The 60,948-nt window shown below is 42.3% G+C and overlaps 4 protein-coding genes across 11 annotated transcripts; 2 read left to right on the top strand and 2 right to left on the bottom strand.

Annotated features, from left to right (window-relative positions):
• Positions 1-3,532: 3,532 nt before the first annotated feature.
• KCTD12 (potassium channel tetramerization domain containing 12) lies at positions 3,533-8,128 on the bottom strand. Its single transcript, XM_014870974.2, has one exon. The coding sequence runs from the start codon at positions 7,990-7,992 to the stop codon at positions 6,994-6,996; it is 999 nt and encodes a 332-aa protein (XP_014726460.1). The 5' UTR covers positions 7,993-8,128; the 3' UTR covers positions 3,533-6,993.
• A 2,186-nt stretch (positions 8,129-10,314) lies between these two features.
• ACOD1 (aconitate decarboxylase 1) lies at positions 10,315-41,528 on the top strand. 5 transcript variants are annotated; one of them, XM_088159775.1, is made up of 6 exons: positions 10,315-10,416; positions 28,284-28,447; positions 35,149-35,310; positions 36,363-36,452; positions 38,446-38,651; positions 39,208-41,528. In XM_088159775.1, the coding sequence occupies exons 3-6, from the start codon at positions 35,233-35,235 to the stop codon at positions 40,160-40,162; spliced, it is 1,329 nt and encodes a 442-aa protein (XP_088015901.1). In that variant the 5' UTR covers positions 10,315-10,416; positions 28,284-28,447; positions 35,149-35,232; the 3' UTR covers positions 40,163-41,528. The 5 variants fall into 5 exon arrangements, with proteins under 5 accessions (XP_088015901.1, XP_088015900.1, XP_088015899.1 ...); XM_088159774.1 differs by lacking the exon at positions 10,315-10,416 and adding an exon at positions 15,668-15,807; XM_088159773.1 differs by lacking the exon at positions 10,315-10,416 and adding an exon at positions 24,508-26,816.
• A 168-nt stretch (positions 41,529-41,696) lies between these two features.
• LOC106849994 (glutamine amidotransferase-like class 1 domain-containing protein 3, mitochondrial) lies at positions 41,697-47,207 on the bottom strand. The gene is made up of 4 exons (XM_014870978.2): positions 46,931-47,207; positions 44,924-45,095; positions 42,890-43,094; positions 41,697-41,985 (listed from the first exon to the last, which is right to left on the bottom strand). The coding sequence occupies exons 1-4, from the start codon at positions 47,036-47,038 to the stop codon at positions 41,793-41,795; spliced, it is 678 nt and encodes a 225-aa protein (XP_014726464.2). The 5' UTR covers positions 47,039-47,207; the 3' UTR covers positions 41,697-41,792.
• Positions 47,208-52,950: 5,743 nt separating this feature from the next.
• Positions 52,951-60,542, top strand: CLN5 (CLN5 lysosomal BMP synthase). Of its 4 annotated transcripts, none has more exons than XM_014870995.2 (4): positions 52,951-53,260; positions 56,098-56,263; positions 57,422-57,647; positions 59,402-60,542. In XM_014870995.2, exons 1-4 carry the CDS (start codon positions 53,148-53,150, stop codon positions 59,911-59,913), a joined length of 1,017 nt encoding a protein of 338 aa, XP_014726481.2. In that variant the 5' UTR covers positions 52,951-53,147; the 3' UTR covers positions 59,914-60,542. The 4 variants fall into 4 exon arrangements, with proteins under 4 accessions (XP_014726481.2, XP_088015906.1, XP_088015904.1 ...); XM_088159780.1 differs by having other exon boundaries at positions 53,121-53,535; XM_088159778.1 differs by lacking the exon at positions 52,951-53,260 and adding an exon at positions 53,580-53,971.
• Positions 60,543-60,948: the final 406 nt, after the last annotated feature.

The following is a 60,948-nucleotide window of genomic DNA, read 5'->3' on the forward strand; positions in this document are numbered from 1 at the left end:
AGACAATTTTTTTCGTGTTCAGGCTTGGTTGTTTATTAAATCTTATCTAAAGTATAGAGAGTTCCGTAACACTTCTAGCCACTAGCTAAAAGCGAGTAAAATGGAGGCCTCAATCTAGTTAGTCATAAGGTATTTTAAAGTTAAACAGACTAATAAAGAATTAACACATTAAAAATAATATATATTATTTATACTTTTGACTTAATAAACGATCTTTTGTGACCCGCAGTGTAGTATTAACTATCCAACCAGAAACTATTACCCAAAATCATGAAGAAGGAAGAAGATAGAAAAAGACAACACTTAAAATCTTCCATCTTGTCCTATACTTATTATTATATTCTAAACCCTTCAAATTCAAAACCCTTCACTATGTGAAATCAAGCACTTTTATTTTAACTACACACTTGTGACTTTCACTCCATCACTTAAATTTGGAAGCCTTCTCCAAGGCCTCAAGTTAAAAACAGTGTTCTCCTGGGGGGTCAGTGACAGAAAGCACAGAAAGCTTAAAAATCCCAGGTTTCTGGGTTCCAACACCCAGCCAGCTTGGCTCTGACTGCACAAGGGACCACAGAAAGAAGGGATTGCTATGGAAAAACAAGGAATCACCACAAGACCTCCTGGTGCCTGCAGCTTGAAGAAATATTCCTGCCTTGAGTTGTCAGCCATAGGAAGATGTGAAAGTGAGTTTTACAAGGTGGGAAAAAATACGAGTATTTGTACAAGACTAAAAATTTGGGGGGAAAATGCATCATAAAAGCTCATTTTTGGTACAGACTCTGCCCTTTTAAAGGGAAAAACTTTTCACTTCAGGCTTCTAATAATCACAGGCTTTGCTGTAATATGAGGACAGAGATTGACACTAAGCTATTTGGAAAATATGAGTCAAAACCAAACTACATCCAAATCTATGGAACTCTACATAGTTGTGAATATATGCTTTTCTAAAGGACCACTTATTAAGGGTGGGTGTGATCTTGAAGTTCAGCCAAGACCAGAAAAACAGACAAAATTGAGATGGCAACATTGTAAGTTATTTCAGTTATCTCTGAAATAAAAAAGATAGGTTGTTCTCATCATGCCAGCACGGCATTCCCTCCTTGGGAATGTGCAAGATGACTGGAACACTTTTCCTTTATTTAATCTTTTTTTTTTAAATAACAGTCTGCTCCTTAACAAATTAACCAAGGCTCTGTTCTTACCTCAAAACTACAAATTAAAAACATAAATCTCACGGTCATTATCAATGGATCTGTTTTTGTCATCACAATCTAGATATTCTGGTCTCAACTTCTTTGGCTGAACTTCAATGAATCTACACTTACTTAAATTCTAGGTTGAGAAAATTACTAAGCTGCAAAAGGGAAGTCAGGGGCTACATGGAGCTAAGCATTCTAATCCTAGTGATTCCATGATTCTATGATTCTATAGAATGTGATCTTCCCTATCTTTTGCATTATGTTGAAATCAAAAGGATGACAAAATGTTAACTTGAAGCAAGGTGTACTGCTAACATTGTCACTTCCCAGCTGCTAAACACTGAGCTTTTTTGAAAGAGAAAAACAAAAGAATTTATTTCATCCAGATGATCCAAAATAAAACCTAGAATAAGCAAATGTCATTAAGGACTTTAGCTTTCCAGGGCAGGTTGTGTTTGCAAGATGGGTGAGTATATGACTTGGATTATACAGAAAAATATCTTTGATTTCTTGTGATACCAAGAATTTTTCCCAAACTGCTTGAAGCTGCTCCCACTTCATGCAAGAATATTTCCTAGCCTTTATTTCCTCACAAGGAAATAGACCTGCTTTAAATCTCTAACTCACAGTTGCCAACAACTTTGACAGAAGAATCAAATGCTCCATAGTGTGTGCTAAAAAACTTGTAGAACAAGAAACGTGTAACAGAGTTTAATTTTATTCCAGTTTGAGCACAGTGGAGAGTAGAATGGGGAAGAAATGTGATAATTTGACCAGCTATGGTTTTGACTGTCACAGCAGTTGTGCTGTGTATTTCCAACAGACTATTTGCAATGGTGGCATTACTACCTCAGCAGTCATACATATGAGTTTTGTTTAGCAGCAGGGGAAAAACACATGCAGCTCATTTTAATGAAAAACAAAATTAGCATTCGGCTTCATAAAACTAAGTACTTTCTAAATAAATAACACATTAGCTCTAATATTTCATTGAAAACGATACTGAAGATTTCCTACAATAAAAAAAAAGGACAAAAAACAACCCTGCCCTGAGACAAATCAAGTCTTCAGAATGTCTTCCTGCACACTTTGATTCATCCTTGGAAATGCTGCAGAAATTAAAAGTATTTTTAAGACATTCTAGTGTACCTATTAATTTGACTGACTGGCCAGAGCTGCAAAAGTAAGAGTTGCTGCCTGCCTTCTCACTCTATAGGTACTTAGTACACTCAGACTATATAGACAGTGCCAGGTATAAATCACAGTATTCTGTTAGCCTTGTTTCCTGCTAAAATAAGGCTCATGGCCCTTGCATTGTCCATTTGGGTGGACATCTGTACCCCTTAACTTCTGAGTTGACGGATAATTGAAACACAATTAAAAGAACTGGAAAACCTCACAGCTGTTCTTACAAATTCTATGAATACTGATGGCTGGGTAAAGGAAAGGAAGAAGAAAATATGTAGTTCATGGAGGGACAAAGCCAAAATTCAGCCATAACCTTCAGCCTAGCAGAAGGTGGCTCTGCCAAGGGATGTGCCTTATTTTTCAAGTAGAAATTGAATAAAACTGGCAGGGATGAGCAGAAGGGGTAGTAAAAAGAAAATGAGACCTAAGCCTTCAGAAAGGCAGACTCAACATTTTGTTGCTCACAGAATGACCTCTTTTCTGATATTATTGCATGATAACAAAGCACTCAAATACTATCAAGTTGTCAAATTAAACAGCTGATTACATTTCCTTCAGCTGGTTCCTTTGTAGTATAACCATACCCAAGAAAGAACTATTAAATGGACAGACACGTCACACGTGGATTATACTAACAAGTCACTACTAATTTTGCTATGAAGCTGACCACAGGTTTAGAAGAGTTTGCTAGATATCACAGGGTAGGTAATAAAAATTTCTAGATGCAATTCTCTCAGATCATGTATTACCTTAGGTATTAATGTTTCTTTCATTAAATGAGCACTGTATCCCATGTTATTATTCTCTGTCTTCATAAAAGCCATCAACATTTACTTCAACAATTACTCTGTGCTATTCAAATTAAACTGTACAATCACTATTCCTTCCTGAGGACTGACTGACTAGTACTACAAAAATTCTGTATGATGCTTAAAAGGAAATTATGCAGTCTGAGTATTATACATTTCTGTTTATCTTGCCACAGGTGTTACTGGAGGCCTCTGCCTACATAATTTTCTTTGTGTTTCTGCTTTACACATCAGTTTGGAGTCTTTGCTGAAGTTACAAATATAACTGTGGAGAGCAAAGCTAACAACATCTGCACAGAGAATTAAAAGGACAGCATAAACCACACAACCGAGTTAATATTTAAAGAACAAAAATTTAATTTGGTATGCAACTTTTCCTAGGAGGATCTTTATTTTCAATGCTATACATGTGAAAATAAGAATGAATAAGTGGCTCATTATCTACATGTATAAAAATATAAACATCCTATCAAACATACGCAAAATCACCCTTCATGATATGCATCACTGAAAAGACCTATGCCTTAATTTCTAATTAAAAGAAAGACTGCCCTTGTGGGTTTTTTAATAGCACTTGTAAATGCTACTGCATTCATCCATAAGTACATGAACTGTGAACAGCAACAGATACAAAATGTATACAGGACTCCAGTATTGTGCCTTTATATTTTTGTGTTTTCATGTCAACAAGTCAGCAGACTCATTGTGTTTATCCATTCTTTGAGCTCTCAATAGAAAAGACCAGCAAAACTCATTGACTTTGCCTTGAGCCTTCTTCCTTTTTAAAAGTTTACTGACATTACTAAGTAATGGCTCAGAAAAATATCATCTTCTGTGCAAAGCATCAAATGACTATTATATTTATGGCACCATCATTTTAAGCCTGCTGATGATACTGATAATGAGTTATCAGTAAATTAAAGGCCTACTTCTTAACATTAATAATGCTTAAAAGTTTTTAGCACGAAGACTAAAAAAAAAATCCTGTTTATATTACATCCATTTTTGCATAAAAAATGAAAATTACTGGCTCATCTGCCAGGAAAAGGACAGGCAACCATTAATCAAAAGACAGGCAATCTTTGTTTTAGAGATGCATTCAGCCACCTGGAAGATTCACATTCAAGCAAATATGTCATCAATTTCAGTTCTACAAGTGATGATACTCATATTCAGTTTTTCCATAGAAACAGGTATAAGAAACCAGTAAAACATTACCATGTTATGTACATAACATAATGTGAAAATGCTCAACTAGATACATTATGAAATCCTGTAGCACTAAAATGATTAAAAAACTAAATGATTCGTGTAAAATGTTTATATACTGTATATATATGTACACTAAATCACAAGGTCAATTTAAAACTGCCCCTATTCATAGCTCTGATGATGGATCTAGTAAGCTACCAGATTCTTAAAAAAAGAAAGCTATCTAGAGCAAATTTGAACATTTTACTGAAAACGGATTTTATACAAAATCTTAAAAAACGTACTTCAGAGTTACTGAACAGAAACTAGAAAAAGACTGTCATTACTCTTTAGAAGGGCACTGTAAAGACCTAGTATCTGTGATCAATGTCTTTTCACTTGTGGTAAAAGCTAAGCACAAAGAAGTCATCTCAGAGTAAGGCATAGGACAAACAGACTTCATTCCATCCTCGGGTGTATTGGCCTCTCACTGTATCTTATTGCTCATCTAATTTGGCAGGTTTACATTTCTAGCCTTCTAAAAACACTGTAACACACCTATCTACAAATAGCCGGTATCCAGTGCTTTCATATGCACATCTTCAGTTTAATCACGTTGATAAACAATCTTGCTAATAATACAAAAAAGAAGCCATGATGATGCAAATTATTTTCAGTTTTATGTAGCTGTGCATGCATTTAATGAAAGACCAAGTGAACAGAGACTGAGCACTGAAATTCGATAGAAATGTAGCTATAGCTGTTTCCAAAGGAGTTAGGGTTTTTTTAAAAACCCTACTGTGAAATTCTTTGGTTAGAATACAGGTGCTAGCAGTATTTCTAAATTTGGAGTTAGAATTAGAACTAGCTGAAACTAGAATCATTGTTCAAGAGTTTTAAAAACATAACTTCAAGCCTTTAATATGTACTGCTAAATTCTCCAACACTTCAGATATGCTTCGGATATTTTTCTGTGACGGTCTGAACAGACTATACACATTCTTAAACCAAGTTTAGGTTTCCAAAGGGAAGTGCTTTTATACTCTAGCCTTTGAGAATTTATTGGAAAGAGCTGCTCAATCTCCCCTACTGTAAAACCTGCAGCTCAGATCATCTGTTCCAAAGCAGACTCTGACTGCCTCCTCTGGAAAAGACTGTTATTTGGCAGGAACAAAACACAGCTCAGAAGAGGTAATTTCCCCTGAAGAAAGTTAGCATCATTCTTGGTTTTCTAAGAACAAGGCTCAATCTTTTCTAAGAAGCACTAAGTTCGTCTAGGAAGAGGTACATAACTCTTAGCAGTGTCAGTGCCCAAATAATACTGCCATGAAAACTAAGGAAATGGTTCCTTAAAAAGTGATTTTTGTCATCTGTTGGCTTCAGAGTTTTACAGCACTAACATGACAAAAAGTAACAAGGGTGCTCTTGGTTACATTTATAATGTACACTAATCCAATGTACATGATTTCAGCTTCCCAGGACCCAGGCCCTACCTTTACTCAGGCAAGCCTAGCTTCACCTCACTCCCATCATTTTGAGGGTGTTTAAGAAAATATGCATTGAGATTTCTGTCCATATTCTAGACAGTAACTTCAAGAGAATTATAAGGACTTCAGACCACCCATGGAAGTTACAATTCACAAGCATTTTAATTTTTCAAAGTGTTGTTTTACCTCTCAAGGGAATAAACACATGTCTCTGAGGACACTTCATAGTTCAAACGGTTGGTTATCAGCAAATCTGTCATTTCACATCAGCCTTACATGCTCGCTGTGCAGACCCTGGTCCTGTTTAACAGCTTGGAAAGAGGAGTTCAGAGACACTGGGAGCAAAGAGGGGAGATGGGAGTAACCAGTTGTGAAGGACCACATGCATGCCTCCTGCAAAATTACTCATCTCAACAGAAAGTATGAGCCAGTGCAAACCCCCCGCAGTCAGGCTTCCCTTCTATGTGACAGTCCTTCACACCTGCCTGTGCACTTTGATGGGTGGGGAAGGGAGGAGTTAAAAATGGACCATTTGGGGTCTGCCCACCAAGGCAAACTCCCTCATAAGGGTATTGGGATGGGGAAAGACAGCCATTTGAGCAACAGAAGTTGCTCAAAGCAACTTTAAAGTTTCTCAGCCCCTAACTGGGTGAATTTTAAAACACCCCACCCTGACAGAGCTATACCTCAGCTCTGTGCAGGGAGAGGGACAAAGATGCACATGCATGCTTTTGTGGGATCGGCATTTGTCTACTCCCAACATTTCTCTCCTTCCTTGCTACCAACACAGCTACTGGGAGATGTAGGAGGGAGGGCGAAGGTGGGAGCCAGGATATGGTGGCTGATCAGGGACGTGGTGGCCAGGCAGGGACAAGAGAGCCGCGGCACAGCACAGTGACCTCCTGCCCCCGGGCCGTCAGGAGGTGCAGCAGGAGGGGTGGGGGCTGCGCCGGGGCTGGCCCGCCTTGTGCGTGGAGGCAGACAACGGGGTGAGAAAAGCACAGGGAGACACAGCCCCGCTTCGCATCCTCCTTCCTTCGGGATGCGATGGGACCGTAGGTGCGAGGGTGTGCAGGGCTGGCTGTCTCGTCCCCACGCCGCGGGCTGGGCGGGTGCTCAGTCCCGGCAGAAAACATACTCGGTGTAGCTGGTCCAGATCTTGTCATCGGCAGGACCGCCCTGCTCGGGGGCGAAGGCGCAGGTGCCGGTGGAGGAGCAGGCGGCCATGCGGAAGCCGGCCTCGGAGAGTCGGTCGAAGGCTTGCTCGAGGAAGTTGAATTTGAGGTAGTAGCGGGCAGTGTAGCGCTCAGGTGGGCGGTCGGGGTCGCGGCTCTCGTTCAGGGTCTCCCCGAAGACCTCTTTGGCCAGGGCCGTCTTGCCGCAGACAGTGATGCGGGCCACCCGCCGGAATTTGGCATCAGCCTGCGCCTCCCGCCCGATGGTGTAGGAGCCCCGGTAGCCGATGGTGATGTAGCCCGAGCGCCGCCCGCCCGCCCCGTCCAGCGACTGCGAGGGCGTGAGCAGCGGCCCGCCCGAGGGGCTGCGGCTGGCGGTGGGCGACGGGGCGGACGCCACGGCCCCGCCGCCTCCCTCCAGCGGCTCGGCCTCCAGGTATCCCAGGAGCGGCGGCGGCGGCTCCTCGGCGCAGATGGAGCCGTCGCGGTGCAGGGCGACGGGGCGGGCGGCGGCCGCCCGAGGCTGCGCCAGGCGCCGAGCCAGGTCGGGCAGCTGGAAGTACTCAGCCTCCCGCTGGAGGCGGCTGCGCTCGGGGAAGTGCTCGGGCAGCACTAGCTGCAGGTCCCGCAAGTAGTCCAGGATGTAGCGGAAGAGGAAGCCGTCGCGGTCGAGGAAGAAGCGGCCCTTGCTGTCCCGGGGCAGTTCGCTGGGCTGCTGCTGCGAGAACATGCGCCAGAGCAGCGAGTCACGCACCGAGACCACGGTGCAGCGCCGCGTCACGTACACCTGCCCGCCCACGTTCAGCTCCACGATCTCCGGGAAGGACGACCAGCCGCCCGTCGCCGCTGCGGCCGCACCGCTGCCCGGCGCCCCGCTCCCCGCGGCGGGCGACACGCCGCCCCCGTTGGGCAGCCCGCGGGCGCTGTCCGCCAGGGCCATACCGGAGCGAGCCCGCCGGAGCCCACACCCTTCCTCCTCCTCTTCCTCCGGCCGCCTGGGCTACGGCGGGGCCGCCGCCCTCGGGGGAGCGCGCAGCCCTCCGCTGCTCTCCGCCGGAGCCTCCCGCCCCGTCTGGCTCCGGAGCCGCGCTGCCGCTGCGCTCCCCGCGGCCGCTCGTCTGCCCGCTGCCGGACGAGCTCCTCCGTCGGGCTGCGATCAGAGAGCCCCGGCGCCGGCGGCAGGGCCGTGTTTATGTAGCGCGGCCGCACCTCGCGGGAGGCGTGGGAGGCTGGCGGGAGGCAGAGCCGAGCGCACGGGGAGGAGAAGGGGACGGCCCTGCACTGACGCAGGGTCCCCTGTCGTCGTCCGTCCCCCGTTTTCCCCCACCCGGGTCCTCCTTCCCCGTTTGCGGTGGGGACCCTGTCACCGCCCGGTGCGCACACGCCGAGCTCCCTTCGCCGTGGGATAAAAAATCTTGTGGGTCCCGCCTCCCCTAGCCGCTTGAGCGAGGTTTCAGCTCGGCTCCCTCCTCGGCTTCTCCGAGATGTTGCCGTTCGTAGGCAAGAAAAGCCCTCTGTTTGCCCCGAGGTGCTGGAGCGGGCAAGTGGCGGGATGCTGTTGCTCTGCCGAAGGCGCTGTGCTGTACCCCTGCTAATCTTCCTAAGGCTTATCCCAGCCCTCTCCAAATGAGAGCCCCGGCGAGATAACCGTGTCCCCTCTCTCCTGTCTCCTTCGCAGGAGAAAATGCGAGCCTGTGATGCTGCCGGCTGCCCGGCCTGTCTCGGGCTTGCAAGACACCCCCATCACTACGCAGGTTTTTTAACGCGCTGCAGGACTCCCTAAAACCCCCCGCCGATCCTCATTCCCGCAGGGAGACGTGGCGGATCGCGCCGTCGGGAGGCACCGGGAGCGCCGTCCAAGGGATGCCCCGCCGGCCGGGGGAAGACCCTGGTGGCGAGGGACGTCTCGGCGCGGATGGGGTCCCCTCCAGCTGCCTGACAAGCGGCACTTCACCGTGAGAGCCGGGCTCCTCGTGTCTGCGTGCATATTTGTGTATTTAGGTGCCCTTACAGCTCAGATTTAATTAGGATTAATTAGGTACATCGGGATCTGCGTGAAACATAAGCACCTATTTAACATGCGTTGGTAGAAAGCATTTAAGTTGTTTCAGGCTTTTGCTTGAATTTAATCTACGCTTCTGTGTCTCTTTGCCAGCAACAGTAAGAGCTGCTGCCTTGATGCATTCAGTTGCTCTCCCGTGGGAGTTCAAGTGTGCTTTCTTCCTTGAGAGAACAGCTCGGAGGACAGGGAAGATCTGAGGCGTAGGAAGACAATGGTCAGTGCTCACCTTTCCTAGAGGTGAACGAAGCCCTCTCTGGACTATCCTACTGCGAGTGCCCCACTGCAGTCGTCTGTGAAAGTAGAAATCAAAAGATGCAGGGTGTAGAAGTCCTTCAAAAATTGAGAAGTGGGAGAGGAAGGAAAGGCAAGTTAGTTCTCAAGAAGCAAGGTAAGTTTGCCCAAGAGAAGAAGAGGAAGAAGAGGGGGAGTTGAGAAACAGAAGTTTTGCAAAGGGAATGGATGGTGAAAAAGAGTAATGTGTCTAGGGAGAACTGACAGGGAGATAAATATGGTCTAAGGAAGGAGATGGGGTGGTCTGGGGAGAGTAGACAGAATTTACAGGAATTTCATCTGAACAAGACTTAGAATATGGTAACAAAGATGTGGACCACTACTTTTTCCATGTTAGAAAGCCAGTTACCAGGACTTTGACCACCAAGTATTTTCGTTTGTGGGAGTGAAATGGCAAAGTAGGTTAATCTGATGCTTTGCTGACATCATATTACAAGAGCTTGTTTAACCTTTCTTTGGGTTTTGTTTTGGTTAGTTGGCTGGTAGGTTGGGTTTTTTTGAGAGAAATAGAAGAGAGGTTAAAACCTCTGAAAGATGAGGGGAAAATGAAATAATCTTGAATTAAGTTGTTTTGCTACCCATTTAAATAGCTGAGTTTGTTGCTAGAAGAAAAAAAAAAAAAAAGAGGGAAAATAACTTGACATGTACTGCCACACAGAGAATCTTTGTTTTCTTTCTGTATACTATTTTGGGGTCAATTCACCACAGTAAAAGCACATGAAATTTTCACGTGGTAGTTTGCTGGTGACAGCTTCATGGAGTTGCTTTTACCTCTTGGTCTCTTAATGTGGCATCTCCCCCCACATCACCCTGCTCCCGACCATACTTAGCAAGAAGCCACCTCAAGAGCCTCCCACAGATTCGTATTTTAAACTCCACTTCCCTAGTGTGGGCTCTCTATTGAGAGCACTGTGATTAAACTGTGCACCCAGAGGATGAGATCATGTAATGCTTGAGCAGGCGCTTATTCATTGCAGAATTTGCAGTGGAAGATTTTGTACCTACCAGCAGGTGAGTCTTAACAAATGCTCCCGTATAAGAAAATGGGATCTTTAATTAATTCATCTGTTAATTAAAATTATTTCATTTTTCTGGCATAAGGTGAGTATTAATGCAGGTTACGAGAAAAAAAAACTAAAACACTAACATGATCATTAGACTTGAACTTTCTGTTTGTCTTGAGCTTTGTTAGATTTGAGACCAGACTTCATAAGACCTGAGCTTAATGGATTCTTCCAGTGCACATTTTCAGAAGCTTCAGAGATGAGTAAGTTATGCTGCTCCTTCAGATACTGGCTGCCCAGAGCTTTACCTTCACCTGCCTACTGTCTTGTGGGTGCCAAGGACCCACCGTGCTCCTGTGCAGCACCCTGTGATGTCCAAAGCCATGCATATTAAAGGAGTGGGGGGGAAGCACAGGTGACAAGATTTTTGGCCCACTGTCCCAGGTCTCTTTTTAAGGGCAAAAACAGTCCATCCCCCTGCAGTGTTTTCTGTGTTTATGTGAAGCTGACTCCAGACTTCCCTTCAAAAAGGGAGCAAGGAGCCTTCTCATAGGAAGACCCTGTTCATACAGCCTGTGCAACAGTCCTGGGCAAAGACCCAGCTTGCAGTGTTTGTCTCTGGGATAGATGTCATTTTCTGGGCTTAAAAACATGCCCAGCACTGAAATAACTGTTTTGAAGCTACGTTCCTTCAGAGAAATTATATTCTGTGGGCATCTCACTGCTGCTTTAAGCCTTGCCTGGCTGCAAGGCTTTGGTTATTGTAACTTCTTTCGTCAACAGATTTTTCCTCCTTTCACAATATGTTCATCTAATTTCTTCTCCATTTCCTATCTCTTTTCATTTGGCAACGTTTGTCTCAGTGAGGAGGATTGGACTTCGTCTGTGGGTATTACAATGGGTAAATATATCAACAGTTTTTTACTTATGTGTCAGTCACTGGGTTGCGTAACACAGGCATAGTGGTTTATTCTTATTTTGTGTGGGAGACAGTGAAATATTGGTACATGTAACATTAAAGGCTGCCACAGAATGCCTCCTTGTAAGACATACAGCCCCCATAAAGGGCGGTAAATATTCAATATGGTCTAATGAACAGGCAAGGCTTTATGACAATAAATGTGTAGTTGAATATCTCTGACTCTGCAGTACTGGGACATTTCTAGGCAATAGCTCTTTCAGTTAAGATAGTCACATGTTTGCTGTTCGCTGCTGACCAGAACTAGCTAGAGGGACACTGTCTTAACCTGTCAGGATACAACAGTTTTCCTTCTTTTAATATTTTGAGAAGTTTACATTGGTTTGGGGGGATTGATTTAGTTGATTTGGGGAGGTTCTGTGGCTTTTTGGTGTTGTTTCAGGGGGGTTTTGCAGGGGAGGCTTTTGTTGTTTCCATGTTTACAAAAATGCTTCCATCACAATGGGCCCCTGTTTTGCATTTTGAGTGGTACACCCACGGATGATCCAGGTTTATTCGGGGAGGATAGTTTTCTTTACAAATGGAGGAAGGGTAGCACCTAGTGGGAGTAAATCCACATTGCAGCTAAGAAATTCAAAGGGCTTCAAAGTATTGCCAGCATGACCAAAAGCACAGCAAGATAAAAATATACTTTTTTGGTAGATTATGTATTCATTATTATGTAAACTATTATGTGTTCAGCTTCTTCGTGAGAAACTTAGTAGAGCAAGAACATATTTTATCCCTGTTCTGAACTAAAGTGTTGGTTTATTATTTCTTCTAGAAGGCTTCTATTATACCACTGTGTGAAGTGGTATAATATTGCTTAGAAAATACCTAATTGCGTATGACTGCGTTGTTTGAATTTTAATATTGAATTCAATGAAATATTTAGCCTTCTGCATAAAATCATCAAAAGGACTTAGTGATCTAAACTGAACTGGAGGTTCAAATATGCTCATTTAAGCTTCACAGTGTTGTTTAGACAATGCAAGAAAAAGAGTCTAGTAGTCCCACAGCAGAGCATATTGCCTAAGAGTCAGAAATCCTTTGCTTTTTTGGGACTTATATGCTCTCTAAAATATGTGCAGTTCAATAGGTTTGACTTTGACAGTCAATGGATGGCGATTAGGTTGAAACCTGTCCCATTTGTGAATAATATTTCAGAGTGAACTTATCAACCTCGGCATTATGCTCAAGTGATACTAAGTAATATTTCAAAAAACTTGAATTATGCATTATTCCACCCAATGACAGAAGAAGAATTCAACTCCGTCTAAAGTGAGTGCTCTCTCTCTGCAAACTCAGTTTCACAGGCTGTATATAGTTGAACACAAATGCATACATTCATAGATTTCAATATTTTATGTGAATTGTAATGAATGTTACCTGTGAAGTTACATCTGATAATATCTGTTCACAGATACTGTTTTGTCTCGGTGTTTGCATATGCAGCTGAATGCATTTAGCTGGAATTGCATGTTCTAGGAAATGCAGCTGCTGTGAAAATCTGCGCATTCAAGCATGAAAGATATTGGAGAATAAGAATAATACAGGCTGTAAAGGACCTCAGAAAGTCATCAAGGGCTCATGCACTTTCCTCCTGCCAGGATGCTACAGACGTTGCTTTGGATAATTTTGTGGGGCAATGCTCTGCAGAGTCTGGGGAAGAGGGAGGGAGAGAAGGAGGACAGACATTAGCCGTGTATTCTGTGTCCTTGGCTGATACAGAGCTACAGAGTGTGACTGAGAAACATAATCAAGTGAGCAATTAGTGAAAGTCAGAGCTGTGTTCATTTCCTTCAAGCACCTTTGCAAAAATTGGAAGCTAAAAAGTACTCTCTCAATGTCATGGGGATGTGCAGGTAGTTTCTGCCTCAGTGAAGAAGAGCACTGAAGGGGACACTATCCACAAGCATCTTGAGCATCACTGAACTTGGAGAACACAAGACAAGAGGCTACGCACCTTATGTCAAATGGGGAAATACTCCCAGCTGCTTCTTTTCAGGTGATATCTAGGAACATGTGATACTTGATCTCTTGTTTAGGTTAATTATCAGGAAGTTACATCCATGTCGGATACCAAAGGAGCAGAGGACAGCTGTGTAATTTTATAATATGCAGTGGTGTGTGGTATTTTACATGCACAACATGTGAGGCTTTTCTCCTATGCTGAATTCCTCACAACCCCTATGGAGCAGCTTTAAATCAGAGTTCTTTTTGTGAGCCTGGACTCTCTGAAGGTAATCCTCTGTATCTCTGTGAAACGTTTCAGTCTTCAAATCTTCTCTCAGCAATTCTCCTATCTGTCAATAAATAGCATTCTGACCTGGCTTCTACCACAACAGAAAGACAACCAGGCCTCTGCAAGACACATGAGTGGAAAGTACATCTATCTTCTACATTGCCATCAGTGTGAGTCAAGAGCCTTAAGCTGTTTCTCTGAACTTAACAGTGTGAGGATTCAGCAAAAGAGCTCTCCTAACAGGGAAAATACAACTCATTATCTAGCTAATTGGGATTAAAAAAGCAACCTCTACTCCCTCTTCTTACCAGCCTACCTTCCTGTAGGGTTGACAGGCTTCAGAATAGGTTTTAAAGGGGTAAAAGCACATTTTTGGTGCTTTTGGATACAACTGAAAGATAAGAGCATTGATCTGCAGAGGAACAAGTTAAGGGCTGTCCCGAAGTCTGTTCTCCTGAGAAGCTAATCATAAGGGTGGTATCATTCCTGAGAAGGAATTCTATCCAAGAGAAAATGCCTTTTAATGTGTTTTTTTTCAATTTACAAGTCTAACTTACACTCTTTTCTTACAAAAAATGTGCTTTAAAAAAGGAATTTAAAATGTATTGACATAATTATTCTTTTCAACAGAATGATCCCTCAAAGGTAGAATAGTTAATAATAATGACATTAGTGGTTGTGTGCTTCAAATTTCTGTATTCACTTTTGCTGTGATTGGAGGTATACTGTTCACTAATTGAGCATGTTTCAAAATCATAACTGGTCAGTGAACAGTAATTAATGCATTTGCTTTTGCTTTCTTCTGCTATGTACCAATGCAAGCTGTGCATAACCAATGTTAACTCTTTAAGTTAGATAAAATAAGCAAATGAAATGCACTCATTCATTTCAACACTCAGAAATTTAATGTGCTGCTTTGTTCCCTTTGCATCTTTTTCTGTTGAAAACAATTTAAAATTCCTGTTATGTTTAATAGAAGAAATACTGAAACCCTTAGCAGGGGTGCTTACAGCATCTGCAAAGGTATCAAGGGGGTGAAAACTCACAGCAGGCACTCTACTATAGATAAGCTAGTAAATTATTTTTTACTACCTTAGGTACCTTGCTTGACTACCTGAGAAAAACACCTTTGCACTAGTTTAGTTTTTTCCTCTGCTGAGACCCAAATTTGTATCCCTGATGGCAGAACTGACCTTATTGGTGTCAAACCCTGCTGGTTTCACACCCCATATAAATTACTGAATGGTGTTAAACTGCCAAGGAATGAATGGCACCACAAGGCTTGTGCAGTGTTTCACAGTCCCCTGCTAGAGTAGAGGTGGCTCCAGCTTTCCACTGTGCTTCATATTCAAGTGTCTCTCCACCAGATTTCATCATCTCTTGACAAAAGCTTAAAAGAAATTAATGAAATCTCATTAGAGAATTGCTGTTCACTTCCACAGAAGTGAAGATTAAAAACTATTTCTGTACACATAAAGAGAGAGAGAGAAAGAGAACCTTCAATATTAGCATACTCAAACTTGTTTCTCCTTCTATGGCTTCAGAGCGTCCTACATGGTGAGTGCAGCTCCACAAGCTCTTAGCTGCTCCAGACATCCTGGAAAACGGCCATTCTTTCAAGACCTTGCCAAAGAACATGTCACCAGTGGCTATAACTAGAGCTCATGCCAGTGAGGACATCTGTGAGTGAAGGCTGTAATTACACTGCCTGCAGGAGCTAAGAGTATGTATCTCAGCTGTTCAACCCATGCCAGAAAGGGATGCTGGACCTCCTATTCACTGATAGCCTTCCTGACCTGCTATGTAAAATAATGTGTCATGGAGAACACATTTCAGTTACTTGGCAGGGGAAATTATTCACTCCTAAACTGCCAAAAATCTCTGCCTAAAGGGTGAGATAGCAGACAGCCTTCTGTTAGGGCCAAAATTGATTTTGCCAGAACATTTCTTTCAACTTTTATCCTTATAGTGCTTCCAGAACTTCTCCTACCTGTTATCCACACAAAAACCGACCTGATTTTTTCTTTGGACTGAAGCAAGCTTGAAGAAACCTGGAATCAACTTAATCAGGCATAGCTGATGTTTCCCAGCTTGCTGATGTACCATGCTAATGAGATGTTATTGCCCAAAGTAATGAAAAGCATCTGCTTCTTACCTGTAAAGAAAGACTGAGAGTTGCTGCTGTTTCCTTGAAGGTGAGTTTGACAAGCTTGTCTTCCTTCTTAGAAAGGTTCACTGCATGTATTTTGCTCTTGGCCTCTTGGAGAGGCCCAATAGAATTCAATTCATGTGTCTAGAAAATTCTGGATTGTGCTTTCCTTCTTACAAGTGTTTACATAGAGGGATTACTATTCTGCTTTGTAAGGATTTCCTGTAAAATATCATCTATCTATGATCCATGTTTGTAAATGCAAATATACGTTATCACTAAAAATAAATAGATCAACAGAATAAATATTTGAGAGATGTAAGAGGTATATAGAATGAAGAGTGTGTTTAGATTTCAGGAAGTTTTAATGAAGCAAACATCTGGATTTACAGAAAATCACAGCCACTTAATTCCAGCAGCCTACAGAGTCTTCAAGCCCTTGAGAATATAGGAATTAGGTTTTTAAGAGGCTCTCTTCTCTTTGTGTATTACAAGCTGTTGAAAAATCAAGATTATTTATTAATTGCTTATGAACTAAGCAAAGGAATTATCTTTCCTGTGTCAGCAACGTGACAACAGCAGAAGTATATGCCCCAAAGTTTTTCTAGCCTGGAAAGCATTATGTCCATTCAAAGGAAATTGTTTATTTGTTTTCACCTCTTAATTTTTCATGAGTGTTGTGTATGTACAGTTCTTGCCAAAATGCCTTTCTGAGAAAATGGAAAGCTGTCTTCATTATTGTTTGTATTTTTTAACTGAATACTAAGAGTCTAGATTGTATCATAACTGAGTCCTTAAATAAAATCCTTTCAAATAAAACAAGCAGAAAAAATCTATTCATCTCAAGGAGATTAAATCACATATGAATAGGTTGAGATTATAGGATGGATCTTAGTGAAGGGAAGCTTGTCTGAGAAGCAGGAGATAAGCATAAAGCCTGCAGTCATAATGACAGTAAAAGGCTTCTGAAATAAGAAAAGATCTCTTTTTAAGTCAAGATACTTTTTGTGACTGACAGTCTGAAAGAAGGAAAAAATTAAAACTGCCAAGTAAGGATTGTTAAGAGGTAAGAGGAGAAAGGAAGAAATTAAATATATAGCTAAGGAAAAGCAAAAGAAATATGGAATTATTATTTCTGTATTTTATGAGCCCTCAGGCACATCTTTTCAATGTTTTAGTGGAGTAAAATAACCATGTATCTAATACTGTGTATAATACTGACAATAAATGTGGTTATTCAAACCTGTTTGATAGTGGAGTGACTTTAAAACGATGTCTCTTCTTAACCTCTCAGCTTATGTCCCCAGGTCAAGGTTGGTGTGGCTCCCTTTGATTTCTAGTAGACAAAGATGATGTTTGGATCACTACCAGCTGAAAACAGGAAGGCACATACGCACATACTCATAGGGGAGATTCGGATTACTTTTTCCAAGAAACCTCTACTTTCTTCCTTTTGCTGCATTGTTGCTTTTTTCCATCATCCCCAGTGAATATATTCGACACACTTGTTTGGGTTGTTTGGGGGTTTTTTGTTTTTTGGGTTTTTTTTTTTTTTTGTTGGTTTGGTTTGGTTTGTTTTTTTGCTTTGTAGTGGAAAGAAAATGTTGACATCTTTGCAGGTACAAGAGGGCACATTCTCAACAGTGCCAAGTTAGCTACATGTCATGCATCCAGAACAGGGCTCAGAATAAGATGGACTGGAGGAGCAGATGAATGGAATGGAGAGGGTCTTCTGGTAGCTATATGGAGGAAAAATATTTTTAACTGTATTTAGTATGAATAATCATACTACCCACAGGAGCTCTTCAGGAGTGAGCTGAGTACATTCCAGCAGTACGTATTTGATATAAAGGTTGGGAAACATCAAGGTAGTCTCATCTATACATACTATAGTGACTGATATCTGTAAAACTGATTGTAACATATACCAAATTAGTTTCTCCCTGATTCATGTAATTTATTCTTCTAAACTTTTTTCCCCATACATTGAGCAGAAATGATTTTGCTTATACTGTACTTCCTCTATGAAGAATAAAATTTTGTTTACTAATCTCAGCTAGGTATTATCAGGAAGCTTATTGGGTATTTAAACCTTACAGACCATATTAAATTAAGCTGACACCTGGCTTGTTCCACTCACCACACCCTGCATCTTGAATGTTCTTGTAGAATTTAAGCAATTCCTCTTCTATATAGCATTCAGCTTAATTAGAGCACAAAATATGAGGTTGTACAAGAAAATTTATGACATTCTAAAGATTCTTGGTTAAAGACACAAAGCTTATGAGTGGTCTTACCCACACAACTTACATTAATTGGAGCTGTTTGCCTAAATCTTGGACCAGGTGATCATCAGACTGAAATATCCTGTTCTATTTTCCTTAGCTGTGACTATTTCAAACCTTGTTATGCAAATCACAAATCCATCCACACTTCTTTTGGCAAATTGCTGCCCAGGAAAGCATAACTAATTTAATGCATTAATCCCTACCCCTGAAGCACAAACATCTATCACCTGAGCTAGTAAGACTGTAGTTAGGCTTGTGGTCTTTCAAGTTGCTGTATCAGAGTGAGAAACAACATACTGTTAGATGCACATGAAGCCTGAATATGTTTAGCCTGCTAACACTGTGTGAATAAGAAAATATGTACAAATTTACCCCATATATTTTTTCTTAGCTTCTACTTTCCATCTTTATTAAGGTTGAAATTCATAGTAGCTATATATATATAACCTCTAGTTATATTCAATGATTTCTTGATTTCTTTATTGTTGGTGGTAGTAGTAGTATTTAGTGTTTTGTGCATTCTAACTAGCCTGGAAATATTAGGTTCGATATTTATGTTACGATTCATAGTAGTTTTCCTTAGAATACTAAGACTGAGTAAGTTTACAATGCTTTGACTCGCATACCTCCTAGTCTGATGCATCCAAATGAGGACCCAGTTAAATATGCTTCAGGTGGGAAATGCCAGGCACCTGGCTGTCCAGAAGGTAATGCTGTATTAGTCCTTTTCTCACATTTGAGAATCATGTCTGGCTGGGGGAGTATTCCTTTGCTCCACCCTTGTTCAAGCTGCCGGTGCTAGAAACTAACCCTCCTGAATTTGCACTGCAGGAGGAGAGAAATACATTGGAATACATTTGTTTCATTTGGCTCTTTTTTGATATCCCAAAGAGTTTCCAGGCATAAATAAAGATTATTAAAGGCAGCAGTAAAGCAGAGTTCAGGTTGAGGGATTTGAATGTTTCATGAGCAAGGACTAACAGGGAAGAAGAATGGGCTTACAGAGTGGTGCTCATACACCACAGCAGACAGCTTGACTTGATAAGCAAGGATAATCCTGATTCAGAGCATAGCAAGACAAAGCATGAGCAGGTGTTAATGTCACACTGTGTTCTAAGAACTGTTTTTAGTATGAAAAGCAGTTTTCTTTAGAATCTGTCACAAAAAAGTGGTGTTCCAAAAGCCAGAAAACGTCTCTTTCCCAGTGAAATCAACATGCAAATGTAAATATAGAAGTTGAAATGTTGGCCTCTCTCAACTTGGTGGCTGCAGTTCCCTGCAGCTTTTGCCAGGGCGCGTGACTGGCTGCACAGCATGCGTGTCTTTCCATATGCACTTCTGTATTTCATCTGAATGCTTTCTGGGGGGAGATCTGAAATTTAATTTCTGAAATAGTACAGTTACTTTAAAATTTACATTACGTTGTAAGAAATAATCATCACCCTTTGTCAGTTTCTGGCAACTTTTGCAACTCAGTAGTTAAATCACAGATTCTAATCTAATTCTTTATTAAAGTATCATCAAAAGTTTCAGCATTGCAGGCCTAGCTGTTAAAAATCTCAGTATATTTTCATTAGCACTGACTTCATCCTTAGATATTCTTTAATCCTTAGATATCCTTCACTACTTTGGTCCATTGTGACTGAATTTATTTGCAGGAACCACAGCTCTTGCCAGCCACAAACATCAGTGTCCCATTTCCACAAAACGTTATAGCAATTGTGGTAGCTACTATCTATTACCAATAATGTACTGTTTTAGCACTACAAATGCTGTGATGGTTTATAAAGTGACTTTAAATAGTGTTGCTTTAGGTGCAGTTCTGATAATGTTTGTCAAAGACAAGGTGTGTAAGACTCAGGCTAATAATTTCAGCTGTATAGGACAGGTGATGCAGAAGAGGGGTAAATACACACACTAACACTTTTAGTTCATGCATTTCAGTAGGATTTTAATGTATTTTTCTTGCATATTATTCTTATCACTATCACTCTTGTCTGTTGCCCATCACATCTTTCTTTAAGGACAGCATTGTACATATAAAGCCTTAGTCTGATGAGAGGCTAATTGCAGTTTCAGTAAATTCCTAACCAAACTCTCTACACTGAACTAGCCAAAGACAACAGCATCAAAGCATGTGACTAAATTGCAAAACAGGGTGGCAAGGCAGCTTGCTTTCTTTTTAGAACTGTGACAGGACAGTAATGGTAGCTTATGTCATTGCCTGATGCTTTGCAAAGATCAAATTTGTATTTAATTATATGGTAAACCATTTTCAACTATAAATTTTTTATATTTTTAAACATTTACTTTTACAGTAAATGTATTTTTACAGTACATACCAACCTTTAGCATCCCAGCTTTAAGAACTGGACTCAGTGATCTTGTGGGTCCCTTCCAGCTCAGAATATTCTGGAATTCTAAAAGACAGCTGTTGTATCTCAGGAATCTGGAGTTTTTGAGCTTTCTGTGCTTCCAGGCACAGACCCCCTTGAAAACACTGCACTGGACCTGAAACCTTGGAGAAGGCTTGTAAATATGAATAATGAGTTAGAAATCACAAATGTATAGTGGGCTAGATGTGTGTATTGTCACTGGGTGATGGGTTTTAAATTTGAGGTCTTTATAGTATAGTGGTGGTTATGGGACAAGATGGAGAATTTTGGGTGGTGTCTTTGTTCATCTTCTTCTTCCTTCTTCTTCATGGAACTTAGGTAGTAACCTTTGGTTAGTCAGTCAAAAATGTCACTCTAAGGAATCTATTATTGGGTCAAAAGGATAAATAATATAGATGTAAAACTTTTATTGGTTTGTTTCGCTTCAAAAGGCCTTGAAGCAGGCTCAGCTGTAGCCATATTTCCCACTTCTAGCAAGGAGCTAGAGGTGCTGTCATACTTTCTGTAATTCTTTGATAAGATATAATAAGCATCCAAGTCCAAACCGTCTCAATTGCCTTTCTAATAATCCTGGCTCTGGGGGAAAACAGGCGAGACTGATGACAAACCACTAATAAGAGGTGCAAAGCCCAGCATCCACCCCCACAGAAAGCTTTGATGCCCTTGGTGAGCATGGGAGCCATGTCCCCAGGAGCAGCAGGTGGCAGTGCTGTCTCTACTCTCTCTTTTAAGGCACTGCAGCAGCACAGCTGGAAGAAGCCATTTCATGAAGAGTGTTTAATAGTTCAGGCTCCTGCAAACAAGGTCACTTCTGCTTATGGGCAGTGTCAATTTGCCTCATCAGGGTGGTTTGAGCTTACCCTCCAGACTGTAGCCTTCTTTCTCCACGTGAAATTCCTCCAAGTCACGCATACAGCCTCTGCTCCAGTTTATGTAGCAAGGAGTAAAGGTATACAGCAAGGAGTACAAGTGACTTTTCTATCCTTTTAATTTTAACTCAAGATTTATTTGCCTAAAAAAACATTGAACTGTATATCTTTACTGAATTTGTTGGCAGCATCCTCTGGCAGGCACAATGGCCACTCATCCCTAGAGGTTCTCAGCAATAGATTCAGTAGTGTCAGTGACAGGGGCAAACGCTACTCCTACTCCTCCTTTTTTTTTTAATTCTCCTTTTTCCCACCATATTTTTAACAACCAAGACAAAAGCAAAATAAATGAAAACAAGATATGTCTTCTGTGGTCTCTGTTATCCCAAGAGGACTCATAAAGTATGAATTAGGTCACAGGAAGGAAGATAAAAAGCATAACTCTAAACTGAGAAAATAAATGAAGTAAAGAATTTTTCTTTGAAAGGATAAGATATGAATCACTGAGGTCAACAGTTTCAAGACATGTTAAACTAGATGTCTGCCTAATCACCAAAGCATTTCTGTCAGCTTCTTTATTACATAAATATTGATCTGGTTTTGTTTTTAATCTAAATTCCTCAAATGGGACATCTGAGTTATTTGATGCAGTGTCAGCAAAATAAAGAAAACACTTGGCGTCTCTGAAAAGACATAACAGTCAAAGTGGAAACATTTGAAAGTTCCTCTCTGAGATAATCTCTAAAATTTGTTCCTGTTAGTACGAGTGTCTTATGAAATGTTTTTTCCAGAAAGGGCTTGGATAAGAAGTGGTATTTTGGTGAATCAACTGAGAAAGGCAAGGGCAAACAGAAGTGGGACAAGGAAATAAGAAGAATATGCTGACCCAATGTTCACAGACAGGACTGAGAAAAGTGAGATAATTTGTCCATAGTCCTGCTTTGGACTGAAATGGGCTGCATCTGGCAATGGGGTAAACTGACAATTTAGCACAGACCAGCATTCCATGAGTGAAACTAAATTAAATGAACACACATATACAGAGGTCTGGAGGAATTACTGACCCATCTTCAGAATTTTGTTAGCATTTTCAGAGAATCACAGGATAGTTACTAAGATGATTATTGAGTCCAACTGTTAACCATATTTTGTACTTTCCTATTCTATGTGTCAGTTATTACTGCCCTTCCCACTGAATTATTCTTTTAGAACTCACAGCCATGTATCACACTGCTGAATCACGATCACAACAAAACTTCCAAACAAAAAATACATGAAGCCCAGCTGGGAATAATAAGGGAGAGTCCCATCTGAAGTAGAGGAACTGTTCATTTTACAATGTTTCTGCAAGCTTCAGAAGTGGAAAGAAGATGCTAATGTTAAAGGGCAAAATGAGGAACAAGTTACAAAATAAAGTATGGTGCATGTCACAAGAGTTTGTCGGTGCAGCCTTCTGACTAGTTAGTTCACAGAGGCAGTGAGGTCTTTTGAAGCTTCCTCTCCCTCTTTAATCAGTCCCTTTAGAACAAGCAGATCCCAGCTTCAAAGGCTGCAGGGCTTGTCAAAGAAGAAAGCTGCCTGCTCCTCAAACTGTGGATGGCAGCTTAATGTCCCGCAGTGGTGGTTCCCATGTGAGGCTGCCCAGCTTGGCAGGGTGGGTGTGATTACACAGCAACTCCTGTGCTCAGATGTCTTTGAAGGGTTTTTGTGTTCTCCCTACATTAGTATCGATCCTCTCCATTTGACAGGACTTCCAGAGACTTGAAAAGATATTTGGTAAAGCATACTTCTTAGCTTGATCTCTCCCCCAGAAAGTCTAGATGAATCTACAGACTTACTGCATTCGAGCCAGTTTTGTCTAGTTCTTTAAATAATAAGGTTTTCTTAATTGAAGGGATTGTTATATTTTCTTAATAAATATCTCTACTTTTTCTTTTTTTGTCCTACGTACAAGACTTTTCCCAGAACTTACTTGCAGTAAAGTGAGTTGAGAATTTTGCAGAAGAAGGCTACAGTGTTTATTTTGCCCACAAAACACTTTGTTAGAGAACATCATTAATAATGATATTTACTGACTCTGGGGCGACAGAAGGTTAAGTGTATTTTCCAAATCTGTGTGTGTTGATCCTGCAGCCTGTCATTTCTGCAAAAGTTTTCCAAAGGGAAAAAACAAGTCCCTAATACAGCATCTCTCTTCCTCACTTGATTTCCAATTTCCCATTTCTGCACTACTTTACTTTACTGTTTGCTATACTTTTCTTCTGATATATTAATGAAATTGTATATCTCAGTGTATACATTTTCCTGTTGGTGACCCTGCTTCCCCTATTTACAACTGGATTTCTATCATGCTTCAGTATTTAGAGACCAGCTATGCCAGCCTAGGAAGTTTTCCAGAATGCAAAGCAGTTCATGAGAAGTGTGTCTGGTAATGTGTCCATGAACAGCATATTCGCAGATACTTCCCTGGTCTCCAACAAAATATATGTCAAATAGCAATATTAGAATCTGGCACTGTTCTTGTTAAAGCCATTTTTCCAAGCACTATTGAGTTCTGTTAGAGTTAACTCAGACAGGATGTGTGAACTTGGCAAATCATGAAGTCAGAATAAAAGGAGGGATAGAATGAGTTTCAATAGATCATTCTCAAAATCCACATCTGCACCAAGGCAGAATAAGAAACCTTGAAATAATCCTGGGAGATTAAGGTAATACGTTGGTAATTATTCCAGTGAAGGAAATTCCACAATGTTCTTATGTACGATATTTTGATACCCTTCCTGTTATAAAGGGGTTTTATCACATCAGTCAAGAATCTGATAAATATTTAACAGGTTCCTTTTTTTCTCCTTTCTCACAGATAGAGAAAAGTTGCTCAACACTATCTACTTCTAAAATATACAGATTGTATTTCTGTATCATGTACAGAAATACACTTCCACATTAAAGTTACCCCAATCTCAAGGTCAGATGCTGCAAAATGAACCACCCTACATTTTTCCTCATTCAGCCAGCCCTCATGTGATTGTGATGAACCAGTTCAGAGGATAAAGTGGAGAAGCATTCAAATAAATAATAAAAATTGTTTCCTCGTGATTTAATTTACTGGATTAAGCCCTAAGGAAGGCATCAGACAAGTGCCAGTGGTCGGACTGGCTTAGCTGTGATAGTTAATAATAATAAATAAATAATAATAAATAAAGCTGTAATAGATTCCCTTTTCTAGGCTAAATAAACCTCCTCACACCTCTTTCACAGACCATGCTTTCTAAGGCTGTTATTGTTCTTAGACTTCTCTGAATCCTTTCCATTTTTTCTGTCTTTTTCATACATGGTATATTTAATGTATTTCTGTATCTGAAGAATATTATAATGTATGATTCAGTTATGAGGGAGCAGGCCATCAGAAGTGTAAAAGAGACCAGCTCTTTCTCATATACTCTTCTGCACAATTTTTCCTGCCTAATTTGTGTTGCTGTTACCATGACTTTGCCTGCCTGTGTAATAATTGTTCTTACAAGATGAATGGATAAACACAAATGTGTCACGCCGTTCTGAGCTTTTTCAGTTTAAGAAATTCTGATTGCTTAAATTCAGTGCAGTCATTCCAATGTGCACCTTTCCCTATGTAGTCACTGCTCATGTGGCCATCTTATCATTTTCAATTTTAACTTAAGACATCATCTAAATTCCAGAAGAACCCCAAGCAAGAGTTTCTCTAGATGGGATGCATAATTTTTCTCAAGTTTCCTTCCATTTTGCTCTGTGTGTACACTGACCTACATTGAGGGTAGGCACATGACAGATTCTCAGTCTTTCATGTAATCAGAACTCTTTTGGGGTTAATGGTTTCATGCAAGTATAATTTTGTGGCACTCTAAAGGAATAAGATGATAAGATTTGCTGTATTCTTTTAGATATTTATACATTTAAATTTTTATAAATAATTTATATTTCCCACTATAGATTAACTCCTGATTCACATTGATATATTTCTCTCAACACATGATCTAGAATCTTGAAACACTTTTTTTCTTTTAGAGCCATCACCACCTGAAGCCATGTAGTCAACTGAGAATTTAAGTTTTTACTAATTTAAGTTTCTCATTATTATCATTGGAAAAATGGGAAGCCTGAGAATACAGCAACAGCAAAGTTAAAATAGTAGAAGTCCCAAATACATGCAGCCTTACAAATCTCTTCAATTGTTAACAACTGTGAGGTTGGAGTTTGTGCTAGAATGTGCTGTGGATTAAACCTACACTGTAAAGAAGGGTGCACCAATGATGGTTCCATCACTGACCTGTATCCCACCACAGGCTCTGGTAACCTGTGTGTTGCTCCATCATTTGTAATCAGATCCGGTCTGAGATGAGCCAGATTGTTCAGAAACATTCAGAAATGCCTGATCTGGAGATAAGGATTGCCAGGCTTTCCTGTCCGTCCTGTGAAGGCTCTCGTGTGGTTCCCAGAGTACAGGAATGGCAGAAGCCTGTGGGCAGACTCTGGATACACTGCCCTGAAGGCTCAGAGATGATGTGGGACCTTTGGACAAGTTCTCTCCACTCCAGGCTTCTTTGTGGTGACATGGAGGAAGGAATCCCACTCACCTTCATGTGTTGCCCACCCTCTTGTGAGAACTTGGTGAGCTTTTGGAGCCCATCTTTCTGTAGCCTAACAGGAATTTCTCAGGATACTGCCCACACTTTGACAAGAAGGAAGGAAAGAAGGAAGGAGCAATAAACATCATAGCATGCTGAAGGTGGCCAGAGACCTACCAGTATTGTTCACCTGGACTGAATGAACAAGCTCACGACACATCTTACTCTGTCAGAACACAGGAGCGTTTCTGGGGCCTGGGAAGAGAAGACCTATGAGCAGTCAGGGGATCTTAGTGGATGGGAATATTTAAGGGCTTGGGGTATCTTTCTTCCCCTTCCTTTCCTTTCTTCCCCTTCTTTCCCTGCCCCACAAAAATGTGCTTTTCCAGTGCCCTTGTGAGACATGGCACATTTTATTCCCACACAGTCCTATATCTTCTCTTTTCTCTCCTTCACTGTTGCCATCCGTCTTCACGCATTGATTTTGACTGGAGAGGCTTCCCGAATCTGCACAGTGTAGACAAGCATGGGGAAATCTGCCTGGCCCTTACTAGCACAGGAAGAAAAGGGGCAGTGCAGGGCTGGGCTGGGCTGGGCAGGTGGGGGAGAGTCCAGTTGCCAAGGGTAGAAGGGTGAGACAGCAGGAAGCTGTGGGGAAAATCTGCTTCTCTGCATCAGCCATTCCCTTCCTCCTTAGGAGCCCTGCCTTTGGCAGCAGCAGCTCAGCACAGAAGCACAAAGCAGCAATGGGTGGGTCGGGCTGAAAACCACTCAGATTTATTTTTTTTTTCACAGGCAACGTGGGCACCAAGTATAACAAACCAGTTTCTGCCAATGGCAGCTTCCTGCTTTTCCTTTGTGGTGAAACAGCATTGCATTGGCCCTACCCTGTGGATCACTGGTGCCACAGTGACTTACATCCCACTGCAATTATGCTGACAGCCTAGGATGGGCAATAACATTTCATTGCTCTTTCATTTAATCCTAGGGGGGGAAATGAATGTACCTCCTGTCTTTTTGGACTCCCCCAGCGCCCTCTCCTTGAGTTTAATAAAATACCATAACCCATCAAGGAAAGAAAAAAGGAAAATAAATGCCCAAAGAAAACATAGACTTTAAAACAGAGTTCAAAAACTGTCCAATTTGATAAATAAGGGAAATAGCCAAATTGCAGAAATAGAGAAGTATTCTGACTGTGGAAAGGAGAAATAAGAATGGTTTATTTCCGTATTATATAAACCCCAAAGTCATAGTGATGGCATTGTGCCATCAAATAAGTTACCAAAGTTGGGAGGATAAGCTGTGTGAGCTGGTGGTACCACTACCACCATCTATTCTCTCTGAATATGACCTTATTAAATAAATAAATGCAAGGCTCAAACATGGCATTATTTTCCTTACAGCTAACCCTAGTGCTCCTGAAATAATTCAAGGCCACACAAAGAGGGACATCTTCCAACTATTGCAGGGAGGGAAAAGTTGAATAAAGTACTGTCCACTACATCTGACAATAGGTTTCACTTTTAGGTGAATAATTTTAAATCCTTCCAATACTGAAGCGTCAACATAGCTGATCACTCCTATCATTTTGTGAAAGTAGTTATTTGTCTTGATTTTTAATTCTTCCTGCATCTGGTTGATTCTACTATGCTGAAGATGAGTAATCATAGGAAAAAATAGTGTCATTATAAATTCTAAAACCCAAAATTCTTCAAATGCTACTTATGTAAAAAGGGCTAATTTAAATCAAATCATTAGCTTCTGCTTAGATGCTCAATTACAAGTATAATAATATAAATGTTTTATGTATTCACAGCTCTTGTGTTCAAATTTAACCTTTCATTCCATTTTTGCTGTTATTTCTCACTTTTATAAATGTTGGTGTAATTAAGCCCATTTCCTCTTTAGAGGTGAATACACAATCAAAGCTAGAAATTCCTCAGTATATTTTACAGTCTGAAATATGTGATACTCAATCTCTGAGCTAATAACTACCATGACATGTTTTATAATTGCACCATAAATCAGAGACTGCTGCATTTAAAGTGTAATTTCAGGCTGTTTTGCAATATTTCTTGGCACTTTTAGAAGTATATCAGGGTGGAAAATGCATGATCTAGCTGGTACAACTAAAAGCTTTTTTTGCAGTTGTTGGAGTGCCCCAAAAGGGCAGGGACATACTTGTCACTGATGGGATACCCAGGCTGCCTTGGGGATCTCAGTGCATGATGTCTGAACAAGTTTCTGTCCAGCAGCTAGGAGGGATGGTGGAAATTAACTCATGGCAGGAGCTTGAAGAATGGGCATTCCATTAGCAACAAGTACTCTGTAGCTTTTGTAACATGACTTATTGTTCAAATCCTTCCAGGAGGGGCCATGTTTCAGAGGGACAAAGCTGAGAGCAAGAGAGAGAAAGCATCTGCTCTGAAAGTTGGAGGAACAATTCTGTTAACTCACACACCATCTTCCAGTACCTGTCTCAAGCCTTCTGCAGCTGCTGCCGGGTAAAATGATGGGCTCCTGCAAAATTAGGTGATTTTTTTTTGTCCCAAAGCCTGTTTCTGTTTGAAGAATGCTGCTTTATTTTTCATTCTGGTTTTGCTGTATATTCTATAGGTGTTATTTTAGCCCTTTCAGTGCATAGAAAAGTTTGTAATGAGTCTTGAATAATTTCTTAGGGATTCCAAATCCCTGAGAACTAGTATAGATGCAGAGAGGCTCTTTTATGCCTCAATTAATGGTTAAGCTTGTTGTGTACTAGATCTTGATACCATATCTCCCCACTGGACTGCCACCATAGCCTTGCTGGGACCCATTATGTCCTGACATCTGGCCCTGCTCTGAAGTGATCAGGGGCATCAGTTTGCTTGGTACCTTTCTGTGTATGTTGCACAGCCCAGCACAGTGGGTAATGCCTCGTTTGCACCACCAGAGTTCTGCTGGTAATTTAATTAAAATTGCCACATCCCTCACATGTGCTCTCACTAGTTTGGTTTCTGCTCATCAAACTCTGAATTTATGCTAGTCAAGTTTTATCATCTCCCCAAATAGCACAAGTCATATACAATACCTGGCTGCATTTTGGACATAATACAGATATCATGGGCTGCTCTTTGATTAAGAGAGCAATGTGTGCTACAGGCTGCCAAAAACAAAACCAAGAAGTTGTTATGCAAACTGCAGGAACATAAACTCTATGTAATCTCCCACACCCACTTCTATTATTCATACTGGAGATCATCGGGAGAGACATTAATGGTTAATGGCTCAAACATCTGGCCATTTGCAGAGGCAGCAAGGTGCTTTGCTGGGGCAGGGATTGCAGCCACTGAGGGGAGGAGATGAGTTTTGGGGTATGGTGGCAAAACCTCAGATCCAAATTAGATGGGGGAGAACACCCACCACCAGAGATTCTGGGGTTTGAGCCAGATAAGATAGAAGGTCGATAAGAGGCATGCCTTGTGGAGGGGTTGTGGTGTTTTGTATCATGCCAATTGTTCTCCCTCACACTTCTGACTTAGGTGTAAAACCCCCCCACCTTGGGGAAGGTCACATTCACATGTAAGCCTGAAGGTATGTGTTCCTCCTGATAGGGCAAAACTGGCTCACTACATGAGATGCAGCTGTCCTATCTTAGAAGGTGTCATAAACTATCAAAGAGCCCCCACAGCACCCTCAGACTCATTCCCTAGTTCTTCCAGAAAAGGACTGCATGTGATCCACAGTGTTGCAGCAGAGCCTGAGTATGCTGTAGAAGACAGGGTAAAACTGAGTGCTGGCACCAGTAAAACAGGTAAAAGTTGTAGCATCTCAGAGAGCTAAAATGCACGTTGGATCATCAGGAATTTCATGGAGCTGCAGTGTTTTCTTATATTGTTGTAGACCAGGCCTCTTCACGCTACTCCATAAATGATGCTGTCTTGAATGTGATCCTAAGGGAATATTCCAGTCATGGCTGGTGCCTCTGTCTTACAGATCATTTAAAGCAACCACTACCTACATTACAAGTTAAAATGAACCTTGAGGTCTTGTCTGTAGGAATAGTACTGCTAATTTAAGAAGGCAAGAAGGGCAGTGTAATGTAGTGCACTGACCAACACACTGACTCGTAGCAACCTTTACCAGAATATGGCCAGGAACTTCCAAGTTTTGCTGTGAGAATTTTGAAAAAAAACAAACAAGGGTGATAACTTCTCAGAGATTTCACTACCATTGCCACTAGTTGTGCAAGAAAGTGAATACGAGAACTGCGGTAGGCTAGAAATTTCCAGAATGATACATTTCATGGTGCAATCATTGCCTGTTGCATTTGCTATGTGTTTTTGCTGTCTGGCTCAGTTCCCATTGTTGGGGTAAATATGGGAAGGTAGGCTTGAGGAAAAAGAGGTACAGAGACTGTAATGACTGTAATTGCACCCACGTGCATTATTACAGCATCCCAAGAGTTATGGCTGTAGGGCTGCTAGCAGATTTTAGATTAAGCCATCTACTCCAGACAATTCACTAAGATTCTCACCTTTTCACTGTAATTAAAACACCTCAGTAGAGGGAAAAGGAGCAAGTTCTGCACTTGAAGTTGTTTTCAGACTGTCAGCAACAGTAGAGTCTCTGAAAACACAACACACTGACACCTGTCTCCTGTTTTCTCATCTAAGCACAGGCCATGAACAAAGTTACTTCTTAAAACCTGGCTTGGAGAAAAGGAAGCCTGGACTCCCTGTTTTGCCATAATTTTTAATATTTCCTTAGAACAAAAGGACTATAAGGCTAGGGCCAAAATTGCTTTCAGTTGCAAACATACAGCTTGCAGGTGTGGGCAGAGTTCAGTCTAAAATAACTGGAGGCAAAAGAAGGGAAAAAAAGCAGCTTAAAAATGTGATGTCAGCAGGAGAAAATTGACTCTGTGGGGCACTGCTTTTCTAAAGCCTTGTTCTATAATCAACACAGCTCATTACTGTAGCTGCGTGCAATGCTGCAAATGGCATTTGGATGAACACGTTTTGTCTTTCCACCACACTTGCTAGTTAACAAATTTTCTGCCCAAATTGCTGAGCCATGCATATTGTGTCAAAGAAGAGGAAAGCAGCAGATTCCCTTTGTCAGGGTGGACAGGCTGCACCAAACTCTCAGTCACTGATTTTCAACCTTCTTCTGTTTAGACCCCTAGGAATTCTGCTGTGGAGGTACAGGACTTTGTATAGATGCCTCTTCCCTCTGCAGTGATAATCATATTGCTTTCTTTTCCCTCACAGTCTACAGTGCACACCTGAGCCTCAGGTCTGCAGACCACAGTTTGGAAATTAGTTTCCCAAGCAAATGTACAGTTTCACTTTGTTCTTTTTTAACAAAAAGTCACTTTCTCGTAATATCTCAGCTCAGCCCATAAATACTACTAATGTTCTTATTGCAATGCATGGGACAGTCCATCCTGCAATCAAGATCACAAAAGGAAGTGACCATGTATCTGAGATCAGCCAGCAGCATGTGACTGCACATCACTTTGCAAGGCACATCACAAGTTCTGGGTCCCATCCAAATTCACTTTGGAGTCTCACATTGGATTAAGGCAGTGGGACCTCTATCTCACTTGAGGAGGAGAAAGAAATGAGAAACAGAATGAGGTTATAAATGATATCCCAAAGGTGATGGAAAAAGAGGATGGACTTTAGGGTTTGAATATCTGTTATTTAATATGTAATTTTTGTGGTTGCCATGGGGAGCTGCAGAGTCTCTGTCCTCAGACATATTCAGAACCTTAATGGACACAGCCTGCACTGGGTGGCCTTGTTGGAGGCTGGACCATATGGTCTCTGGGGGTCCATTCCAAATGCAGCCATTCTGTGATCCTACGGTTCTAAATCTAAATATTTTCTTCCAATTTTCAGAAGAGAAGAATGAGCTGAAAGAACAAAACCGAAAGTTAACAAAATCTTTTCCTTTCTCAGCCCAAAAGCATTAACTTCTATTAACCTCTCTAACCACTACCAACCTTGTCAAGCTGAGCAATTCCATTATGTTGACTGGATTTTATCAGCACCAAAGGTAGTTCTTCAGGCTACCTCTGAGGTTTTCCTCAGTGTGGAAATACAGGGGTCAAGGAAGAAGCACAGATGCACATTCTGGTTCTCTATCCCTATGGGGTCATGATTTGGCAAGACACACCCAGGACCTAGGACATGTGCTGGGATATTTTCTGTAGACGCAAGTTATACCTGCATGGGTGAGGAAATTGTGGCATACTCATAGAGGAATGTGTGGGAATAGGTTTAGTAGCCATGCTGCACAGCTGCTCATTTTTAAAAGAAAGACAGGAAAAGGGTTTAAATGGAACCTTCATGTGATGAAGGTTAGCCTGTACAAAACTATATATGTGTTTGTAGGGCTGGGTTTTCAGGAATCCCAAGCCTTAGGCTCTTTGGTTATATCCATGAACTGACTGATCACTGCTTCTATCATTTAAGCCCCTTTTGTCACCCAGTGCAATCTTTGGCATCAAGTTATGCACCAGCAGATGATATCCAAAAGAAGAACTGGCTAAAAGCAGGGCAGAGTAGGTAAATGTCTTGCTTAGAGCTTGCTGGGGAACAGCTGATTCTCTCTTCTTTCATGTTACCTGTCTGTGCCCACCCAAAATTTCATCGAATACTGCTAGGCCTACTCCTCACTCTGCTTGTGCTGCAAGATTTAATTTTGCATTTCTGAGGGAATGAAACTCATTATGCCTGACTGCTGACAATCACAGAGCTAGCTCTGGAGACAGGCTGGACCAGCTCAGAAATGGGTGTGCTCAGCATCAGGGCTGGCCCAGGGAGGAGGAGGATCATGTACCCAGGGACAGGAGAGGGAGAAGGACACAGCCTGAAACAGGACCTTTCAGTAGTGGTTAGAATCACTCAATTCGATGCTTAGCTTAACCACTAGACCCATGCTGTTATCTACCTGGAAGCACTCAGGAGTCACATAAGGCTTTCTAGAATTATTTGGAGCTATTCTCAGTAAAGGGCTGAGGTTCCTAGACTGTTTTAGGCAGAACTTTTCATGGAAGTGCAAGGCTGCAATTCTGTGATTTGATACTTTGTTCCTCTAGCCCAGGTGATTCCCATATTTCAGACAGGGTTACTTATTTACTTCAGAATTATTCAGTGGCCTGTAGTCGTGCTCCTGTGGGGTCTGCTCCCTTCCTGATGGGATAGGCAGAGATTTCTCACTCACTATCTATTGCTTATACACAGTGATTCATGCTATTAAAACACTGCTAAGTGCCAAGAACTGTCTTAATCCAATTTATGGTCTGAAATTCCTATGGCACACATTTCCCAAGCCTGAATTGTATGTGTTAGAGAGGAGACATATAGCAAAAGAAGAAAAAAAAAATCCCCAAACAAATTAACAACAGGTTGTTTAAGCTAAAACAGCCTTTGCCATCCTGTAGTCTGGTACTGGACTTTCCCAACCAGTAGAGCTATCCATGGGTTACTGTGGTTCCACATAGCTCTCCATGCTACCAGATGAATCAATTTCTATCTGGTAATGAAATATTACATGTATTCATTTATACAAAATGTAAACATGACTGGCTAAATCCTATCATGTGTCCCAGAGGTTTATAGTGCAATTAGTCAGGGGAAAGTTGAAAGTGAAGCAAAAAGAACATTAACAGGCAGAAGAGGAAATGGGCAGGACAAGATGCATGAGTAGAAAGACCTAATATTCCTTCCCCCACCTCAGGCAGACACGTATAAATAGTGAGAGAGTGAGTTCCCCTGCTCACTGGCCACCCCTCATTTGCTGCATCTCTCTGGGACGTGCATCATCCCTACAAGATGTGGGCAAAGGTACTGTCTTGTTTCTTTGCACTGTAAGGTGCAATTCTCTATTTAAGCTTTCGTATCCTCACTCCATATGTTGCAGTAGGTGCCCATCACACCACAGGCTATGTGGTTCACCTTCTTTAAACTGCTTGTAACTGCTTCCTTGAGATAATCTTAATGCTTCACTACAGGTGTGAATGAGAACTTGTTTGTTATGATGGGTACAATTCTGGTCACCATTGCTAGAGAAAGAAGAATGCAATGTGAACAGCACAATGAAAATATATCTGAGCATAGTAGGGGTGAGTCCATATTGTGAAGGAGAGAACAGCACAGTTTGTTTACATCAGCAAAATGAAGGTCAAAGGGAAATACCAGCACGCTGTGTGGATATGTGCAGGGGAGTAAAGGAAAGGGAAGGAAGAGGGGAAATATAAGGAGATAATTCCCAAAGAGAGAGAAGATACTACTGCCAGTATAAAAAAGAAACTGTGTGTATAGACTGGTTGTAAATGCTGTGTACCTCTACAGTGGGACATTTCTAATGGTCCAGGACGAGAAGTTTTAGATTATTTTCTAATACAGATACTAACAGCATCTCACAGCCAAGAAGCAGGTTGAATTTGCATAATGGGTCATTGCCCAGTAGGAGAGGGAAATAAATATGTATAATTCCCAGATCAGCAGGATCCAGGAACAAGGAGCCATTGCTTTTCAAAGAGGCAAGACCTTGTCTTGGAGAAAAGCTGGACCTCCAGCTGAGAGTGAATTCAATGGGAGCTGGGAGCTATGAGCAATATATGCAAGCTAGGGCTGCCAACTCCTGCCTCCTACTGAGCTCCAAGCTCAGCAAGATTTGGGATAGTAAGGTTACCAGTCAGGGAGATGAAATCTTGCCTTCTTGTGTGGTAGTGGGTGCACTGGCATGAAATGCTACTCTCCCACTGATTTCAATACCAGCAAGTAGGTGCCATGGTAAAGACAGATGTTTTTACTTCTATTTGGGATGTGTGTGTGTGTGTGTGTGTGAATAGTCATTAGAGATGGAGATGAGATGGGGATGAGATAGAGATGATAGAGATAATCTTGCATAATTATAGCACCTGCAGTGCATACTCTCAAGAACTCAGGGAAAAAGCAGAAGAAATACAGAACAGAAAAGGATAATGATGAAAACATAAATAAAATATAAACAACACAGTGACATTTCTGGGAATAAAAAGAGGAAGAATTCTAACCTTGTTTTGGCTGATGTAATTCATGTAAGCAGGGAAACAAATGGCCAGTGTGATAGACAGTAGCCCAAAACGGAAAGGAAAAAAAAAAAGAGGAAAGAAAAAAAAAAGAGAGAAAAGAAAATAGTGTTTACTTTAAGTATAGAAATATCTACTTCTTCTTTTCCTCTATTTTTTCCCTTCCCAGACAGTTACGGGAAATTTTGCCAAGGTGATTCATGGTTTGAATGCAAATCAGTTGACAGATCAAGTAATACAGAGAAGCAAGCGAATGATTCTGGATACTCTTGGAGTGGGGCTTCTGGGTACCAGCACCGAGGTCTGCCACAAAGTGGCACAGTACAGCAAGGTAAGCTGTCTGGCATTTATAGCACACCCTAAGGTTTAGCTCTAAGAAAGCAAGGGAAATCTTCGGCTATGAAAAGGAAATTTTGCCATGATTAAATTCTTTTGTGGTTGGAAAGAAATTGTGTTCTTCTCACTGGAAACAGTGACTTCAGTGGTCAAATTATTTTTCACTCTGGATGGGCAAAAGTCTGTGTATGTCTGTATGCTAAGATCCCTCTCTATAAACACAGTCAATTAAGAGCCCCTTCCTTCCTTTCACCTATGATATTTTATTAAAAACATCAGCCTTTCAAATCAAGGAATTGTTAAAGAGCTGGGGAATAAGCAGTGGGTTACTTGCAGTCCATAAAACATAATTGTTGTCTGAGGTGCATTAGCCATCCTTCTCCTCTAGTCTTGCTCTCCTCAAACTAGCAGAGTAATTGACCCTGAAAAGAAGCCTTCCCAAACAGGAGTGCATCAGCAAGGAGTTCAGCCCACTGTTTTATCATTCAGACTTGTCTGGGTGGACTTGTGCTCCAGAGTTCTGTGTGCCAATTCGTCTCTTCCCACAGAGAATTCTTCTTTCCAAGGCCAGGGTAGTTTATGCACTTTTATTCAGTTTGCAGCATCAGGAGGCCATCTATCAGGGTCTCACTGAAATATGGAAAGCAAAACCCTTTAATGAGACATCTTCCCCAACAAGATGATGACAGTCCTGTCATCATTTAGGTTGGAGTTGATGATCTCAGAGTTTTTTTCCAACCCAGCTGATTCTGTGATTCTGTCAATGGGTGGTGAGAAGGGACATCAGTGGTCAGAGGTTCTGTGAAGGTACTGAGTGTCCAGGTGGGTGGTGTTGGTCACCCCCGAGCTCTGTTTGGGTGGAATAGGACATAAGCCAACAAGAAACTGACTTTCTTTTCAGACTTCCTGAAAGAACGATATTTTTCTGATAAAAGGGAGCAGTTAGGTCCTGAGAGGACATGGTCTGCTCTCAGTTACATCAAAGTTACAATGTGCATTTATCCTTCGGTTGAGGACTTTGAATTAATCTATGTCAATTTGTTTCAGATCTACAGCTCAGATTTATCCAGTACCATCTGGGGCTACTTGGATTTCCGACTGCCTCCTCTGTATGCAGCTTTTGTGAATGGAGTGGCTGTAAGGGATCCTCTTTTATTTGTTCTGAAATCATAAAAATTGGTGCCATTCTTGCTCTATAGAGAGCAGAATGTTTCAAAAATCTTAGCTTATTCTGAAATTCTGCAATACTTTCCTAGACTATTCTCCTAATGTGCTTCAACTTCCATCCAGTGAGATTGAATTTAAGGTATAATATATGTATGACCCAACTCAACAGCATCCCAGGGTACATTTAATGTGGGACCTGGGGCTGTTGTCAAATGTCAGAACTCTAAAGCTTACAACCTGGTCATCTTGTAGCAGGGCCACAACCTTGCTTTGGCTGCTTAAAAAGGCACCCTCTAGCTCTAACTCATTTCACTGGGATCTGAATTTCATGCCAACTGGCAAAGTACAGTTACAGGAAAACACAGATGCACATAGAGATACATACACATATAATATCACAAGGCAACTTAATCTTCAGCTACACACAGCTTCCAAAAGCCAGTGATATATTTTGGACACACAGTTTATCATTAAAGCAATAACTGACTCCTCAGACATTTGTCTAAATTAAGATTGAGGCTGAAACTGTTTGAAATTGAAAGATGCACAAGAGGTGGGGTAGACAAATTTGGCAATTATGCAAAACCAGAGAAGGTGACCAACCAAGGAAATAGTAATATTAAGCCTATTTAAATTAGTGTGACAACAATATCAGAGGTCCAATTTAACAGCTCATTTCCAATGTAGAGAAAATTACCTTGGAAATGAGATCTGGTACTGCTCAGGTCCAAACAGCCCTTACGATATTCAGATCTGGCTCTTAGCATATATATGATCAGTTCAGTTCAGTTTACGTCTTGGTCACACGTCAATTTAAGCACTTACTGAAGACACCAGAAACACAGCTTACAGGGTATTGGCCACAACTTTTCTTATCCTTCACTGCAGGGCATCTTCCCAGATGGCATCGAAATTTTTCAAGGCAGACACTGTATTTTCTTCTATCTGCTTAGAAACAGTCCCCAAAAAACCTATAATCACAGTATTACAGGGCAAACCCAGACTGCTGGGGAGCCTGACCACCTTCCTTCCCAGTTTGCTCTGAAGTTAAGACACGGGTGAACAGATGTGAAAGTTCAGTTTTTGAGGTATTACTATGCTATATTCAAAAAATGCTGTCCCTGATGCTCTCAGGTCTTTGGGGGTTCTCAAAACTTTGCATGAGGAAGGAATGTGTCTGATAAGCAGTACATTACAGACACTGACTGCACTGCTGGGGGCCATGTGCTGCCAGATCAGCAGCCATATGCCATGCTGGGAATACCTAAAATCTTCCTGAGCAGCTGGGCTCTGGGCATGGGAAAGAGAAGGCACCACTTGGGATACTCTCTTGAGCCAAGTAGCTCGTTCCACATTAAAACTGTAGCTTTAGCCTACTCCCAGCAGCTCCAGGGATTCTGGTTCCCTGTGTGACAGGTCTTGTACATTTGCAGGCTTTTGCTTGTTGCCTGTGGAAGGTTGCACCAGAGAAGTAGCTCTGATGATATAAATTCCTTTTAGCAATATTTAACTGCTACGTTTTTATGGTGCAAGTCCTAATGGCAGCATCAGTTGCAGTACCAGGGAAGTAATTTAATTGTGTTTATATTTCATTATGTTTTGGAGAAAGTGAAAATTTACTGTTCACATGGTGGACCTAGAAGAGCTGCTTTAATTATGCCAATTTAATTAAAGCAGCAAAAGAAAACTGCAGAAAAAAGGAATTGCTGTCACACCAGTTTCAGGCTGGTACAAGTTGAATTAGAATTATTCCCTTTGAGGCAAGATCTCTGCTGCATTGCCACTTCTCAGACAACCATATTGGGAGTAAAGGTCTTTAAAAGACATTCGAAATTTTTGCTTTCCAAGGAAGATCTAGCTCTTTGGTACTTTTTTATACCATTTACAGTAGTTTCATTTGGCTGAGGCAACCTTGCCAAGTCAGAGTTTATTTCTAAGATATCAATGCTTCTCTTTCCATTAGGTGCACTCAATGGACTTTGATGACACCTGGCATCCAGCCACACACCCATCAGGGGCTGTGCTCCCTGCACTGATTGCACTCTCAGAGGCCTTTCCTCAGAAGAAAAAGATCTCAGGTCTTGATCTGCTCTTAGCTTTCAATGTGGGAATCGAGGTGCAAGGCAGATTGCTGCATTTCTCCAGAGAAGCCAGGAATATTCCAAAAAGGTACATGGAAATGTTTAAAGTGGAGTGGAGGTGGATTTTAATCAGTGCTAATATACATAATTAAATGTCAGTTAAACTACAGGTGGCACAGTTAGTCATATTTCCTAAACTGTTCGTCTGGAAATTTAGGGAAGGCTCATCTTACACATAAATACACTTGACTCATAACTCTATAGCTAACAGATTTCTTTTTTAAAGCATTGACCAATTCACAGTGAGGCAATGATCTCTCTACTTCGAATTTTTGTAGATTTATAATATATAAATTTAAATAATAATAAATATAACTCTATATTTGACTATAAATTTGCTTGGAACTATGAGCAGCACTAATGTTTCAGTTGCTTTCTGGGAAGGACTTACTGCAAGCAGTATTATTCCAGTTTTACTTTATCCTGGGGAAAAGAACTTTCAGTTAGGCTCACATATGAATGCTGAATGTATGTTTCTTTATGGTCCAATCCATTCTCCATGGCAATGAATGAAAAGCTTTTGTAGACAGTGAATTTGGGTGAAGTTTTGAAATCTGGTAACGAAGATACTTTTGTTTCCTCAGGTTTCACCCACCATCTGTGGTTGGTACAATGGGGAGTGCAGCAGCTTGTGCTAAACTGCTAGCTCTTGACCAGCTGGAATGTAAAAATGCCTTGGCTATTGCTGCCTCCTATGCAGGTGCCCCACTGGCTAATGCAGCAACCCAAATAAAGCCCCTGCATGTTGGGAATGCTGCCAAGCACGGACTGGAAGCAGCTTGCTTAGCTTTACAGGGCCTTCAAGGAAACAAACAGATCTTGGACATGGAGTCAGGGATGGGTGCCTTTTATACAGATTACAGCCCACAGACTCTGCCAACCTTGCAGTCCTACCCCTGGCTCTTGGACCAGCAAGATGTGGCCATCAAAAGCTTTCCTGCTCATCTTGCAACACACTGGGTAGCTGATGCAGCATCTTCTGTTAGGAGGAAGCTTATGGAGAGCAGCGAGAACTTGTTCCCCCTTGATAAAATTGAGAAAGTCATTCTCAAAGTCCCTGAGGTCAAATATGTGAACAGACCCAGCCCAGCCTCAGAGCATGAAGCACGACACTCCTTCCAGTTTGTTGCATGCTCTGCTTTGCTGGACGGCAGCATGTCAGTCCAGTCCTTCGCCAGTGAGAATGTTCACCGGCCAGCCTTGCGAGCACTCCTCTGCAAAACACAGCTGGAGCACCCTCCTGACAACACCCCCAGCTTCGACAGCCTTTACTGCGAAGTGAGTGTCACGCTTCGGGACAGCAGCATCGTCAGCGACCGCTGCACTACCTTCTATGGGCACTGGAGGAAACCTCTGAAAAAGAAAGACTTGGAGAAAAAGTTTCAATCCAATGCACTCAGCATCCTACCCGCAGAAGCCGTGGAAGGCATTATAGAGACTGTGCACAACCTGGAAAAAGTGGAGGACTGTTCTGTGTTAAGTACATTTCTATCAGGACAGACAGCTAGAGCACTTCCAGAGAAGCTGTGCTTCCTTTGAATGTTCCAGCCAACAGCTACACGCTCTTCACAAAGCCAATGCAAAATTCAGGACAAACTCATACTTAGTGACTCAAGCGCTTTGAAATAAGACTCCTGTAACACAAGACCATATTCAGTCCAATATTATGGGTTTTGACAGAGTAAATAATTTGGTGATTATGTGCCCAGCTTAGCCAGGCTGAACAGAAGATCCTCTGTTGGCACAGCCAACTCCAGCTCTCTTTGTATCTCTAGAGGCAGAGCACTCACTGCTTGCACACGGCACAAAAATCTCCCTGCCCTTCTGCCAAAAATCTGTGTTCTGCTTTTCCTAAATAACTCCATTCAGGAAATCCAAATTCTGGAAGAATATAGAAGTGCTGTGTCCATGAAAATCATCACGATTAGAAGTACACAGAACAAAAGCCTTTATATGTTTATTTCTGTAACCTCCTTGAAGCGGGCACCTGTTAGGTCTGAGCATTGACATTTGTGCTAAAATAAACACAGCACGCGTAGGGAGGGGTAGCACTCAATACAGCAGCGTGTCAGGTGTCACTGCAGCCATTTCTCTTGCCCTGAGGCAGCAAAGGCCTGGGCCCAGCCTGATCACAGGAGTGCTGAGCAGGAGGGACAGCTCCACACTCCTCATCATAAATGCTTTATTTCCCTGTTCTACCTGTTGGCTCCTCTGTTCCTGTTTTATTCCTGCCCCAATTCCATGAGACACTGAGCAGGTGATGTCAGTTTAGGTTCCTTCAGACCCAGCAGAGTGTGGGCTACACTACCCTGGGCAGGAGTGACAGACCTGTGAGCACCAGAGGACTTCTTATGTGAGACAACTCAGTGTCCACACTGAACCTTGACAATGAATGCCGGGAATTTTGTGCTCCTCCAGGAGCACAAAGCCTTGCCAGACTGAGCTTCTACAATAAGCTGCCAACCCTTTGTTCGCATTTGTAAGATCAAAGCATGTGCTCTAAGATATATAAAATTGTCTTCCTCAGGGTACTAAACAATGTACTCAAAAAAAGAATCACAAAATAAATATAATTAATTTTACTAAATAAATCTGAAATTACTTCATTTATTAGCACAAAATTTGTGTATTTTTCACATGCAATGCATTCATTTGTATTGGATGTTGGTTTACCTAGGGGCTCTGCAACAATTTCAGAAGTCCATTAGTAATACTTGCTTAAAGACTTGCAAGGGGGGAAAAAGCAAAAAACCACAATCTTTTATTTTTCCTTTCTGATTAGAAATAAGAATTTAGTCACCTATACTGAAGGTAAACAGACTCATTTACAGCTACTTCACTTGTAATTGCAGCTGGGTAACAGTGAATGTGAACTCTGATAACTATTAAAAATGTGATAAAACCCCATTGCCCATTCAGTGTTTTAAAGACTGAATACATTTGGATTCATTACCTTCAACATATGGTTTCTATTTTAAAAGATAAATAAATAGGTTAAATTCAGCAGTAATCATCCGATGTATTAAACATTAAAAAACACCCCACCACACCAAACAAGCCAGGAACGGTGAAGTTTAGCAGTTGCATTATTTTATTAATTCAATCAAAGGAAGCTAAATATTTATGCTTAGCTACAGTGATTTCCTTGGAGAAGCCTGTACACTTCTAGTCAGGCAAGCTTCAGGACTTCTTGTACCATTGTTCCAATTCCATCAAAGATTTCATGCAGAGGAGCCTTGCACATGAAAGCACAGGTAGTAACTATTTTATTGGCTTTATCCACGTGGGATTCATTTACATTTTTGCAAATGTGCTTACATCCAAGCTGTGTTATAGCAGATGCCGTTTCAGCATCAGGAAATCTGTAAATAAAAAGGCTTTAATTAACATAAAGCAATGATACAGCCATAAAATTCTGGACACATAAACGGAATGAGAGAATTACAGTAATATCTACGTGACTCTTTAGCTGATAACGACAAGGGAGTTAAAGAGGCTGCTACTATCAGCTTCTCCTATCCCCTATGGACACATCAAGTGACCTAATACTTTTGAAAACGAGGTCTGAAATGTGGTGCCACAATATGTCAGAAAGTACAATGGTTTTTAACAATATTTCCGTAAGTTTGGAAGGTGATATCAAGTGCAGCCTTAACTGATCTTTAAAAGCTTGAGAGAAGCCAACTGAACTTGCAACGTTTTCCAACACCTTCATGTAAGGTGTTCCTCTGAGATCTGTAGAGATTTTGATATTTTTTTGCCCTTCTGATAAGTAGGAAACAGATGCAATCTGCTTTGAACAGAATCCCTCACAGTGGCTGCTGATAAATTCAATTCACAAGTTTTATTGGGGGTTGACAGTTCTTGAAGCAGTACTGGTTTCTGCCAGGCCCTGTTCTCATCTCCCTCCCCCTAAAGTGGCCTCAAACCACTACCACCAGAAAAACTTTATTAAAAATCCCTGAGTTAACAGCTGGACTCAACCATCCTAGAGGACTTTTCCAAGCTAAACAATTATATGGTAACTCCGATCAGTGTACATCTGGTTGTAGCATCACAAGTCACCTGACCTCATGGATTCACTCTGTCTGCCCTGAGAGTTCTGTGCCTGCTACTATTATTCTAGTGAAAACTGTCACTAATTTTTTCTAAAAAGTAACTAAGTTTCCCCAGGTTTACTGGTACCAAAGGGACTTTTGCACAGAAGCCTGTCCATTCCCTAATCTTAACTCCCATGTAAATCATCTCCAGTCATTTCCTTCTTACCTTCCATCTATGTTTTTATCTTGACCGACTGTAACTTCACAACCAGGAAACACTTTGGCTGCCAGAACTGGTGATATACAGCACAAACCAATGGGTTTTTTAGCACTGTGGAAGGCTTGGAGTGTGGAGTTCACGTGCTCATTGACAGTACAGTTCTTGCCATCTACAGCCCAGGAACACAGATTCTTTGCTACACCAAAACCACCTTAAAAAAAAAACCAAACCAAAACCAAAAAGCTCAAATATAAGAACGGCTAAAAGCTATTAAATTTGATACCAAACAGAAGCTCTTTTTTACAACATAATCTTGGTATCCCTGAGACTCTACAGTAAATGTACTGAAAGCCTTACAATGTCACTGCTACCTGGAAACATGGATTTACAATGTTAAAAGTTTAACTGCGTACTTTTTATACCACATAGGTTATATATATATATATAGGCCAGAAAGCTTAACCTTGTTTCAAAAAGTAACAAATAGACAAACAGGAAACCTCCCATTCGTTTGCTAGTCTCTAAAACAGCTACACCATCTTCTCAATAAGGAAGAGGGATCAGAAGACAAATACTAGCTAAAAGGACAAGTATGGAATTCATGGGAGGAATACAAACAGTGATTTGACCATCTATAGGAATGAACTCTCAAGTTTTACTTTGAAGCTTAAGCAATTACAGAAGAGCTTTTCTTCTTCTCTAGAACTACTTTTCAACTTTAAAAAAAAATGACTAACACAATAAAAAAAACACTGAGGATTTTACATAAAACAGACATTATAACATGGTATTCTGGGACCAAAAAAACTTTTAAATGATAACATAATTTCCTATTAAAATAGTTCCGGTTTGTCTTTCTATAACTTTGTTTTAACAATCCTTTAGGTGCATTTAAACTTCATTTAATTGTATAAGCAGATTGTATTTTACAGTTCCTTTGTCTGCTGGATTTATAACCATCAGAATAATCAAAGTAAGGTTATTCCACATGGAATGTGCATGGCATCAACTTTTCTCCAATATGAATAAGGAAATTTCCATAAGTGCTTCAACAGACAACATCAAGAAGCTTTGCATTTTTAATATTTTTCCTTTCCCGGTCTGCTCACTTTCAAGTGTTATCTGAAATCTCTGAGGTAAGATTTTAATTTTCGAACTTAATAGGGTTTATTTCCCTCTAACAGTTATTACACTAACCCCCTGAGCCAGCGTTTTAACAGCATGAAATTAACGAGGAGAACATCTGTGAGCCTCTACTCCCTCCTGATCAGCCCTGATATCAACCACGCACAGTGCAGGCAAAACTGTTCTCTGTGTTATACACACACTCCCTCTGCTGGCCTTACAACAGTGTGAAAACTTCAAAATTAACACTTAGGCCCAATCATGAAGGCAGTATTTACACAGTACTATGAATATTCTTGAAAGAGATCTTCAGCTAGTCATGATTTCCTCGTGATGCTCCAGCTTCTTAATTTCTAAAAGTGATTACAATTACCTCCATCTGGAACGCAATTTTGTGGTCTCTAAATAAAAAAATATCCATAAACACGTTTTGTACAACTTGATCAGCAGCTGAGTGGATACATAATTAAAACAGAATGTACTCCCATCTGACATGGACCATAATCTATTCAGCAGCCTGCTATTCTGCCAACATTTTCAGAGGCCCTGAAATTAAGGCATTGCCATGTAATTGAGTTCTGCCCAATTTTTGCACTCTGGTCAGGGTTCTTGTCCACACATAGTAGTGAAGTTTTCACAACCTTTAGTAAGAAGGAATGGTGGGATGCATAACTAAATACCGAAAGAACACTCTAACATTTTATCTTAGTGAACTATGAATCAAGAAATACATTAAGTTTAAAAAATCACAAATAATTTTCTTTTGAAAGGTGAGCTCAGCTGGGTCAGAGCGCGGTGCTAATAACACCAAGGTTGTGGGCTCAACCCCCGTGTGGGCCATTCACTTAAGAGCTGGACTCAATGATCCTTGTGGGCTTTCCAACACAGAATATTCTCTGATTTTATGATACCTACCAGGGAAAATGACAGCATCAAATTCACTAGCTTTCAGTTCAGCCAAATCCTGAATGTTTCCCCTTGCCAACCTGGCGCTTTCAACTAACACATTTCTCTTCTCTTCTGCTGGACTTCCTTTCAGGTGATTGACTACATCTCTTTGCTCAATATTAGGGGCAAATATCTTCACCTAGGAAGAGAGATGAAGCAATTTTGTGAATGTAAATAAAACTCATTTGTCACAATGAAGAATACTTAATGAAAACAGGTTTTGTCTCTGAAGCCTCTTATCTAAGTTAAGCAAATTCCACAGGATGAATCTAGCACGTTAAATATCTAAAGCAACATATGATATATTATGATGGGCATACACAGTCATTTTTCCCATCCTGTTCCTGCAGCATTTTGACGGGAGAATATTCTTATACCAACATTAAGCTTACTGATTTTAGAACAGCAGATAAGCCCAAGGACAAACAGGACACCACAATTTACACAGCAGCCCAGCTGGACATACAGCTGACTTTGAAGAAAGGTTGCTCTTAACTGTTACGGAATGAAAGTGCTAAAAAAGTTTGACATGAAAAAGTTAAATATGCAAATTGTACAAGCATTTCTAGAGCAAATATTAGAGTTACTAGCTGTCCTAAAACACCAGCAACAGAAAGGAAGAACCAAACACAGGAGAACCAATTTTGGTAGGACACAAAGGGAGAACATCAGAATAAAAAGCTTTGTGACAGGTGTACCACAGGGGTTGTTTTTCTGTCAGTTTTGAAGCTTCCTTTGCAAACTTCTCAGAGATGAATGTGGCTACACACAGACAGTGACCAGCTTCTGCCATCTGAAGCCACAGATGAGACCAAAGCACACCACTACGTTCTGGCCCAGGTTTCTCTGACAAGTCCCAGTTTATCAGAGAGCCCAGAAACAGAGAGCAGAAAACAGGCAGGTGAACCCCAGTGAGGGTGGCAAAAGCCATCAGAAGGAAGATAAAGAATTTTAATCCATAATCAGCTCCCTGTGGCCAGAGGAAAAGGGACAGGTCTCCAGCTTCTCCTTGCCCCCAGGTTCACAGGATCACAGAATTGTTAGGGCTGGAAGGGACTTTTGGAGATCACCCAGTCCAAGGCTGGGTTACCTGGAACGGGGTACATAAGAATGCATCCAGGTGGGTTTTGGACATCTCCACAGAGACTCCATGACCTCCCTGGGCAGCCTGTTCTCATGCTCTGCTACCCTCAATGTAAAGAGGGTACATGTACCTCATGTTGAGACAAAACTCCTTATGGTTTAGTTTATGACTATTGCTCCTCGTCCTGTCACTGGGCACCACTGAGTCTGGCACTGTTTCCCACAAAATTGGATTCATTACCTGGTGTGTGACAAGCAAATAATTACACTCTCAAGAGAGACATCAGTTATTTATTTCAGAGTCGCGCAAGCCTCGGTGTTCAGTGGTATTCCACAAATCGAGCACAGCCATTGGACTTTTTCTGGCATTGTCTATACACAGAAATTCAGAGCAACTCTCCAAGTGCAGCCCCTCTATTAGGATTGCCTAGTCATTTTTATGTAAGTTTTGTAACTCCAGTTAACTTCTACACATGCTCAGGGGAACAGTCTTCACCTGAGCACGGGTCTCCTTGACCTGCAGGCATGCCTTTTAGTATAATAATTTAGTTGTAATAAAAATGACCCCTTTTCAGTCGCGTGTCCAGCTGCCTGTGCGACCTCTACTCCAGTCAGGGAGCAGGGCGGGGATCTATGGGCGGGGATGAATAAAACAGGGGAAGGGGCAACATGAAGAGGGAGGTTATGGCTGAAGAGGCTTTGTAGGGCGCAGGGCCGGCGCAGGGAGCACCGCAAGCCGGGAGGGGCTCCGGTCCCACAGAGAGGGGGACTCCCGGCTGCTGTGTGGCGCACCGCACGCCGGGCCGCACACACACAGACACACACATAGGCATATATATATATATACATACATACATATACACACCCCCACACCCCGCCGGCCCCCGCTACCTCCGCGCCGCCGCGGCTCAGGTGCACCAGCGCCGCCGACGCCTCGTGAATCTCGCTGCCATCGAAGACGCCACAGCCGGCGAGCACCAGCGCCACCCGCTTGCCCATGGCCGCCGCCCCTCAGGCCCAGGAACAGCTACGCCAGACGGCGAGCCCGGGCCCGCCAGCCCCTTCCCTGCTCCTGCTCCTCCTTCCGCTCCTTGTCCTGCCGCGCCTGCGCCGCCAGGCCCCGCCGCTGGCTCCATCTGCCGCAGCCGTACGGGATGGCGGGGAATAAATAAGAAAATCTGGGAAGCAAATTACGTGTGTCTCTAGTTTTAAACAAAACAGCTCAAGCGTACTTTCGGCCTCAGGCCCGGCCTGGGCGGCGGCCCGTGGTGGGGCTGTGGCGGGCGGGTGCCGCACGGTGACCTTCCCTCCCTCCCTCCGTCCCCTCGGTGCGCTGCAGAACGGGCGCTTGTCACAACGTGGCCGCGGCTCGCAGAGCCTCAGGGTGGGTCTCTGAGGTGGGTTTTGTTTGCTGGGTTTGTTTTGTGCGTAGGGCTGTAATTGTGTGATGAACATCGGCTTCCAAATTGCTTTGAAAACAAAAAGTGGAATTTGGTAAGAGGCCTGCGGCACTGCGGGGTCCTGATGCTGTTTGTTTCAGTGACGCTTCGCTCATCAGCCCTACCTAGTCCTTTTTTCTCCCTTAATCTCATGCCAGGTTCTAAGGAGCTGCTTCACTTTATCAGGAAAAACAGAGGCATTTTAGCAAACCAACTTTTCTTCCTTGACCCACTCTCAGCTTAGTCCCTTAGGGAATTGCTTTTCCCAAAAGGGAAAGAATATCTCCTCCTTGGGACTGTGCACACAAATGCCACACCAGGAATCAACTGAATTTTAGTAAGATCTCTCAGCTCTTGGTCCTTCGTTTTTTATGAGTTGCCTCTCTTATAATAAGAAGAAGCTTGTGTTTAATAATGAAAACTTACTCTTCTACTAGACCAGAGGACTGAAAAGCTGGATCTTGTAGAAAAACTAGAGTGCCTTCCAAAAATTTGGAGTATGGATTTTCTGCAGAGGATATGAGAGTGAGTAGACTGGGCAGAACAAAAACGACATTTGAAAGCAGAGCCTTTTCCTGTAGCAAAATGCATTCAGTTGAATACTGATTCGTTGGGAGTCTGTGGCATAATGGACAGGGAGTTCTGGAACAGGACAGGGCCAGGATAGGGGAATTCCCTGCTGAAGGGCAGACTCCTGTCTCCTGAGCAATGTTTACTCCAAACGGGTGTAGGGCTTCAGTCTGCACCACATTCTGCCTCTTAGGATTGAGCAGGACTACAGCATAGCTCCACTGAGAGTCTGCAAAGCTGGAGTCCCACTGGAATCATCTTTATGCTTGAGAGCTAGGAGAAATCTTCTGCCTGGAAGGAGTTTAAACTCAATGCATGTTTGGAGAAAGGAGTGTAGTCCCAAATTCTGCTGTGTGGTAGGGCCAGGGTTAATGTTAGAGCTAGGGAAGGGAGCATCTTCAGAACTGCAATTCCCTGTTACTTTCTGACCTGATTTACTGGCTAGTCTTTCTGGATAGATCCTGGACCTGAATTGTCAGTAACCTCATCTCCAGTTTGTTTCTGGCCGTCTCTTAGGTAGACCTCAGATTCTCATTATAGGTGGTCCTTTTTCCTGGATGGATATTAGACTTGATCAGGATATGATAGTCCTATCCCACTTCGGGTTCTCTCTGTGCCAGCTCTGTTACATGCTCCAGCTCCAACTTTCTCATGCCATTCCCTGCCCTGTGTGACCTTGTCATGGTCCTCTGTGTCTTAGGCCAATGTTTTCATCCCAGCTTATGCCATGTCCTCGCTCTAGCTCTCTGTCACCCCAAAGTAGCCCTAAGAGGAGTGTTCTCCATGCTGGACCCACAAAAGCAAGAGCACTTCACAAGGAGCACAGCTCTGAAGCCAGATGTTTGCAAGATGAGAGGTCACACCTTGATGGGAGAAGAAGCCGTGGCCAAGGCCCTCAGTGCATTAGTAGCCTTATAATTACCCTGGCCAGCCTCTGCCTTGGCCTCCACCCATATGCCCTCCAGCCACAAATCCATGGGCACTTAGGCCTGGGCGTCCAGACATCACCTGAGCTGTGCTGCAGGTGTGTCCTGTTTCCTGTTGTCCTGGTGTATGGGTCCCTCTTCCTGCATATCCTGTGAATTGACCTTGGCACCAGTAGTGTAATCCCAGCCTCTACCCTGCTGTATCTGGGGCTGCTGCTGGATCCAGCCACTATTATGTGCCTGTTCCCTTTCAGAAACTGAATAGCAGTGAGGTTCCACCAAGAGTCTGATCACTAGAAAAATCCATGGTGATGAGGCAAATGCGAGGTTATGCTGGAATGACCAATGCATGAATTTGGTCTGCACTGTATAGGGTACACAGGTGGGTTCAGGTATGGCTGGAGTGTAGCTCAGGTGAGAGGCAGGAGCTTTGGCTGAAAAGCAGCTTGCCAGGAAAGGAGTGCGGAGCCCCTTCTGAGGTGTCTCAGCAGAGCAGAAGCAGTTTCTGACTTTCCTCACAAGTTTTTATCAGACCTTGAGCAACCAGCTGCACACCCTGAAGGGAAGAGAGCAGGTACTGTCCCCTCCAGACTTCAAGAGGTTCAATTGCAGCTCTCTCCTAGACGCCAGCCTTTTTCCTGCTGCCCAGGATTTGAAAAAGATGTTTTCTCTAATGGAAATCCTGCTTTGAAGCGCCTTAGTTGCCTGACAACAGCTGTTAGATTAAATTTGACTTGGACAGCTCTTTGTATTTCACAGGCACCCAGCTGACTCATCAATTCACTTATCTCTACCCTGCAGCAAATCCCAGAGGGTTCATCTCAGTTTAAAACTCATGATGAACTTCCTCTGCGTCCTTATCCCAACCCTCATCCTATCTCTTAGGCTTCAGCAGACTCCCCTTAGAATTCCAGCTTGGAAACAAATAATTTCCATCACCTGCCCCCTGAGCTGGCAGACAAAGGAGGAGCTGCCCTGCAATCCCAACTGTTTACTCAACTGCACATCGGTCCTGAGCACAGCTGTCATCCTAGCTGTCAGGGTCAAGGAGGTCCTGAGGGGAGCTCTTAGCAGTATCTGACAAAGCCCAGTCATTCCCCGCTCCTGTAGAAAAAGACATGGCTTTCTTCCAGCCCAACTCACAGTTCAGGTGGCATCTCAGGCTGTGTAGCAAAGTGTAGGTGCATAGGAGCCCTGTTTCTGGCTCTTTTTCTTAAAATTCCTTTCTTACCCCTTAAAGGCAGATACTGTCTCTCTGACTGATGAACTCCTGTCTTTCAGAGCAGTTTCAGCATGACTTCAGGTAATGTTTGTATTTCTCAGTATGCATCCAGCTGACTCAATAGCTAACATATGCCAATGTGAGTAGGGAAAAAAACCCCTGTGACCAGTTAAAGCTGCCAGATGTGTAGCTTTGTCTGCTGTGACCCATATATATAACTGACTTTCCTACCGAATGGCACATTGCCAATATATGCATGGGCTGGGAGATGTGCAGCTGTGGTTTAAGCACCATCCAGAGCAGCCCGTTTTTGTGAGACAGAGGCTCTTATTTCAGGTGCAACAGCCTGTTTGCTGTCACTTACAGTGTGATGACTCAAGTACATGTTCAAATCCAAACTACCTGTTCAAATCCACGACTTCTGACTGAAGCAGCAGGATTTGTTTTCCCTTTTCTCTCAGTCCCTTCCATCCTGTTCATGTCAAGGGTAAAGATGGAGAAGGTACTGGTTTATAATGGGAAACCATCAAGAGTCTTTGTTTCAGGAAAATGTTTTCACTAATCAAGAAAGAAAATACTCTGAGAAATAAGAATCCTGTCAGGTCTAGAAGTTGATCTTTGTAGCCAGTCTCAGTATTTCCTCAGAGTCTGTTACTGGACAAATCCAGATCAGCTCTGTTGGTTTATAATGGGGAATTTGACATGTTTCTGCATAATAAACTAGACAATGTCTTTTTAGCTCAAGTTTATTTATTCATTAATGTATTAGTGGTTTATTTTTTATGTTCACAACGTAACTTAGGTTGCATGAGAAAAAAACCAAAAAAGGTACCTTGCTGCAAATGTTTCCTGTGGGATGTAATGAGGTGAGATACAAAAATGCTATTAAAAAAAAAATCAACCCCTTCAGCATCTACATAGTGGAGATTTAATAATCCACACTACAAACATATGCTGAGCCAAGACTAAGAACCTGTTCATACTGCATTTCTAGTTTGGCTAGTGAGCAGTTATGGCACCTTTATTATGCCATTCCACTTGCTTGCATCTTGGTTTTAAAGAAGGGATAAATTAGCCTTCCTTCATTTCATAAAGCACTTCCAGAGTTACACATCCAAATCTCAAGCACTAGGAATTACGGCTATATTCCAAACAAACACATATCTTTTTGAATAGATAAAAGAGCTGGTATATTGTACTACACTCAAGCTATGAAACACGCGTGATTACTGACACACTTTATTTTCTAACAAATAAACACAGAGATTTTATAAATCAGACACAATTAACATGCATGAGATAAAAAATGAGATATGGAAATATTAGTATGTATTGGTTTTGTAAGCATGCATTAATGTATAGTGCTGAATGCCATGGATTTTAAAAATAAACACTATAGAATCAGACAGCAGGGAAGTCAGATAAACAAATGTTGTTGAAATTAAAGGTTTTAAGGTATTCTGAACATCTTTAGTACCACCGGCATTACTGAAACTGATGTTCAGCAGCCTATCCTGCATTTTTATGAAGGATGCAGGGTTTTCCACCTGCAATTTTGTTTGAATATATAGCCTAGCATAGTGCTGACTAGAGAACTGGTTGTTCTTTAGGGGCTCACATGAAATGAGCAGGGATATTTTTCTGGCTCCTGACACTAAAATGTACACAGCACAGTTATTATTTACCCAGTGACTAGCATACACCAGTGTTTTCACTCTGGATGCCAACTATTAAACTTAGCTTCCTGGACTCTGTCACAAGCATAGCCAGTTTTGAACTCTACAGAGCTGGAAATAGCTGTTTTCTGCAGGGATGCTGCTGGCAAACCTGTCTTCACAGTTTCTCTTAGTTCATCTCCAAGATAGTTCTCACCATTATCATAAAGATGAGAGAATAAACTGCTATGTGATTCCTGTAATGTAAAGTGTTACGATTTGAAGAAGTGTTCTGAAATGGGTGATGGATACACAAACTTAGCTTGAAGCCCTGAGAAGTTTGAGACAAGACTTCTGGGCAGTCTGAAGAGGCTCAGGGTTACAGGGTTTATCACAGCAAAAGCCTCTCTCTCTGCCGTTTGGTGAGGCCTCATTGTCATCATCCTAGGGCCAGACCGAGAGGTCACCCAGTAGGTTCTGGGTGTGAGGATGGGCACTTGAAGTGTCTTTTAGAGAATCACAGAATCAAATAGATTGGATAAGACCTCTGAGATTATCGAGTCCAACCTATGATTGAACACCCCCATTTCAACTAGACCATGGCACTCAGTGCCACATCCAGTCTCTTCTTAAACACCTTCAGGGATGGTGACTCCACCACCTCCCTGGGCGGCCCACTCCAGTACCTAATCACCACTTCTGTCATGAAATTCTTCCTAATGTCCAGTCTCCCCTGGTGCTGCTTAAAACTATGTCCTCTCATCTTGTCACTGGTTTCCTGGGACAAGAGGCCGACTCCGACCTGAGTACAAGCTCCTTTCAGGGAGCTGTAGAAAGTGATACGGCTCCCCATGAACCTCCTTTTTTCCAGGCTAAATGCCCCCAGTTCCGTCAGGTGCTCCTCGTAGGATTTGTGCTCCAGACCCCTCACCAGCCCTAACACGTCTCCAAAGCAATGCGTGTAACGAGAGACAACCCGTACTTCAGCTAAACGATAACTACGTGTAGTTGCTTGGACCTCCAGTAAACACAGCCGCAGTTCAGCCGGCTGACGTTACTCAGGGGTCATTGGGCACACGGCCGGTTTCCCTCGGGAGGAGGAGCAGAAGGAGGAGCAGGAGGCAGGGCGTCAGGCCCCCTCTCCGCCAGGCCCCTGCCTGCAGCCCGGGCTCGGCGGGCACCGCCGGCTTCCCCGGCCCCGTGGGCGGGCGCGGGGGCGGCCTCTTCCCGCCCGGCCTCCTCCAGGCCCGCCGCTTCCCCCGCAGCTCCGGGCCCGGCTCCGGCTCCGGCTCCGCCATGGGCACTGCTCGCTGCTGCCGGCTGCTGCTGCCGCTGCTGTTGCTGCTGCTGGCGCCGCGTGTGTCGGGGGGGCTCCGCTTGCCGCGGCGGCGCTGGCCCGTGCCCTACAGGTGAGTGCCCGGGGCGGGCCGCGCCGGCGCTGCTCTGCCTCTCGCTGTGTCAGGCTGCGAAGGCCGCGGAGAGCTTCCCCTTTTTAATCTCGGCGTGTTGATCATTGACAAGGTGTTTGGCGTGTTCGGCTCGCCGAGGGAGCCGTAGTGCCATTCCAGGCTGAAAGCTGCGTTTGATCTCTGGGCAGCGGGAGGAATTGGTGCCCCGGGAATGACTACCCGCCTTTAAACACGCTTTCCTTTCCCGCAGAAAAGGTGGTGGTGAGGAAATCAGGGTACGGTTTGTTTTGCTTTTAAAATGTAGCTTTACGTCATACTTGGTGACAAATGAAGCATACTAAATCCCGTTCGCTGCTCCAGAGGTGCCTGAGCTCCAGAATTCCTGGTGGTGTCCAGGACAGCAGGAGACTGCACGTTGTGGGGTGAAAATAGCGATAGATTTGGCTGTGCCGAGGAAATGAGCCCCTTCAGAAGAGGCGCTACACTTGATTGTGTATTTTGTGCGGGTTTGCTGTTTGTAAAGAGAGTGTTTAACTGTAACTTAATAATGCACTCCTGGGATTTTGAGAGTCTGTTGTGTAATTCCCAGCAGTTAAATTTGCGTCAGGTGATGCCTGAAGGAGCTGATCTTGCAGTCACGAGTTATTGGGATTTTCCAGCAAGTTCAGGAGTTAAAAGACTGGGTCCCATTTGGAGAACAATCCTGTTGGTGTAAGATGCTCAGGAATGTGGGGTTTCAGTGTTTCTTAACATGTTTGTTACCTACTTGTCTCTCACATGCAAGGTGCAGTGCAAGGGGTAATTGACAATGTAAGGTGTGCAAGCTAGAAATAGGACTTGAATGTGTGGCTGCCCTAAATCTTTGTTTTCTGTGTGGTTTTTTTCAGACATACTCGTTAGGGTTTGGGGATTGTTTTTCCCTTCTTTTTCTTTTGTTCCCCCCGCCGACAAAATAAAGGCAGGCATGCTGGAGTTCCCAGAAAGCCTGAGGAAGAAGTTCACAGGGAAAATCAGCAATGCCTCAGCTGAGCTGCTGGCTTTATTATTGCTCAGGAAGTCCTTTGAGTCACCACATGGCTGGGGTATTTGTGTCAGTAGCCCTGGGCAGCTGAGTGTGTTAGACTCTCAGGCTAACCAGACAAGATCTGGACAAGTTGTGTATACCAATTTGTCTTGGTAACAGGAAAATAGGAACCTTGTTTTAAGTAAAGTACAGTGAGTGAACCTAAAGGATCTTGGAACAGGAAAACTTGTTGCAGTGGGTTGATCCTTGCTGGAGGCCAAGTGCCCACCAAAGTCACTCCATCACTCCCCTCCACAAGTGGATGAGAGAAGGAAAATACAGCAAGGTATTTTGAGGGTTCATGAGTTGAGATAAGGACAGGGAGAGATCACTAATCAAATACTGTCACAAGGCAAAAGACTCAACTTTGGGATAGTAATTTGATTTATTACTAACGAAATCAGATCAGGATAGTAAGAAGTAGAATACATCTTAAAAACACCTTTGCCCAATGCCTCTCTCCTTCCCAGGTTCTGCCTTTTCCCTCTAGTGGTGCAGGGAGATGGGGAATGGGGGTCACGCTCGTTTTATCAGATGCTGCTCCTGCCACTGCTCAGGGAGAGGAGTCCTTCCCCTACTCCAGCATGGGGTCTCTTCCACAGGAGACAGTTTTCCATTAACTTCTCCTATCTGAGTCCATCCCACAGGCAACAGTTCTTCAAAAACTGCTCCAGCATGGGTCACTCTTCCATGCAATCCTTTGGGCACAGCCTGCTCCAGCATGGGTCCCCCAGAGGGTCACAAGTCCTACCAGGAACCCTGCTCCAGAATGAGCTCCTCTCTCCTTAGGTCTGCAGCCTGCTCTTTGGGTTCAAAGTGTTCTTTAAGGGATCCACCTGCTCTATTGTGGGTTTGTTCCATGGGCTGCAGGGGAATTTCAGCTCCAGCACCTGGAGCAGCTCCTGCTCACTCCTCCTTTGCTGACCTTCCTGTCTGCCGGGCTGTGCCTCTCACATATTCTAGCCCCGTTCTTCTCTGGTCACAATTACATTGGTGCAGTAACTTTTTTTTACTTCTTAAATCTGTTATCACAAAGGCATTGCTGTTGTTCCTGATTGTCTCAGCCCTGCCCAGTGCAGGGTTCATCCAGGAGCTGGCTGGCATTGGCCTTGCCTGACATGGGCCAAGCTTTTGCGCCACCCCTGTAGCCAGCCTGCTACCAAAACCTGGCCACACCCCCCCCATACACTTGTCAAAAAGGTTCTTTGCTGTTTGTATATAGTGTGATAAGGATTGGGTCTTTGAGGTTTAATATGAATGAAATAGAAACAATTATCCCAGATACGTTCTTAGACCTCTTTATTGAAATTAGCATAGAGAGATTAATTCTTTTTCTGATCTTGGCAATGTTGTGGAGTCAAAATAGCTGCATCTGGGGATCTCTTACTGTAGAACAGCAAGAACAAATTGGTCAATCCTTGTGTAAATAAATTGCCAGGAGAATGATTTTGAAGTGGATCTCAAACTGTCCTTTACCCAGCATCTGTGTATCTCTGATGTTGTATGTCACCCTTCATAATCCGCATAATTTCCACTCCTTCACGATCAGTACAACATGACTTCTGTTTGTGAGCCTTGAGTACCGAAGTCCTGTTTCTGCAGATGTGCACCCCAGCAGCCTTATGAACTTGTGTACTCCCAGTGTTGCAGTGTCTGGGTCACAGAGTCTGTCCTTGGGGGTGCTGGACACTTCGTCCCCCTCAGGAAGCCATGGCAGTAATTCCAGCTGCAAAGCTGTGCTTGTCATTCTGTGTGCTTCTTTTTCTCAACACAGGCGCTTTGACTACCGTCCAAAAACGGATCCTTACTGCCAAGCTCGCTACACCTTCTGTCCCACTGGCTCTGCCATTCCAGTTATGAAAGAAGAGGATGTCATTGAAGTGTATCGATTACAGGCTCCAGTATGGGAGTTCAAGTATGGGGACCTACTAGGACATTTGGTAAGGTGATTTTTTAACAAAGTAATAGTGACAAATTCAGCAGAATTTAACAGCAGGTGTCAAGAATGGGAGCCGTAAAGTTGGGATATGCTTGCATGGAAGAATATTAGAGCACACAAGCTAGGCTATCTATAGGAAGGGTACTCGAAGAGCACAATTTCAAACAAAATGTACAGGATTTAGCTCAGCTAAAGGTAAGAGCATGAACAGCATCATTGGTGGGTTTGAAAATGTTCCCCCATGTAGCTGCATGATGAGTGCTTTGTATACACACATCATTATATCTTGGATGACTTTTCTTCTGTGCTATTACAGCGTCAAGAAAATAATTTTATTGGTCCCTTTATATCAGATAAAATAATTTCTTGGTGTATTAGTTTTTCTCTCGTTAAAAACTCACATATTTGCTTGGACATTGGTATCTGTCAGAAGCAGACAGCCAGCTGGTCAGAACACTGGATCATGAGGAGTTGATTGCTTTTACAGTTCTTTTTTTGAGTGTTATGATCATTATGGAATTGAAGTGTCCATTCATGCAAGTCTCATATTAATGCAAATATGAAGTCTCAGCTTTAGTAATATTTATAGTTACAGCAGTAGCAAAATTAATCTTCAAAGCATGATTCCTAATTAATAAAGAAATGTTAGTGGATCAAAACCAAGCACAAAGAGTCAAAAATGGAAATAGATTCAAATATTGTTATCTCAGTTGTTAACTAAGTTTGGATTTATGTTTTTACTGTACAGCTTTTAAATGAAGTACTTACCTCATTAGTTTTATGGCATTCATTAGCAAGATCTGGTTTTGGTAACTTGGTTCTGCTCTTTATTTCTCTGATACCCCCATGAAGTTAAGGATTCAAAAGTCAGCTTGAGTCTTGATGATGAGCTCCCACTGAGTATTTGCCTCCAAGTGACAGAATTTACAATGGATGAATAGACAACCACTAAGACAGCATGATGCTCTGATGAAAGTATGTGTGTCATGCAGTCTGGTGTGCTGTGCTTCAGTGTTACTGAGTCCAAGATGTTATAAGAACTCCCTCCTCTCTTCTCACCCTGTTACACAACAGCTCCTCAGCATCTTAACCTTCTGTACAGGTCAAGTTGTTACGAAATCAAAGTTTTGGTTTGGTTCTTTGTTTTTTTATTTTCCAGAAAATTATGCATGATGCTGTGGGTTTCAAGAGCTCTCTAACAGGCAAAAACTACACAATGGAGTGGTATGAGCTCTTCCAGCTTGGGAACTGCACATTTCCACATCTGCGGCCTGGCATGGATGCGCCATTCTGGTGTAACCAGGGAGCTGCCTGCTTTTATGAAGGAATAGATGATGCACACTGGAAGGCAAATGGAACTTTAGTTCTTGTGACCACAATATCAGGTAGATTTTAGATGCTTTGGATACTGTTAATACAAAATATAGAGTTAGCCTTGTCTTTTGTAAAGCAGTATCTTTTAATTTATGTTATGTAGGTTATTTGCAGTGTTAGTCAATGATGCTAATTTCAAACACTCTCTTGAATACAGAAGGTGGCATGAGGCTGTTGCCTTTCGAACAATTCACACTGGAGAGTTGTTAAGTGAGAGTCATTTGGTGTTGCTCTACAAAAACACTTGAGTCTCTTGAGTGTAAAAATAGCAAAACAGCTTATACAGAGTCATTATGGATTCTTTTCACATGGCCTCACCAAAACAAAATCTTCTATTGTGAAGTGGCAGATGACTGCTGAGATAGAAAAACTGTTGAAAACATATTCATTACTGAGCAAACAAGGCATATTTAGAAACAGTATCAAAGTTATAAAAATATTAATCTCTATTTCTGTCCCACTCATTATGTGTCCTAAAAACTGTGAAAATGTCCCCAGTAATAGCTCTCTGTCATATGTTGTAGAACAAACCTAGGCCTTACACCTCAAAATACATAGTGATTACTAGAAGAGTTTCCTGGTATATACTGATCACTGCAATCCTAAAGTAAAAAGGTCATTCAAATAAATCTGATTGATTGCTCTAGCAATGGAGTAAAAGACTTACAAAAAAAGTTCACTGAGGCCTTGGAAAGTTAACATTTTGTGTGACCAAAACTACTTAGTTTCTGAAGTTGGTGTTGTGTGCAAGACACAGTGGAGAGGCATTTTACAGCTCGTGTGACGTGTTCTTTTGTGTGTGCCCACTTTCCCCCTTAGTAGCTTTGCTGGCCCCAGTCTCTGCATAATCTGTCCAGCACTGCTAAGAAATTCTAGGCAGTTCTTTAAACAAGGAAGCAAAGTGGAGCTGCTTTCCTGTGAGTTTCTTGTTCGTGACTGAAGTATTTGATGCCTGATACAGTTGGATTCTTTTGTATGAATACCAAGCTAAAATTTTTTCATATAGCTGGGGAACTTGTCATGCTTCCTCTCTCTGTGGATTATTTGATGTCCAAGAAAGGTGAGGTGCTTTGTGGAGGCACTGTTACAGTCCTCTTCACCTCTCTCACTTTCCATTTCCATGAAACTTTTAAGGAAGCAGCATCTCTGAGAGTTTTCAGTTTTCTGAATTTCACAATAACTTTCAGATTTCTAGTCAAAGAGCATAAGTGGATGCAAGCACAGACGAACAGCATCATGAGCTGAATATCCTCCCTTCAGAGAGCTGGTAAAAAGCATCCCGTCTTAGTGGTCTTACATCCCACTCATAATTTGGCTCAATTCAGCTTTGCCAGCTGTGGAGTTGCTGAATCAGCAGGGTGTCTCAGTCTGCATCTCTTTTGTGAAGAGACATGAAAATTTCTGCTCTGCATTTTTGAGTTTAGTTAAAACTTGAAGTGCAGAAATGTCTGTTGGTCTGGTGAGCATTTTGCCAGCATCTCTTGTAGACTGTACTACCTCTGCCCTGTTTGTCTACACAGATAAAGCAAAATGAGAAGTGTCACGATTCTCTGATGTTTGAGTGTAAATGTAAATATACATGTAAATGTAGTTTATTCAGTGGGTTATCCCTTGCCCCTCCAACCTAAGTCTTGTGTCTGTGTATGGTGAGGTAGTGTAGGTAAACTTTTGCAGGGGAAGAGGTGAACCTTGAAATAGATAGAACATATTTTGAATCCTGCATTTGTTATCTCATGTCTGCAATACTTATTTTCATCTCTTACAGGAGCCATGTTTAATGACATGGCACAATGGGTGAAATACGACAATGAGACTGGCATTTACTACGAGACCTGGACAGTTCGTGCAAGTCCTGACAAAAAGTCAACGGTGTGGTTTGACTCTTATGAGTGCTCCAAGTTCATACTGAGAACCTACCAGAAGCTAGCTGACTTAGGAGCTGTATTTAAGAAGATACAAACAAACTATACAAGCATAATTTTATTCAGTGGAGAACCTATTTATTTGGGGAACGAAACATCTATTTTTGGACCACAAGGAAACAAAACACTGGCAGCAGCTATAAGAGACTTTTACAGTCCGTTTAAACCTCATCAGAGTGTTAGAGAGTTTTTTGTGGATATTTTCAAAATAATTGATCATGTTTTCTTGAATCATCAGTTTTACCTCTTCTACAACTTGGAATATTGGTTTTTACCTATGAAATCCCCTTATCTCAAAATAATTTATGAAGAGGTCCCTTTGCCTGTTGGAAGCAAAGCATCCTTTGGTGTATGACTACCTACTGAAGAACAAAACTTGCCTTTATGGCAGAATATTCTTAAGGATTTCAGAGCGCTACCATGATGGTGTTAAAGAGTTGTATGTGCAACTGCTGACTGTAAAAAACTGTATTGGGAAGGCTTTGCTGTACCAGGTGAAAGAGTGTGCATTTGTGTTCTTACTACCTGTATAACACATTGATGAACGCTTCAGCATCTCTGACCTGGCCAGCTTCTGTGTAACCATGGCCCCCTGCTGCCTGCAGGGAGACTGCAGTGGCTCCTCTGGCTGAGCTCGGCAGTGTCAGAGGGGGAATGGGGAGGCAGCTACCTGCTGTGGGCTCAGGTGCTCTCCACATGCATGGCCACGTGGCAGCAGATGGCACCTGGCCACCAACAGAAGTGGGACACAAGTTACAAGGACTAACTTGCTCAATATGAATGTCTTGATGTGTCCAGTTCTTCCAACATGTGCCTTGCCCTGATGTTCCTGTAGCTCTTTGGTTTGTACAGCTGGGACCTATGAACTATACTCTGGTATTCTGGGGCAGTGAATGTACTGGGGGATGGCATGGGTGATGCTTTTTCACCACTTTGCTTCCTTCAACTGCACTGTAAACACAATACAGATGGCTCTTCTTCAGATTCACGTGTGTTCTGTGGCACAGATAAAAGCCAAACTGCCTGTTTTGATGTCGACTCAAACACAATTGCAGTGTTCTACCAGTCTGTCTTAAAGTCTACTTGAGGCTTCAGTTGGGTCAGCTTCATAGAACTTGTGTATATTCCTTTCAATTTTTTTAAAAAAAGCATAGAAATCTTAATAAGAAAAAAGTAATGACAGCTTGTGGGGCATTGACATTGGAGTTAAAAATCCATGCTTGTCACAGAGCTGCCTCTAAAATGTGACTGCAGCCTCTTGCTGGCAGTGATGTTTGCAGTAGTGGTGCTGTGAGTCCTGTTCCAGGCTCAGCCTAGAGTACTTTGTAACTAGTTAGTTCCCTTTAAACCCAAGGGACCAAAGAGGAACACTGGCTTTCTGGGAACTACC

Source organism: Sturnus vulgaris, chromosome 2 (assembly GCF_052056855.1).
Source record: "Sturnus vulgaris isolate bStuVul1 chromosome 2, bStuVul1.hap1, whole genome shotgun sequence".
Classification (NCBI taxonomy): Eukaryota; Metazoa; Chordata; class Aves; order Passeriformes; family Sturnidae; genus Sturnus; species Sturnus vulgaris.

Bases quoted from the DNA above. Each gene is read 5' to 3' on its own strand.
- CLN5 (XM_088159778.1), top strand. From the start codon at position 53,718: ATGAGCCCCTTCAGAAGAGGCGCTACACTTGATTGTGTATTTTGTGCG. The intron at 56,264-57,421 runs GTAAGGTGATTT...TTTATTTTCCAG, and splicing joins GGGACCTACTAGGACATTTG to AAAATTATGCATGATGCTGT. The intron at 57,648-59,401 runs GTAGATTTTAGA...CATCTCTTACAG, and splicing joins TCTTGTGACCACAATATCAG to GAGCCATGTTTAATGACATG.
- ACOD1 (XM_014870975.2), top strand. The intron at 35,311-36,362 runs GTAAGCTGTCTG...AATTTGTTTCAG, and splicing joins AAGTGGCACAGTACAGCAAG to ATCTACAGCTCAGATTTATC. The intron at 38,652-39,207 runs GTACATGGAAAT...TTGTTTCCTCAG, and splicing joins GCCAGGAATATTCCAAAAAG to GTTTCACCCACCATCTGTGG.
- KCTD12 (XM_014870974.2), bottom strand. From the start codon at position 7,992: ATGGCCCTGGCGGACAGCGCCCGCGGGCTGCCCAACGGGGGCGGCGTG.
- LOC106849994 (XM_014870978.2), bottom strand. From the start codon at position 47,038: ATGGGCAAGCGGGTGGCGCTGGTGCTCGCCGGCTGTGGCGTCTTCGAT. The intron at 45,096-46,930 runs GTAGCGGGGGCC...CTCTCTTCCTAG, and splicing joins TGAGCCGCGGCGGCGCGGAG to GTGAAGATATTTGCCCCTAA. The intron at 43,095-44,923 runs GTAGGTATCATA...TTTTTTTTTAAG, and splicing joins TGATGCTGTCATTTTCCCTG to GTGGTTTTGGTGTAGCAAAG.